This window comes from Panthera pardus, unplaced genomic scaffold, assembly GCF_024362965.1.
Source record: "Panthera pardus isolate Hobbes unplaced genomic scaffold, ASM2436296v1 HiC_scaffold_20, whole genome shotgun sequence".
NCBI lineage: Eukaryota > Metazoa > Chordata > Mammalia > Carnivora > Felidae > Panthera > Panthera pardus.
In genome coordinates, this window is record NW_026526766.1 from 65,790,258 (window position 1) to 65,856,505 (window position 66,248).

A 66,248-nucleotide genomic window follows, 5' to 3' on the forward strand; every position below is an offset into this window, starting at 1 on the left:
TGCCTCAAACACAGTGACATGATGCTAATGTGCCTCCACAGAATGTTCACTACCTAAAATTCCAGTATTATCTCCTACAGCAAACTCATCCATTCTCATTGCTTCAATGAATCACCATAAAATGATGAATCAAAATCTGTAAGATCTGGATCCTAAATTTCTCTCTGAATTGTTTCACAGTGTTATCATCTAAATGTAATAAGTAAAACATGTTTCTTTCACTCATCATGTTATCTTCTACCATATTGTCTTCCTACCATTTTCCCAGTACAAAATGTTTCTTCTTCACAGGTTCCCTCCTGTTCTTTTGATAATTTCCAAAATTCTTAAAATAAAAGCATGACACCAGCAAGATGGCAAAATAGAAGGTCTCCAGTTCTAGTCCCTACACAGAAACACTGGTTTGGTAACCATCCACAGAGCAAAGTGTCTTTGTACAAGTTTCAGGATCCAGTTACAAATATGAAACATATCAGTAGAGCCTAAGATTGAGAAAAGTTGTTTGAGAAAGCAGGCCAACACGCTGGTAGAAAGACCATCAACTGTGGACCTGGCAGACCCAGAAGCCGCCTTATCCATGTGGAGACTCAGCTCCAGCAACTGCGTGTTCTTAGTCCAGCAACTGCTCTTAAGCAGACCTGGCAGAAACTACACCCAAATGGCTCCTACTAATAGCCTCCATCCCAACCACAGTTCTGACTGAGGACCTGGAAGCATCCCCTTGTTTGAGCACAAGTCCACCCAGGGACCCAGCATGAGCCACACATGTACAAACTCCTGGTAACAAGGCCACCAACCAAAAACCCAACTGCAGACATAGAAGCAGCCCTGTGACCCAGATCCGGCCCCATCTGACAGAGATCCTGGAAGTAGTCCTGTCTGAAGATCCAGCAGGAGAAAGTCATTACTTGCCAAAATCAGTCTATAAAGACTGGAAGAGGTTAATGCACTTTCAAATGCAAGGACATCAATACAAAGCTACAAGAATAATGGAAAAATTCACAAAAATGAAACATCCAAAAAAAGAAAAACCAAAGAGGGAAGGAGAAAACTTCTGGAAGTGACAGATAAGTCTAGGGTATTGATAGAGATGATGGTTTTACAGGTATGTAGTTATCTCCAAACATACCAAGTTGCGCAAATTAAATATCTAGAGTTTTTGGTTTATCAATCATACTTCGATAAAAGCAGTAAAAAAAAATATCTTAAAATGACCTGAAAAGTTTTCTAAGATCTAGATCCTATATAACTCTTTAGCCCCACCTTTCACCAATGTTTACCTCTTCCCACTGTTCTGCACCCTTTGTTCCAGCTGAACTTTTTAAAATTTTTTTCAATGTTTATTTACTTTTGAGAGAGAGAGACAGAGCAAGAGTGGGGGAAGAGCAGAGCTAGAGGGAGACACAGAATCCAAAGCAGGGTCCAGGCTCTGAGCCGTCAGTACAGAGCCCGACACGGGGTATGAACCCACAAACCGTGAGATCATGACCTGAGCTAAAGTCGGACACTTAATCGACTGAACCACCCAGGCGTCCCCCAGCTGAACTTTTTTTTAATATTTATTTTTGAGAGAGAGAGCATGAGTGAGGGAGGGGCAGAGAGAAAGGGGTGCAGAGGCTCTGAAGATGGCTCTGTGCTGACAGCAGCAAGCTGGATGTGGGGCTCAAAATCACGAACCGTGAGATCATGACCTGAACTAAAGTCAGACACTTTACTGACTGAGCCACCTAGAAGCATCCCCAGCTGAATTTCTTTTAATTCTCAGACCTATCACCTCTCTCCCTCTCTCTTTCTCTCTTCCCCTCTATTGATGAATCTTTTTTTAATTTTTTTTAACATTTATTTATTTTTGAGACAGAGACAGACAGTGCATGAACGGGGGAGGGTCAGAGAGAGGGAGACACAGAATCCGAAACAGGCTCCAGGCTCTGAGCTGTCGGCACAGAGCCCGACATGGGGCTCGAACTCACGGACTACGAGATCATGACCTGAGCCAAAGTCGGTCGCCCAACCAATTGAGCCGCCCAGGCTCCCCGATGAATCACTTTTTATCCCAAAATCTAAGTGCTTGGACTCCGGTCAATGTACTCTGTCATAATCCATGTTTGTTTGTTTGTTTTGTTTTTGCTGATAAAGAAAATAATGATTAATATAATTCCACTGCTGGAAAGAGTCACATCCTGATTGGAGTCCAAGCTGGAAATCAGTTTCCAATTTCATATTGATATATTACTTTCTGTGTTACCCTGTTTGACACCCTCACTAACAGAAAAAAATCTGGATCACATCTATTTACTAATGTAATAACTGATAAATATAAGATACACTATGCTTGCAAAACTTGAAGTTAAAATCATTTTACCACTCTGTCCAGTGGCAAGATAGTCCCAGGGGATTCAAAAAATTTAAACTGTGGCATACTGGCAGGAATTTTTGACTTGTGATTACAAATATTTCTTACAAAAATGTTTTAAAGGTTATATTCCATTTAAAGAAACCAAAAAAATGTCCTATGATTATAAAAATAAATAAGTAAATTGTGGTAAATACTCAAGTTTTGAAATACTCTATCAATATGATGAGCTAATTGGGCAACTCTTCAAGACATTTAAATGAAAACTAGTAAGTGTATCATTCAGGAAGAAGCTACTTTAATGTTTCCTTTTTGGAGGAAACAATTTATGTGACCAATTAGAAGGTTCAAATATCTAAATGTATAAAATACACAAAATAAAATAGATGGTTTTTTCACATCACCAAGAGATTTTTCTGTATGAAACTAGTCTTAACAAGATTTCCTGAGAGGTTTTTTTTCAAATATTAAAAATACGTATCTTTTAAACTCACAGAAATCTTGTCAAGTTAAATGTGTGATGCAAGACAGACTCTAATGGAGGCAAGAGTGGCAAACGAATTTTTTTAAGTGTCATTATAAATACCCTTAAGCTTCTTTTAGAAAAAAAAAAAGTAATCCTATTTAAAAAGAAAAACTTTTTAATAGATTGTTTACAACTCCAACAAGGGAGTAATGAAAAATAAATTTTAATGGTCCCTTTGAAACATAGTTTCCTCTACTGAACAGTTAACAGTGTTTCATCGTCATTCCTGGGGGACAAGAAGAAAGGGAGAAGGAAGAAAGTCAAAGTATCAGAAGATTAAACAAACTTAAACTCTAAGTAATGAGGAGAGAGTCATAAGTAAACTTTTGTCACATAATATGCTTTCTGCTAAAGTCTTCCATCTGTTTCTAGTTTTTTCTGCAGGAACTACTGGTTCCCGTGACATGCCACATTGTATAGACCATAGTAAAAGGACCTCCATTATTCCTACAATATTTTTCTGCAGTCTCATTTTCAATACCCATAAGGCCATGAAGATACTTTTGATAAAGCCATTCCTCTACATTCACATGATAATCACCTATATACCTTGTAACATTGTTGTTCTTAAAACAACTAAATTATATAATCACTAACATTTCTCAGGACCTATTATGATATGGAACTTAATAAGAACCAGGTATTTGAAGTTCAAGAAACTGAACTATAACCTTAATGGAAAGAACTCTTTCTTATGTTACTCATATTCTTACACAGATATGGGATTTTAAAATGATTACATTTTATGAGACACTATTGATTAGAGACTATCTAAATTAACAGTAATTACATTGTCACAATGACTGAGTTGATTACAGGATATCAGTGTTAATATGTATGCAAGATGTATATTATTGATTTTTTAAAGAAAAAATTAAGATTTTGGCCAATATAATTAACACTATTGCAATTAGTGAGAAAGAGCTATTAAACATAAATTTTATGCATCAAATCTAAAAGATTTAATTTTCAAAGGATTTTAAAGAGTACAATATAATCAATGGCTCAATGTTGTGGCGGTGATGAAAGAAATTATTGAAGTAGACTATAAATAACAAACAGAATATTCACCATACTAATATTTGTTAAAAATGAAATTCTGTCTTCACAGCAAATAGTTATCAAAACAAAGGCCAGCATACCAGTTGAGATTAAAATTCAGGAACATAAAGCAAAAGTAAATTACAGAAGAGAGACAAATGACAAAATAATCATGTTTGACAGAAGACAAAAATTCTTGAAAGTTCTTATGTGTTTACTAGCATCAGGTTAAGATAGGGAATTTGACCACCTTGTCTAAAGAGCTATGTTAAGTATCATAATGTAATCATAATAAATTCCAAATATTGTGATACAAGAGTATAGTGTATGCAAAGTTACATTATATTTCAATAAGTATATTATAACTTGTTAGTATCTTCCCTAATATCATCTCTTAGTTTTCTAAACATAAAATACAGAATTTTCTTTGACTTGCCTTTTACAAGATAAAGAGCATAATGACAAACTCCAGACTATGGTTCTTTGTATAGTTGGTACAGAAGACCTCTTCCTGCTTTTTCTTTTGTGTATATCATACATACATATTATATCTATACCTTATTTTAGGATTTGGCAGGAACACTAACATTCCACATTTCAAAACATGTATCGAGAGTTTTTCATCAATATTAAAGAAACGAGCACTAATATTTATAATAATATAAAATATGCTAGCAAAGCTAGTGCCTGTAATAAAACATGGAAGTGGGTCTAAAAAGAAGTCATAACGTTTTATACAAAAAGCATTTAATATGGTTTCTAAAAAAGGAAACACAGTCTGCTTTTAATAATAAGCAATCCTATTATATGCGTTTTTAAGTTTATTAACTTATTTTGAGAGAGAGAGAAAGGGAGGCGCAGAGAGAGAGAATCTTAAGAGGGCTCCTGACTGCTGGTGCAGATCCTAATGTGTGACTCAAACCCACAAACCCGTGAGATCATGACTCGAGCCAAAACCAAGAGTAGGACACTTAACCAACTGAGCCATCCAGGTGCCCCAGCAATCCTATTACATTTTGAGAGTAGTTTGTTATATGCATCAAAGAATAAAATATAAATGGCATCAAGAAAATAGAATTCAGATGATAATGGAATCATATTTTCAAATTTCTGAAGAGAAATGACTGTAAACTCTAAAGTAGATAAATTATCTTTCAGGACTGAAGATAAATAACTTTCCAGACAAAGGCTAAGAGATATTTATCACTTAAATAACCCACTGAATAAACTATTAAAAAATGTGCCTACAGAAGAAGAAGAAAATTCAATCTAGATGGAAAGAGTGGAATGAAGAAAAGCATGAGTCAAAAAGGAATGAATAAATATATCAATAAATCTATAAAATTGTTGCCTTATTTTAAAAAGGAAAACATTTTGAAAATTTAAAAACAAGGTCATGGAATAAAATTCTAGAACCCAAAATATAGAAGATGATAACAGAAGCTGGCAATTGGAAGTAAACATTCTAAGATCCTTGCATTTGTTCAGGAAGACTAAAGTATGTCAGTTAGGTTTAAACTCTGCTATGTTAAGCAAACATCTCTTAAAAATAAGTGTTAATACCAAAACAAAAGAAATAAGATATCAAATTTTCAAGAAAATAAAACTTCACAATCTAATATAAGTCAGGAAAGTTGGGAGAAAAAAAGCAGTAAATAAATGAGTACAGTAGATAGAAAACACCAAATAAGAAAAATAAGATTAAAGATATATATTCAAACACATTAGGATTCTTCACAATACATATAATTATGTTAAACATAACCAGGTGGAAGACAAAGATTCTCAGATTGGATTCTCATTAATCTAGCTGTATTTTATTTACAAGAAAAACATTTAAAACTTGACAAAAGGAAGTTTAAAGCAATGGAGTAGAAAAAGTCATGCCAGACAAACACCAACCAAAGGAAAGTTACTGCTGAGAGTATGCAAAATTGGCCTTGAAGCAAAAATCATATAAGCAGAAAGGCCAGAAAGAAAAAATGATCTTCCACCTAGTCATACAAACAGCTTCAAAATAAGACAAAAATCTCCAGAATTATAACACACAAATTTTGTGAAGACACTAAATAAAATTAGGTGATTTTAATACACACCTGTCTCAAACTGGTAGTATAAAAATGTGAAAATAGAAGATTTGAATTCTATAGTTATTAAGATTAGTTAAAACAAATAATTATATAAGAAGATATATATTCTAATATGGAAATCAGATAATATGTAAGATACATACAATTTTATATTGAAACACTAGAGAACATGTATTTCTAATACAAAGCAAGTCTTAATGAATAATGAAAAAATAAAATCAGCCACAATTTCTAGTTATGATACAATAGAATTAGTTATAAGTAACAAAAATATAACCCTACAAATATTTTAGATTTGGAAATCTTGAAACATGCTTCTAAATGATTCATTGGCTAGAAAAGAAATCATGATGGAAATTACAAAATATTTAGAACTTGACAATAAGATTACCACCAAAACCAGTTACTATAATTCAACTCTAAAAGGAAATATATAGGCATAAATAAATAGATATTTCAATTTTCAACATGAATGTGAAAATAAAGATTGGAAATTAAGGCACTAAGCATTTAATTCAAACAGTACTGAAAAAGAACAAAAAAAATACTAAAGACAAGGAAGTACTGAAATAGTTGCTTAAAAAGTTGCCAGGACAAAATAGTTTCCCTAGGAAACTCAAATAAATTTTTGAAAACAGAGGAACTATCCTATCCATTTGTTTTGCAAAATAAAAAAAGAAGAGCTTCTCAAACTAACAAAACTGCACAAGAACAAAAAAAGGAAAACATATGTCACTACTACAAACATAGATCTAAAAATCCTAAGTAAGATATTCATGATATAATCTAGCAATGTATAAAATAGTAGTACTTAATATCCAAGTAAGATTCATCCCAGGGATCCAAAGAAGTTTTAACATTAGAAAACATGGTAATGTAATTCCCAATAACAATTAAAGGAGGAAAAAAGTATGCCCATTTTAGTAAACGCAGGAAAAGCGTTTGATAAATTCAACAAGCATTATTAATTTTTTAAAAAATCTTAGCAAATTAGAACAGAAAGGAAGTTATTCAACCTGATAAATGATACCTATGAAAATTTCACAGCAAATATCATAGGCAATGATGAAATATTAAACATATTACTTTTAATGTTCAAAATAAGACTTTACAATGCCTGTTTTAGGGGCTCCTGGGTGGCTCAGTCAGTTAAGCATCCAACTCAGGTTCAGGGCATGATCTCAGAGTGAGCCGAAGCCCCTCATCAGGCTCCACTGTCAGCGCAGAGCCCTCTTCAGATCCTCTGTTTCCCTCTCTCTCTGCTCCTGCCCTACCTTTATACTCTGTCTCAAAAATAAACATTTAAAAAAATTTTTTAATAAAACTAAAGTTTAAAAAAATGCGTGTTTTTGCCTTTTCTATCAACATTGGACTAGAATTCAATTTTGAAAAGAATAAGAAATATAATATATAAATAAGAATACAAAGGAAGAAATGAGGGGCGCCTGGGTGACTCAGTCGGTTGAACGTCAGACTCCTGACTTCGGCTCAGGGCATGGTCTCATGATGATGGGATCGAGTCCCGTGTGGGGCTCCAGGCTGAGTAGCACTTCCTTAGGATTCTCTCTTTTCCTCTATCTCTGCCCCTCCTCTCCTTGCTCTCTCATGCACACGCTTTCTCAAAATACATAAACACTTAAAAAATATATATTATCACTTTCCCAGACAATATAACTGTCTAATGGAAATGAAGAAAAGTTAAATTTTTTTTAATGTTTATTTATTTTTGAGAGACAGAGTGTGAGCAGGGGAGGGGCAGAGAGAGAAGGAGACACAGAGTCCAAAGCAGACTCCAAGCTCTGAGCTGTCAGCACAGAGCCCGATGCAGGGCTTAAACTCATGAAATGTGAGATCATGACCTGAGCTGAAGTCAGGATGCTCAACCGACTGAGCCACCCAGGTGCCCTGGAAATGAAGAAAAGTTATAAACAAGTTATTTGAACTAATAATATTTGCTTAATCTAAAGATCAATATTTAAAAAAAAATTAAGTGTGGTCTCTATACCAACCACGCTGGTTAAAAATATACATATTTTATACAGAGAAGTTAAATCACTATGGTGTACACCTGAAAAAAATGTATGTCAATTATATTTAAATCTTTTAAATTATAATTTAAAATGTTTAAATATATACATATTTTTAAAAGAATCTCCCTATAGCAACATATATATCAAGTACCTATGAATAAGTCTAATAAAAAGATCGTGGAGTGCCTGGGTGGCTCAGTCAGGTAAGCGTCGGACTTTGGCTCACCTCATGCTCTCACACTTTGTGAGTTCGAGCCCCTCATCAGGCTCTGTACTGACAGCTCAGAGCCTGAAGCCTGCTTCAGATTCGGTGTCTCCATCTCTTTCTGCCCATCCCCCATTTATATTCTGTCTCTCTCTCAAAAATAAATAAACATTAAAACAATTTTTTAATATCAAATACTTTATAAGGAAACTTCTAAATCTTTATTAAAAAACAGAATAGGAGGGGTACCTGGGTGGCTCAGTCAGGTAAGCAGCTGACTTTGATTCAGGTCATGATCATGCAGTTCATGGGTTCAAGTCCCACATCACGCTCTGTGCTGACAGCTCAGAGTCTGGAGCCTGCTTCGGATTCTGTGTGTCTCTCTCTCTGCCCCTCCCCTGCTCATGCTCTGTCTCTCTTTCTCTCAAAAATAAATTAAAAAAAAAGAAATCTAAATAATCAGGGAGCTATATTTTACATATAGTTATGAAGTTCAAAAATATTTATCCCCAACATTCGCTCTAAATCTAATGTAATTCTATCAAAAGTCTAATGGAGTGAGGTTTTCTTTCTCCTCTTTGGACTTCATTAAGTTGATCCTAAAATTTACATAAAAGAACAAAAGATCAAGATTCACTAAGAAAATATTGCAGAATATGAATAAGGAGATGGTAACCACTTTATCAGATATCAAGAATGATTATAAAGTTGTCGATATTTAGATAATGTAGTATTGGTGAAGATAAAAAGACAAGGAAATCAACAAAATAGAAAAGAAAATTCAGAAACATCCCAAGGATCTACAAGAGTTTGGGAGGACCTAGGAAGATGGCGGCATAGGAAGATGCTGGGCTCACCTCGTCCTGCTGATCATGTAGATTCCACCCACATCTGTCTAAATAACCCAGAAAACCACCAGAAGACTAGCAGAATGGACTCTCCAGAGCCAAGTGTAGATGAGAGGCCCCCGGAAGAAGGTAGGAAGGGGAGAGCGGCGGTGCATGCTACACGGACTGGCAGGAGTGAGCCAAGGCAGTGGAGGGGCAGCCCTCCCAGCAAGGCAGAGCCCCCAAAGTCTGACTTGGAAAAGCAGAGGAGCCAGACTCCATGAGTTCTGACAGCCAGCGGAACGTAATATCTGGAATGTTAAAAGTCAACAGCTCTGCTCTCGGAGAGCTGGGAGGGTGGGAGGACGCCAGGAGGGAGGGTTGTTGAGCCCTGGAAGACAGAGCTCAGCTCGGCGGGGGGAAACAAAGATGCTGGCAAGTGCCATTTCCCTCTCCCATCCCTCAGCCGAAATTTCAAAGGGAACCAGTTCCCATCACTGAACTTGCTTGCACTGCGCAAACGCCCAAGGCTCTGCATCTGTAGATCCATCCCTCTGACAGGGCTGCCTCCCTCCCAGTGCTTCAGGGCCCCTCCCGCAGGAGACCACTGACCTCAAAGGGAGCTAAACCTGCCCCTCCTGCTCCTGTGCACCTTGCGGATCCAGCCCGGTGAATACACCCTTGGCTAGATCCCATTGAAGCAGCACCACAAGCCTGGCAGTCTGCAAGTAGCCCAGACAGGGGCCACACCACTCCACAGTGAGTCCTGCCCCTGGAGAGGGGAAATAAGGTACACACCAGTCTGACTGTGGCCCCAGTGGTGGGCTGGGGGCAGACATAGGGTCTGACTGCAGCCCGGCCCACCAACACAAGTTACTCCATACAGCACAGGGGAAGTGCCCTTCAGTTTGGAGCCACTGCAGGGACTACCCAAAATGACTAAATGGAAGAATTCTCCTCAAAAGAAACTCCAGGAAATAGCGACAGCTAATGAACTGATCAAAAACAATCTAAGCAATATAATGGAACAAAAATTCAGAAATAGTCATAAAATTAATTTCTGGGGTTGAAAAAAGCATAGAGGACAGCAGAGAATCTATTGCTACAGAGATCAAGGGACTAAAAAATAGTCATGAGGAACTAAAAAGTGCTATAAATGAAGTGCAAAATAAAATGGAGGTGGCCATAGGACGGATTGAAGAGGCAGAGGAGAGAATAGGTGAATTAGAAGATTAAATTATGGAAAAAGAGGAAGCTGAGAAAAAGAGAGATAAAAAATCCAGGAGAGATAAAAAAATGAGGGGAGAATTAGAGAACTAAGGGATGCAATCAAACAGAACAATAACGGTTTCATAGGAATTCCAGAAGAAGAAGAGAGAGAGAAAGGGGCTGGCTGAAGGTGTACTTGAACAAATCATAGCTGAGAACTTCCCTGATCTGGGGAAGGAAAAAGGCATTGAAATCCAAGAGGCACAGAGAACTCCCTTCAGATGTAACTTGAATCGATCTTTTGCACAACATATCATACTGAAACTGGCAATATACAAGCATAAAGAGAAAATTCTGAAAGGAGCTAGGGATAAAGAGGCTATAACTTAAAAGGAAGACACATAAGAACAGTAGCAGACCTATGTACTGAAACTTGGCAGGCCAGAAAGGAATGGCAGGAAATCTTCAATGTGATGAACAGAAAAGATATGCAGCCGAGAATCCTTTATTCCAGCAAGTCTGTCATTTAGAATAGAGGGAGAGATAAAGGTATTCCCAAACAAACAAAAACTGAAGGAATTCATCACCACTAAACCAGCCCTACAAGACAGCCTACAGGGGATTCTGTGAATAAAATGTTGCAAGGACCACAACGTACTAGAGACATCACTACATGCAAGAAACCTACAGACATCACAATGACTCTAAACCCATATCTTTCAATAATAACACTGAATGTAAATGGACTAAATGCACCAACCAAAAGAAATGGGGTGTCAGAATGGATAAAAAAACAAGACCCATCTATTTGCTGTCTACAGGAGACTCATTTTAGACCTGAGGACACCTTCAGATTGAAAGTGAGGGGATGGAGAACTATCTATCATGCTACTGGAAGTCAAAAGAAAGCTTGAGTAGCCATACTTATATCAGACAAACTAGACTTTAACTTAAAGGCTGTAACAAGAGATGAAGAAGGGCATTATATAATAATTACAGGATCTATCCATCAGGAAGAGCTAACAATTATAAATGTCTATGCACTAAATACGGGAGCTCCCAAATACATAAAACAATTAATCACAAACATAAGCACCTTATTGATAAGAATGTGGTATTGCAGGAGATTTTAATACCCTACTTACAACAATGGATAGATCATCTAGACATAGGATCAATAAAGAAACAAGAGCCCTGAATGATACATTGGATCAGATGGACTTGACAGATATATTTAGAACTCTGCATCCCAAAGCAACAGAATATACTTTCTTCTCGAGTGCACATGGAACATTCTCTAAGATAGATCACATACTGGATCACAAAACAGCCCTTTACAAGTATAAAAGAATTGAGATCATACCATGCACACTTTCAGACCACAATGCTATGAAGCTTGAAATCAACCACAGGAAAAAGTCTGGAAAACCTCCAAAAGCATGGAGGTTAAAGAACATCCTACCAAAGAATGAATGGGTCAACAAGGCAATTAAAGAAGAAATTAAAAAAATATATGGAAACAAATTAAAGTGAAAATACAACAGTCCAAATGCTGTGGGATGCAGCGAAGGCAGTCCTGAGAGGAAAATACATTGCAATCCAGGCCTATCTCAAGAAACAAGAAAAATCCCATATACAAAATCTAACAGCATACCTAAAGGAAATAGAAGCAGAAGAGCAAAGACACCCCAAGCCCAGAAGAGGAAGAGAAATAATAAAGATAAGAGCAGAAATAAAAAATATAGAATCTAAAAAAAACTGTAGAGCAGATCAATGAAACCAAGAGGGTTTTTTTTGAAAAAATAAACAAAATTGATAAACCTCTAGCCAGGCTTCTCATAAAGAAAAGGGAGATGACCCAAATAGATAAAATCATGAATGAAAATGGAATTATTATGACCAATCCCTCAGAGATACAAGCAATTATCAGGGAATACTATGAAAAATTATAAGCCAACAAACTGGACAACCTGGAAGAAATGGACAAATTCCTAACACACACCCACTTCCAAAACTCAAACAGGAAGAAATAGAAAACTTGAAGAGACCCATAACCAGCGAAAACATTGAATCAGTTATCAAAAATCTCCCAACAAATAAGAGTCCAGGACCAGATGGCTTCCCAGGAGAATTCTACCAGACATTTAAAGCAGAGATAATACCTATCCCTCTCAAGTTGTTCCAAAAAATAGAAAGGGAAGGAAAACTTCCAGACTCATTCTATGAAGCCAGCATTACTTTGACTCCCAAACCAGACAGAGACCCAGCAAAAAAAGAGAACTACAGGCCAGTGATGAATATGGGTGCAAAAATTCTCAACAAGATACTAGCAAATCAAATTCAACAGCATATAAAAAGAATTATTCACCATGATCAAGTGGGATTCATTCCTGGGATGCAGAGCTGGTTCAACATTTGCAAATCAATCAATGTTGATACATCACATTAAGAAAAGAAAAGATCCATACGATCCTGTAAATCGATGAAGAAAAAGCATTTGACAAAATTCAGCATCCTTTCTTAATAAAAACCCTTGAGAAAGTCGGGATAGAAGGAACATACTTAAACATCATAAAAGCCATTTATGAAAAGCCCACAGTAACATCATCCTCAATGGGGAAAAACTGAGAACTTTCCCCCTGAGATCAGAAACACGACAGGGATGTCCACTCTCACTGCTGTTGTTTAACACAGTGTTGGAAGTGCTAGCATCTGCAATTAGACAACAAAAGGAAATCAAAGGCATCAAAATTGGCTTGACAAAGATGATTTCAAGCTTTCACTTTTTGCAAATGACATCATAGTATACATGGAAAATCCGATAGACTCCACCAGAAGTCTGCTAGAACTGATACGTGAATTCAGCAAAGTCACAGGATACAAAATTAATGTACAGAAATCAGTTGCATTCTTATACACTAATAATGAAGCAACAGGAAGACAAATAAAGAAACTGATCCCATTCACAATTGCGCCAAGAAGCATAAAATACCTAGGAATAAACCTAACCAAAGATGTAAAAAATCTGTATCCTGAAAACTACAGAAAGCTTATGAAGGAAATTGAAGAAGATATAAAGAAATGGAAAAACAACCCGTACTCATGGATTGGAGGAATAAATATTGTTACAATGTCAATACTACCCAAAGCCATCTACACATTCAATGCAATCCCAATCAAAATTGCACCAGCATTCTTCTCGAAACTATAACAAGCAATCCTAAAATCTGTATGAAACCACAAAAGACCCCAAAGAGCCAAAGTAATATTGAAGAAGAAAACCAAAGCAGGAGGCACCACAATCCCAGACTTCTGCCTCTACTACAAAGCTGTAATCATCAAACAGCATGGTATTGGCACAAAAACAGACACATACAACAATGGAATAGAATAGAGACTCCAGAATTGGACCCACAAAAGTATGGCTAACTAATCTTTGACAAAGCAGGAAAGAATATCCAATGGAACAAAGACAGTCTCTTTAACAAATGGTGCTGGGAGAACTGGACAGCAACATGCAGAAGAATGAAACTAGACCACTTTCTCACACCATTCACAAAAATAAACTCAAAATGGATAAAGGACCTGAATGTGAGACAGGAAACCATCAAAACCCTAGAGGAGAAAGTAGGAAAAAACCTCTCTGACCTCAGCTGCAGCAACTTCTTACTTGAAACATCTCCAAAGGCCAGGGAATTAAAAGCAAAAATGAACTATTGAGACCTCATCAAGATAAAAAGCTTCTGAAAAGGAAACAATCAACAAAATTAAAAGGCAACCAATGGAATGGGAAAAGATATTTGCAAATGACATATCGGACAAAGGGCTAGTATCCAAAATCTTAAAGAACTTACCAAACTCCACATCGGAAAAACAAATAATCCAGGGAAGAAATGGGCAGAAAACATGAATAGACACTTCTCTAAAGACACCCAGATGGCCAATAGGCACATGAAAAGATGCTCAACGTCGCTCCTCATCAGGGAAAATACAAATCAAAACCACACTCAGATATCACCTCACGCCAGTCAGAGTGGCTACAATGAACAAAACAGGAGACTACAGATGCTGGCGAGGATGTGGAGAAACAGAACCCTCCTGAACTGTTGACGGGAATGCAAATTGGTGCAGCCACTCTGGATAACAGTGTGCAGGTTCCTCAAAAAATTAAAAATAGACCTACCCTATGACCCAGCAATAGCAGTGCTAGGAATTTACCCAAGGGATACAGGAGTACTGATGCATAGGGGCACTTGTACCCCAATGTTTATAGCAGCACTCTCAACAACAGCCAAATTATGGAAAGAGCCTAAATGTCCATCAACTGATGAATGGATAAAGAAATTGTGGTTTATATACACAATGGAATACTACGTGGCAATGAGAAAAAATGAAATATGGCCTTTTGTAGCAATGTGGATGGAACTGGAGAGTGTGATGCTAAGTGAAATAAGTCACACAGAGAAAGACAGATACCAAATGTTTTCACTCTTATGTGGATCCTGAGAAACTTAACAGAAGACCATGGGGGAGGGGAAGAAAAAAAAAAGTTAGAGAGGGAGGGAGCCAAAGCATAAGAGACTCTTAAAAACTGAGAATATACTGAGGGTTGATGGGTGTGGAAGGGAGGGGAAAGTGTGTGAAGGGCATTGAGGAAAACACTGGGTGTTGTATGGAGAACACTGGGTGTTGGGATGAACCCTGGGTGTTGTATGGAAACGAATTTGACAACAAATTTCATATTTAAATTTTTTTTTAATAATCTTTCTTTTTATTTCCTACTTATACTGGTATATATAATAAAATTAATCTTCAATTCAAAAAATAGAGTTTGATAACAGATATCATCAGAGGGTTTGATAAATGTTAAAGCATTATAAATCAGTACATAGCAAATGGACTATTTGATAAATCATGCTTGGTTATTGATTATTCATACTGACTAGAAAGATAACAATAAATGTCTACCTTATGCTATACATAAATTTGATTAGTCAAAATTATAAAAAGCAAAATTTTAGAACTTCTATAGAAAATTATGGAAGAATATTTTTATGACATACACGCAGTAAAAGTATTTGTTAAACAAGCTAAAAAGCAAAAAGGGAAAAGAACAAGAAATTCAACCTCCTTAAAATTAAGTGTTCTATATAACAAAAGACACCATTGAGAAAGTAAACATTAGACATAAATGGGAAAATTTATCTGTAGTACACAGAAACAAAAAAAGGATTAGTCGAGAATATGTTTCTAAAAAACATAAACAGAGCATCTGAGTGGCTCAGCCGGTTAAGCATCCAACTTGGCTCAGGTCATGATGTCACGGTTTATGAGTTCAAGCCCTGCATCGGGCCCAGTGCTAACAGCTCAGAGCCTGGACCCTGCTTCAGATTCTGTGTCTCCCTCTCTCTCTCTCTGTCCCTCCTACATTCATACTCTGTCTCTTTCTGTCTCAAAAATAAACATTAAAAAAATTTTAAATACATAAAAAATATAAACATCCAATAAAAAATAGCAAGTTCTACAACATAAAGTCCTACAACCAATATCAAAAATATGAAAGGATAATCGAATCATAAGTAATAAGAGAAATGAAATATTTTTATAATGTTTATTTTTGGGAGACAGAGAGAGCAACTGGGAGAGGGCAGAGAGAAAAAGAGGGAGACAGAGGATCTGGAGTACTGGAGTACTGATGCATAGGGGCACTTGTACCCCAATGTTTATAGCAGCACTCTCAACAATAGCCAAATTATGGAAAGAGCCTAAATGTCCATCAACTGATGAATGGATAAAGAAATTGTGGTTTATATACACAATGGAATACTACGTGGCAATGAGAAAGAATGAAATATGGCCCCGAAATATTTTTAAATGTGATACTGCCCACCCAAAAAGTAGTTAAATACTAAATTATGACAATAATATGGACAGACACAAAATCTAATTCATTGCAACCGGAGTATTAACGTTTTGAAGAGCAAATAAGCAAGACCAATGGAGCAGATCCCATAATTCCACTCACAGGTTTGTACTAAAAAAGAAAGAATGAAGAAAAAGCTATTCTGTGCCATCATCTAGTGGTCTCACAACAGAATAGAAAATATGATTCCTTCAGCAATGTTTACAAAGGTCTCTTGAAAGAACCTACACAGGGATGCACCAACACCTTATACACATGTAGACTTTATACATGCAGTAACTACCCTCACTACTTTACTGGGTTAACATTTGGCTCCATCTATCTTGCTTCCTTCTACAGATTTGCATGAACTTAACCTTGTGACAAAACCAAATAGAAACGTCTTCAGGAAGAGTGTGTCACATGTATACCCCATATAATTTCCAACACCTTTCAAATAATACCTACTGTTATGAGAGGCTTAGAAAATGCTTCTCTGAACTAACCAGACTCGATTAATAATTAAAAAATAAGCCAGTATTAAGTATCAACAAGAATATCATGCAAAAGGAGCTCTTAAACACTTCTACCTGGGTACAAATTTGGAAAATTAGCAAAGATTAATATATATCCCAAAATAAAAGAAACCATTAAACTTTTAAAAACTCTTAAAACAAAAATAAGCATTACAAAAAAAGATGAATATGCATATACACTATGACACAAAAATTCCTCTCCTATATATATTCTCTAGCAATGATTCTTAACTCCATAGGACATCTATGAATACATGGGGACTGGTAACTTAGATGGAAAAAAAATTCATCTTTATTTTCACCAACTTCTAATTGAAATTTAGTAGTTCTTGGGTAAAGTTTTACATATGAATTTATCAAACTTTCAAGTCAGAGATATTCATAATATGTACATGTTCTATGAAATAAAATGTTCTAATAATGACAACACTTGAATCAACTCTCCTGTAAATAACAAACATAAACTCGAGACAAAAAAAAGGCTTTTACAACTTCCTAAAACTAGGATCTCAAAGAGATATTTGAACTCCCATGTTCATTGCAGCATTATTCACAATAGCCAAGATGAGGGAACAACCTAAATGTTGATGGATAGATGAATGGCTAAAGAAAATGTGGTATATACATATAATAGAATATTAATCAGTCTTAAAAATGAAAGAAATCTTACCACATGTGACAACATGGATAAACTTTGAGGACCTTACATTAAGTGAAATAAACCAGTCATGAAGGACAAATACTCCCAGACTCCATGATGAATCTAAAATAGTCAAACTCAGGGGTGCCTGGGTGGCTCAGTCGGTTAAGCATTGGACTTCAGCTTAGGTCATGATCTCACAGTTTGTGAGTTTGAGCCCCGTGTTGGGCTCTGTGCTGACAGCTTGGAGCCTGGATCCTGCTTCAGATTCTGTGTCCTCCCCTCTCTCTGCCCCTCCCATGCTCATGCTCTGTCTCTCTCTGTCTCTCAATAATAAATAAATGTTAAAAAAAATTTTTTTAAATAAAATAGTCAAACTCAGAAGCAGAGAGTAGAATGGTGGTTGCCAGGAAGTTGAGAACAGGAGTAAATGGGGGGTTTGTTATTCCACAGGTATGAAGTTTCAGATATTCAAAATGAGTAAGTTCTAGAGATCTGTGGTACAACATTGTTCCCATAGCTAACAATATAGTGTTGTACACTTAGAAATTTGTTAAGAAGGGTTAGATCTCATGTTAAATGACTTTTCTATAATAAGGAAGATGTGGTTTATATATGCAATGGAATATTACTTAGCCATCAAAAAGAATGAAATCTTGCTATTTGCAATGACGTGGATGGAGCTAGAGTATTATGCTAAGTGAAATAAGTCAGTCAGAGAAAGATAAATACCATGTGATTTAATTCATGTGTGGAATTTAAGAAACAGAATAAATGATCATGGGGGGAAAAGAGAGAGGAAAACCAATTAATAGACTCTTAACTCTAGAGGACTGATGGTTACCAAAGGTGAGGTGGTGGGGGATGGGTTAAACCGGTGATGGGGATTGAGGATCACTTGCTGTGATGAGCACTGGGTGTTGTATGTAAGTAGTGAATCACCAAATTGTAACCTGAAACTAATATTACACTGCATGTTAACTAAGTGGAATTCAATTTTTAAAAAAATTAAAGATTAAAAGAATAAAAACAAACAGCCTTCTTGAAGTAGTCAACAGCATTCAGAAAATGAACGGGGGTAGTCAACATTTGTAAAAAAGAATAGCACTAGGTAAGTTTCCCTTTTAGTGAGTTCAAGATAAGGGAAGGACAAAGTCATAATCACTAGAGGTTAACTAAAATTCATATGGAAAATTCAATCTCATTGACTTGAAGAAACAAAGGACAGAGTTCAGGAAGACCATAGCAGTTAAAAATGTTAAAAAAAAAAAAACACACCACAAACAACAACAACAACAACACAGAAAAGAGACAGCTAGAGAATAGGAGTCCAAGTTTCTGTATAAGCTCTGCCTAAATATTGGATGATCCCTAACTACACATAAGCAGATCTAAGTGTAAAATATGTGAGCAGAGATTTTAGTGGCTATCCACCTCAGATGAGTTTGAAATTTGAGTCCTGCCAAAATACTTTCTGCTAAAACAAAGCACCAATTCTTGTGGCAAATTCAATGTCCAAGAACAGGCACAGATAGTTTTACTCCAACAGGCTCTTCTAGAACTTTTCTAGTCTTCCCATCAAGAGGGAGAGTCTTGGGGTGCCTGGGTGGCTCAGTCAGTTGAGCATCCAACTTTGACTCAGGTCATAAACTCATGGTTGTTGAGTTCAACCCCCACATCAGGCTAGCTGCTATCAGCCCAGAGCCTGCTTTGGATCCTCTGTGCCCTTCTCTCTGCCCCTGCCCTGCCCATGCTCTCTCTCTCAAAAATAAATAAACATTAAAAAAAAAAAAAAGAGGTAGAGCCTTTTTCATTTTTATGTATCCCCACAACACTGAGTGAACATATTTGGCATCAAACTTTAGCAAAGATCCTGGCACATATTTGAATCTTAAAATATGAATAGAATTGTGCTCTTCTAATTAAGACCTACACAATCCTGGAGTGCTGGAAGAAGAGAAGTGTAGATGGAATTAAAACAATAAAACCTGGAAGTACACAGTGGGGTCAAGGGCCAGAAAGTTGTTACAGTGTAAGTGACAGTTGGGAAGCAAAGGCAGGAGTGTGTTGGATACTCCTTGAGGCTGTGCATCCTTTTTCCTCATAGGGAATTAAATGAAGGAAATAAAATCCCAGTCCTCCAGCTTTGTCATTCCTTCAAAAAGCCAAAAAAGTGAAAAGTTGCTGAGACTCCAACAACAAAAAAAAACCTGTTTCATTTCCACTTCTTGTATGTTTTTCCTATTTATCAGTTAAAGATATAATGAAATTCATTAAAATTGCCTAATATGGGGAAATGCATACACTATATATTGTTAATTATAAAAAAAAAACCAATAAGTCAATAAATGTAATATGTTCTTATGCATGTAAACACAGTATATGAATAGATGTCAAAATTTTAGTATTTATTCTATAATTATGATTGACTTTCATTTTTCCCTTTGGATACTCCAGAACCTCTCAAATTTCTATACTATGTATTATCTGTATAGTCAGGGAAGTAATAATTCAGAGAAGAAAAATTACTATTTAAAAAGTATAATTAGTTCTTGAAACATCATCCCTAATGTAACTAAAAGTTACTACCTTCTATACTATTTAAATATTCAACTTTAAATCACTTCTGACATTACAAAGTCTCTTAGAAGAAAACAAAGGAGGATTTAAATTGGTTACCAGAACCACTGGTGAAGGTCTGGAAATAAACATTTAAGGCTCAGAAGTAGAAAAGTATTTATGTGACATAGTACTTTACCATTGCATAAAAATTTATAATATGATGTTCTGTTGAGCAGAAAGCTTTGTTCTTCCCTCTCCCTCATCACTACTAATAGTTGTGTGTGATTGTGGAATACTCAACTGTAGGTTTTAGTTGACTTTTAGCTCTAAAAAGAAAACTAAGCAGTCAATTCACTGAGGAGAAGCAGCAAACTGTCACAAGAAGTTAATGAAACACTGATGAAAAAACAAAGGAGAATGTTTTCCTTGTTTTGAAAACTGAAATTCCAATTAGCCATGCTATCTACTGTAGATAGAGAAGATGAGAATCCTACATTGAAGATTTAATAGGGAACATTAGGACAAAAATGAGAGAAGTATTTCCAGAAAGGAAAAGGTGAATGGGAACTCGGAATTAAGAAGTTATTTTATTTTATCCATTCTGATACCCTATGTCTTTTGGTTGGCGCATTTAGTCCATTTACATTCAGTGTTATTATAGAAAGATATGGGTTTAGAGTCATTGTGATGTCCGTAGGTTTCATGCTTGTAGCGATGTCTCTGGTACTTTGTCTCACAGGATCCCCCTTAGGATCTCTTGTAGGGCTGGGTTAGTGGTGACAAATTCCTTCAGTTTTTGTTTGTTTGGGAAGACCTTTATCTCTCCTTCTATTCTAAATGACAGACTTGCTAGATAAAGGATTCTCGGCTGCATATTTTTTCTGTTCATCACATTGAAGATCTCCTGCCATTCCTTTCTGGCCTGCCAAGTTTCAGTAGAGAGATCGGTCACAAGCCTTATAGGTCTCCCTTTATATGTTAGAGCACGTTTATCTCTAGCTGCTTTCAGAATTTTCTCTTTATCCTTGTATTTTGCCAGTTTCACTATGATATGTCATGCAGAGGATCGATTCAAGTGACATCTGAAGGGAGTTCTCTGTGTCTCTTGGATTTCAATGCCTTTTTCCTTCCCCAGATCAGAGAAGTTCTCAGCTATTATTTCTTCAAGTACACCTTCAGCACCTTTCCCTCTCTCTTCCTCCTCTGGAATACCAATTATGCGTAGATTATTTCTCTTTAGTGCATCACTTAGTTCTCTAATTTTCCCCTCATACTCCTGGATTTTTTTATCTCTCTTTTTCTCAGCTTCTTCTTTTTCCATAATTTTATCTTCTAGTTCACCTATTCTCTCCTCTGCCTCTTCAATCCGAGCCGTAGTTGTCTCCATTTTATTTTGCAGCTCATTGATAGCATTTTTTAGCTCCTCCTGGCTGTTCCTTAGTCCCTTGATCTCTGTAGCAAGAGATTCTCTGCTGTCCTTTATACTGTTTTCAAGCCCAGCGATTAATTTTATGACTATTATTCTAAATTCACTTCTGTTATATTGTTTAAATCATTTTTGATCAGTTTGTTAGCTTTTGTTATTTCCTGGACTTTTTTTGAGGGGAATTCTTCCGTTTTGTCATTTTGGATAGTCCCTGGAGTGGTGCAGGACTGCGGGGCACTTCCCCTGTGCTGTCTTGAATAACTTGCATTGGTGGGTGGGGCCGCAGTCAGACCTGATGTCTGCCCCCAGCCCACTGCTGGGGCCACAGTCAGACTGGTGTGTGCCTTCTCCTCCCCTCTCCTAGGGGTGGGATTCATTGTGGGGTGGCGTGGCCGTCTGGGCTACTTGCACACTGCCAGGCTTGTGGTGCTGGGGATCTGGCGTATTAGCTGGGGTGGATCGGCAAGGTGCACAGGGGCGGGAGGGGCAGGCTCAGCTCGCTTTTCCTTCCGTGATCCGCTTCGGGATCAGAAGCAGTGCCCTGCGGCACCAGGAGGGAGTCAGACCCGCCAGAGGGATGGATCCACAGAACCATAGCTTTGGGTGTTTGTGCGCTGCAAGCAAGTTCCCTGGCAGGAACTGGTTCCCTTTGGGATTTTGGCTGGGGGATGGGCAAGGGAGATGGCGCTGGAGAGCGCCTTTGTTCCCAGCCAAGCTGAGCTCTGTGGTCCGGGGATCAACAACTCTCCCTCCCATTGTCCTCCAGCCCTCCCGTTCTCCGTTCTCTGAGCAGAGCTGTTAGCTTATGACCTTCCAGATATCAAGTCCCGCTTGCTGTCGGAACACATTCCGTCTGGCCCCTCCGCTTTTGCAAGCCAAACTCGGGGGCTCTGCTTGGCCGGCGGGCCGCCCCTCCACCCCAGCTCCCTCTCGCCAGTCCGTGGAGTGCTCACTGCCTCGCCGCCCTTCCTACCCTCTTCCGTGGGCCTCTGGTCTGCGCTTGGCTCCGGAGACTCCATTCTGCTAGTCTTCTGGCGGTTTTCTGGGTTATTTAGGCAGGTGTAGGTGGAATCTAAGTGATCAGCAGGATGCACGGTGAGCCCAGTGTCCTCCTATGCCGCCATCTTCCCAGGATCCCCTCAATCAAGAAGTTATTTTATTTTAAAAGTGCTGAATAAGACAATGCAAAAATTAAGGAATTATTGGGTGAAGAAAATACCATGGATATACATGAACATCATTGCAAATAAATCACTTTCCCTTATCATGGAAAATGAATACCAGCCTAAATTACCAGATTAAATTAACATGTGTTATGCATTCAATCTATGCCAGTGATGTTCAGGTATGTTACACTAATCCTCAAAACAACTCTAAGAATAGGTTACATAACCCCATTTTAAATGACACATAATGCTGTGAGATAATGTTTTGCACAAGGTTTACACAGCCAAAATGCCAAAGAGCCAAGACTGAAGTTTAGGTCTTCCAAGCCAAGTGCTTTCCAATAGACATAGTACATCGCTTTATCAGTGTTTAAGGCAACAGAGTAAGAACTGGGACACAGTAGGCTTCCAGAGACAGAGAGCTATGCACTGTAATATGGCCCTAGAAATGGTCAGGGCATGAAAAGGATGAGCTGGGTCAATGATCCCAGCAGTGAGCCTGGTTCACTGAAGATCCCAGCAACAAAGAAGTGTTCTTTGTTTCTACACAGATATGTGAAACAAAACCCAGGATAATTCTCAACACCATATAAGAAAATGAAAAGAAGCTTTGCTGTAAGTAGAGGACTACTGCTCATTATTAGCAATTGTGGGGTTGCTATTTATTCAGATATGCACCAGAGATCTAGCACCAGGGATGTCTGGTATCATGAAGAATATGTTGTTTCATAAACAGGAAGGGAAATTAGCTGAAGCAGACCATAGGATGCAACACATAGTGGATTTGATTTCTTTCTGAGGGGAGGGAGGCACAGCCTGTTTCAAGAAGCTCCTTAGGTTAAAATCAGGAAGTCACGGTGAGTACAAGTGCTTTACAAACTTCTACTCTTTTCTCTTGGTGAACTTGGATTGAAAGGTGAATGCTTCATGATCCAAGTCCTCAAGCAGAGTTTGCTTTCCTTCTGTAGGTGATCTCCAAAGATGAGCATCAATCTAAAGACAGACCTTTAGAGCAAGATGGACAGAAACAGCCAGGCAAGAAACAAACTTCACTTCTTTTTGGTAGAAATAAAGAAGCCAAGGTAACAGTAATCACTAATATCCCCCACACTCCTCACACTGACTCTATTTTCTGCCTTACCTTTTATTGTCTGATATACTTGGGTGCTTCATAAGGTACATCCTATCCATACTGCCCACCTGGACCACTCTAACTGGTGAAGTCTAGAATCCTATTCCAAAAATTGGAACTGTTCAGTGTGTCTGCTCAGAGTGCATATATTTGTGAAGTGATTGCTTGAAATAAAACATTAAATGGCTTAAGTCAGTCTGTGTAATCAAACAATAGAAAATCTCTCTCCAATATCCATTAACTGTTCTTACCCTTTCTTGGGTTTTAATGAAAACTGAGGACAGAATTCTGTAAACCCTTGCCACTGTTTCCTTAAAAGGAAAAGTTAAAAATGCTTTTGATTTTTTTATTACGTTTTTAATTCCACTGTAGTTAACATACAGTGTTCTATTAGCTTCAGGTATACAATATAGTCAGTCGACAGATCTATACACTATTCAGTGTTCATCATGATAAAGGTACTCTTTTATCCACATCACCTATTTCACGCATCCTCTACCTACCTCCCTTCTGATAACCATCAGTTTGTTCTCTATAGTTAAGGTCTGTTTCTTGGTTTTTCTATTTCCCTGTGCTCATTTGTTTTATTTCTTATATTCCACATGAGACCATAAAGTGTTTGTCTTTCTCTGACTTCTTTCACTTAGCATTATGCTCTCCAGCTCTATCCATGCTACTGCAAATGGCAAGATTTCATTCTTTTTTATAGCTGAGTAATATTCCATTGTGTATCTATATATCTTTATACATTCATCTATCAGTGGACACTTGGGCTGCTTCCATAATTTAGCTATTGTAAATCATGCTGCAATAAATATAGGAGTGCATATATCCATTTGAATTCGTGTTTTGTATTTTGGAGGGTAAATACCCAGTAGTGTGATTTCTGGATTGTAGGGTAGTTCCATTTTTAATTTTTTGAGGAACCTCATACTGTTTTCCAGAGTGGCTAGAACTGCCCACCTACAGTGCATGAGGGTTCATTTTTCTCCACATCCTTGCCGTCACTTATCATTTCTTGTGTTTTTGACTTTAGCCATTCTGAGTGGTGTGAGGTAGTATCTCATTGTAGTTTTGATTTGCATTTCCCTCATGATGAGTAATGTTGAGAATCTTTTCATGTGTCTGTTGGCCATCTAGATGTCTTCTTTGGAGAAATGTCTGTTCATGGCTTCTGCTCATTTTTTTATTGGATCATTTGTTTTTTGGGGTATTGAGTTGTATCAGTTATTTATATATTTTGGATACTAATCCTTCATCAGATATGCAATTGGCAAATATTTTCTCCCACACTGTAGGCTGCCTTTAATCTTGATTGTTTCCTTCGCTGGGCAGAAGCTTTCTATTTTGCTGTAGTTTATTTTTGCTTTTATCTCCCTTGCCTCAGGAGACATATCTAGAAAAATGTTATTACAGTCGATGACAGAGAAATTACTGCCTGTGCTCTCTTCCAGAATTTTTATGGTTTCCTGTATCACATTTAAATCTTTAATCAATTTTGAGGTTATTTCCACGTATAGCGTAAAAAAGTGGTCCAATTTCATTCTTCTGCATGTAGCCGACCAGTTTTCCCAACACCATTTGTTGAAGAGACTGTCTTTTTCCCACTGCATATTCTTTCCCCCTTTGTCAAAGATCAATTCGCCATATAAATGCAGATTTCTGGGTTTTCTATTCTGTTCCACTGATCTATTTTTGTGCCAATACCATACTGTTTTGATGACTAGAACTTTGTAGTATAACCTTAAGTCTGGAACTGTGATGCTTCCAGTTTTGTTTTTCAACATTGGTTTGATTATTCAGGGTCTTTTGTGATTCCATACAAATTTTAAGGTTGTTTGTTCCAGTTCTGTGAATAATGCTGTTGGTATTTTTATAGGGATTGCCTTAAATCTGTTGATTGCTTTGGGAAGCATGCACATTTTAACAATATTTGTTCTTCCAACCCATGAGCACTGAATGTCTTTCCATTTCTTTGTGCCATCCTTAATTTCTTTCATCAGTGTTTTAGTTTTCAGAGTAGAGGTCTCTCACCTCTTTGGTTAAGTTCTTCCTAAGTACTTTATTTTTTTCGGTGCAATTGTAAATGGGATTGTTTTATTAATTTCTCTTTTTGGTGCTTCATTATTAGTGTATAGAAATGCAACAGGGGAGACTGGGTGGCTCAGTTAAGTGTCCAACTCTTGATTTTGGCTTAGGTTATGATCTCAGAGTCCATGAGATTGAGCCTCGTGTCAGGATCTGCACTGGCAGCCTGGAGCCTTCTTGGGATTCTCTCCCTTCCCCTCTCTCTCTGCCCCTACCCTGCTCATGCTCTCTATCAAAATAAACAATTTTTTTTAATGCAACAGATTTCTATACATTGATTTTGTATCCTCTGACTTTACTGAATTCACTTTTCAGTTCTAGTAGTTGTTCATGTAGTCTTTTAGGGTTTTCTGTATATAGTATTATGTCATCTGCAAAGAGTGAAAGTTTTACTTTTTCTTTACCAATTTGGATGCCTTTTATTTTTGGTTGTCTAATTGCTGTAGTGAGGACTTCCAGTACTATGTCGAATAAATGTGGAGAGAGTGGACAACCTTCTTGTTCCTGACCTTAGGGGAAAAGCTCTCTTTTCCCCATTGAGAATGATGCTAGATTTGGTTTTTCATATAAGGCCTTTATTAAGTTAAGGGATTTTCCCTCTAAACCTACTTTGTTGAGGGTATTTATCATGAATGGTGGTACTGTGTCAAATGCTTTTTCTGTGTCTATTGAAATGATCATATGGTTTTTATCCTTTCTAATATTTATGGGATATAAAGCATTGATTGTTTTGTGAATATTGAAACACCCTTGCATCCTGGGAATAAATTCCACTTGATGGCAGTGAATGATTTTTTTAATGTATTGCTGGATTTCTTTTGCTAGTATATTGTTGAGGATTTTTAAATACTTCTGATTTTTACAGTCATAAAATATATATTCTTCATGTTTTGAAAATTTGGAGAATGAGGAAAAATTTAGAAAAATTAAGAAAAATTAAGAATATTAATAATGTTTCCAAATACTGCATTTCAGAGAAAACTAATATTTTGCTGTGGCTGCTTTTTCAGCCACACGTATACAAAATGTGATCACTTATATGGTTATGAAATTTCCTATTATAATGTAACATTACACCATGAGCATTCTTCTTTCCCTTTGCTGTTCTCCAAGAGTTGGTTGTACAACACATGAAGGTATGTCATCTTACGACTACAGAATGATCCACAATCAACAAAAACCAGACTTCCAGCAACCTAAAAGAAAAACTTGCTGCAACTGTTCAAATTCTAACCAAACTGGAATCATGAAAGGACATGAAATGTCATTTATTTCTCCTACTCTATTCTACTGGGTGGATCATTCAGAAGAAAAAAAAAAAAGTTAAATAATAATAATAGTGCCAGTACAAATCTTTGACTACTTTTACAAATATACTCCAGAGTTTTACCATTCTGAATTATGTGGCCCAATGATTTGATAGAGATGATCTTTATTATCTTAATTATGTATCTTCTCATATCTATATCTAAGGGATTTACTGAGAATGAGTATTGTATGTTATCAAATGCTTTTTTGGCATCTTGTTAGATGACAGTATGTTTTGGTTTTTTGCCTTCTTCTTTAGGTGTTTTATTGATAGATTTTCAATTATTAATTTGGAATTTCATTAACTCATGAAATAAATTATATCACTTTAGTATAGGGTTTGGATGTGCTTTATTTACTATTATTATATATATGCATAAGTAATATTGATCCAGAGTTTTGTTCTATCCTTGATAGAACAGGCTATTTTAGTTTGATAAAATGTTTTTGTAAAATGTTCCATATATTTTTTCATATTGAAACATGTCATATAGCACAGAAATTGTTTCTTAAAAGCTTAAAATAACTGTCATAAGCATTCTGCATCCAGCTTCCATTTTGAAAAACAAGTTCTCACAATGGGATCTCTATTACCTACCACAGTACATAAGGCAGAGTTTGAGTTGTATAGATAAATAAATGAAGCATTCTATGAGAGATGTTAAGTATAGAATGCTGTGACAATACATAAAAGGAGTATCCTCCTCACAAAAAGAGATGAGATTGGTTTCCTAGAAAAGGTGATGTCTAAGTTAGGAGGTTCCCTTCTAGCTTAAGAAAACATGTACAAATGCATAAGGAAGAAAGAGTGTAGTATTATGGGGAGACTGAAAGAAATAGCATGGCCATTGCAGAGCATGTGGGGTATCAGTAGTACCTCCATAATTTCTATATTAGAGGAATCAAGGGGTAACAATATGATTGGAGGAAGAGCTGGAGGACTTTTCTTAAAGTTGTGTTGCATAGCACACACATTGTTTTACAAAGATTATATTTTCCTAGTAAAATGTTTTTTTGTGGGGTTGCTGATGAAAATCAGGAAGAAACAAACCCTCCCTTGATACCATATTTGAAGAGGAAATGGAAAAAGTGAAAGCAAAGGTAAATGAAGAAGTTCAGATAGGCCTACCTGATGGGTTGATTTGATGTTCCTGGTAACGTTATTTTTTCTGTTCTCTCTTGTTTTGACCTAAATTGTAAGAAATGCTCCCCCCACCGGATTCTGGGACTATTTTTGAAAAGAGAGAAAGCTTCCTTCATCTTTGTATATATATGTAAATATACACCTAATATTATTATATTACATAGAATAAATATGATTATATCATATACATGCAATGTTGGAACTACCCGCTGTTCTAGGTACCTAACAGATTTTAATCAAGTCAAATTGAAGAACAACTTGACAAATAATTATTTCTTTTTTTCCAGTTTATTATGAGCTATCTCATAGTAAAAATGAATAGTTTACTAAAATTAATAGTTTACTGAACTTATATTCAGGTTAAATGATATGGTGCTAGATCTATATAATCTTTTAAATAGAGACCTGCTTCATCAGAAAACAGCTTTAATTTAAAATTTTCTATTAACAAAGACATCCCTATATATCTACATTTAAAAGTAGTTTGTCCTAAATTTTATTTGGCACTTCCCAGTAAAACTCTTGGAGTATTAGTAGCCTTGACAATGCTGCTGTGTAGTCCTCAGATGTTCTGGATTTCTCAAAGCCTTACTACCATCCATCATCAATAAAATTTATACCATGTCCCTCATCTTTTGCTTCCTAGGAGTGTTTCAAGAAACAAATACAATACTGGAAGTGAAGGTGTACTAAAGATCAACATTAAAAATTTAAATTTCCCTGAGTCTTATCTTTTTCTAAATGTGACATGGACACATGAGGATGGGGAATGATTCAACCGTGACCAAATTCTTTCTGGTGGGACTTTCCAAATACCCAGAGCTCCAGCTTTTTCTGTTCGTGCTCTGCCTCATCATGTACGTGATAATTCTGCTGGGAAATAGCCTCCTCATTGTCATCAGCACATTTGATTCTCGCCTCCACACCCCCATGTACTTCTTCCTTGGGAACCTCTCATTCTTGGACATCTGCTACACATCATCATCCATTCCCCCAATGCTTGTCATATTTAAGTCTGAGAGAAAATCTATCTCCTTCATTGGCTGTGCTCTGCAGATGGTTGTCTCCCTTGGGTTGGGCTCCACTGAGTGTATCCTCCTGGCTGTGATGGCCTATGATAGGCATGTGGCCATCTGCAACCCACTGAGGTACCCCATCATCATGAACAGGGTGCTTTATGTGCACATGGCTGCTTGGTCCTGGATCATAGGCTGCCTAAACTCCTTAGTGCAAACAGTTCTGACAATGGTATTGCCTTTCTGTGGGAATAATGTCATTGATCATATTACCTGTGAGATCCTGGCTCTTCTTAAACTCATATGTTCAGATATCACCATCAATGTGCTTATCATGACAGTGGCAAATATTGTTTTACTGGTGATTCCTCTGCTGTTAATTCTCATTTCCTATGTTTTTATCCTCTCTTCCATCCTGAGAATTCTGCTGAAGAGAGAAAGAAAGCTTTTTCTACCTGTTCTGCCCACCTGACTGTGGTTATCTTCTTCCATGGTTCAGCCCTTTTTATGTACATGAAGCCCAAGTCAAAGGACACAAAAGCATCTGATGAGATCATTGGACTGTCTTATGGAGTGGTAACCCCGATGTTGAATCCCATCATCTACAGCATGAAGGATAAAGAAGTGAAAGAAGCCATGAAGAAAGTCCTAAGCAGACACCTGAATTTATTGAAATCATGAAAGGCCCTAAGGCATGTGATATCCTAAGTGGAGAACTGGATCTTGTGTTTATATTCAAAGATGAAACTGCAAAACCTACTATCATGACAGCTTGTATGTTTGCAAAGCCAAATTTGGGACTCATTCTTTTCAACATAAAATGCTTATGTAAGTATTCTAAATAGTGCCTTATCTTCTGGGTTTCCAGCTATAAGCAGGTCTGCTAATTGCTCCCATGAAGTTCATGATGCTGTTCATCAAGATGAATCAATATCTCAACCTCAATCTCTCTCAATTTCTCTTTCCCTCTCTCCCTCTCCTCCTTTCTCTTTTCTCACTTCCCCTCACCTCTCTCCTCCATATATTTCCCTTCTCCTCCTTCTTCTCTTCTTTCTCAGTGTCTTTGAAGTGGACATCTGTTGCTTTTGTTATGCAACATCCCTGCATAATACCTCTACACAATTTGCAGATCTGCACAATATGTAGAAAAATTATGAATATTTTTCTCTTGAGAAACCAACAGTCCCCCACTCTCAGTCCATGTTTTACAGGGTGGGCCTGTCCCAACCCTCTGAAAATTAGGGCAAGCATGGAAACAGGACTTGCCAAAAATTAATTAATTTTTTAAAAAGTTTACTCCTTTAGTCATAGTGCTTGCTGTAGTTTAGCAAGTGACCTGAATCAGACTAATCAGATACCATCTAAGAGTGCTGCCCCAGTGTCAGAAAAAAAATTATTCTTTCTGTAATGATCTCTCAGTGGGTAGAATGTAAACCCAGAGCTCCTGCTGGTCATCCTTGTCAATATGTGGGAGAGACTGAGAAAGCAGAGCTGACAAAGAGAATGTCCCTGACGATGCCATTCTAACTCCTGAAATCAATGATGGCGAAAATTAGACTCATCTCTGTACAGTTTGTTTATACGAATCAGATTAGTATTTTATCCAAAACTAATTTTAGTTAGATTTTACCACATACAACCACATATATCCTAATTATTATATCTTCTTGCCTCACATCTCCCTCCATCTAGTTATGGAGGACACAGTCAAACTCAGAAGCAGAGAATGGAATGGTGGTTACCAGGGGCTGGAAGGAGAGGAAAATAGGGAGTTATTAGTCAAAGGGTGCAAAGTTTCAGTCATACAAGTTGAATAAGTCCTAGAGACGTACTGTACAACATAGTACCAACAGTTAACAATACTTTAAGTTACTGTATACTTTAAATTTTTCTAAGAGCATACTTACATTACGTGTTCTTATTGCAAAATAATAATAATCATAAATAAGAGGGTGGGAAGAAACTCTTGGAGGTGGTGGATAGGTTTGTGGCACAGACTGTGATAGTTTTATGAGTATATACTCATCTCCAAACTCATCAAGTTTTATATGTTAATTATGTACAGCTGTTTCAATGTGCAAACTAATTGAAACCCAGAGGGGAAAAGGATTTTACTTTAAATAATAAAGAGTACATATTAAAGTTTTAATAAAGGTAAAACTAATCAGTGGTATTAAAATATTAGAAAGGTAGCTATTTGGGGGAAATTGAGACAGGGAAAGACTGGAAGAGGCATTAGAGAAGTCTTCTAAGGATATTCTAATGTTCTATATATTTTTTTAATTTATTTAAATTAAAGTTAGTTTACATACAGTGCAGTATTAGTTTGAGGAGTAGAACCCAGTGATTCATCACTTACATATAACACCCAGTGCTCATCCCAACAAGTACCCTCCTTAATGCCCATCACGTATTTAGCTTATCCCCCACCCACCTCCTCTCCAGCAACCCTCTATTTGTTCTCTGTATTTAAGAGTCTCTTATGGCTTGCTTCCCTCTCTTATTTTATCTTATTTTTCCTTCCTTTCCCCTAAGTTCATCTGTTTTGTTTCTTAAATTCCACATATGAGTGAAATCATATGATATTTGTCTTTCTCTGAATGACTTATTTCACTTAGCATAATACACTCTAGTTCCATCCACATTGTTACAAATGGCAAGATTTCATACACATCTTGATAGGAGTTTAGATTACACAGGTGTATACATTTGTCAAAACTGAGTACATTTTACTTGTGCATTTATATAAATTTTAAATTTAAAAACTTCACTTAAATATTTAATTCTAGTTAACAATAAACTCTCATTAATGATATGCATACTAAGGGAGAAGTATATTGAAGTCTACAAAGTTCTTTGAAATGCATTAAAAAATAAGACAGATTAGAGACTATAGAGAAGGATGGATCATAGATATGATAAGCAAGTATAATAAAATCTTAATGCTAGTATTTAGTCAGTGGATAAATAAGCATTCATTTTAAAATTCTTTCAATCCTCCTTTATGCTTAAAAATTTTCATAATAAAAAGTTGGAAAATTTTTACATGAAACTTATCAGGAGTATAGCTCTTGAACAAACGAAACAATGCAGACTCTTATTAAGCCAAGGATAAAGAATAAATCAAATGTGATGTCCTTATAAATTACTTTAAATTTCATTTAATAAAAAGTAATACTATTTCAAAAGGCAAAACTTGTCAGCAGGTTATTTACAACTCCTACAAGAAAGAAATTTAAAATAAATTTTAATGGTCCCATTAAACTTAATTTTCTATATGATCTGTAGTCAGAGTTTTAACTGTTATTCCTGGGGAATGGGTACAAGGAAAGGACAGGGAAGAAATATATCAGAAATTTATAAAAATCAGAATCAAAGATAATAAGAAAAAAAGAAAACAGCAAACATCTTTGGCAGGGATGTTTTGTCTGCATGATTCTTTCTCCTGTTTTTAGCTATTTCTGAGGGACTACTGGCTCACCAGGGCATGTCAGATTGTAAAGACCTTTAAAAAAGGAACTGGGTTCTACCCAATTATTATTTATTTATTCTTTTATTCAATAATTCAATTAAGTATTCTTTAATTCCTTCCTCCATACCCTTAAGTTCATGAAAAGGTTTTTGAAATGCCATTCCTCTATTTCAAAGTTTCTCAGTCTTGACGTTATTAATATTTTGAGCTGTATAATTCCCCATTGTGGGAAGCTGTCCTGTACAATATAGGATGTTTAGTAGTATCCCTTGTCTCTACACTAGATGCTAGTAGTACTGCCCTCTCTGCTCCCAACCTTCTCAAATGTGACAACCAATGTCTCCAGATTCTACCACAAGTCCCAAAGGAGCAAAATCACCACAGTTGCTTTTGCTATACATCTCTGCTATACATCCACATGAAAAATTGCCTCAAATTTGTAACACTACTAAACAAGTAAATTCTTAAAAAAAAAAAAAAAACAAGTTGTATAAACATTCATATTTCCCAGAGCCATCTCTTATCTGAAATTTTAATAAATATTAAGATGTTCAACTTCAACTCAATCTAAGCTATAAGCTGGCTGAAAAATGAAGTTTTCTTTTCCTATGCTACTGATATTTTCACACCAGATGTGGGAGGAATAGTGACTATAAAAGTCAGAAGTTAAAAGTTACAGACATCATAATAGTAGTTGCATTTTAATAAAGATACAATTGAGTATACACGCTAAAATCAAAAGACTGTTTTTAAAACGGAATGAGACTTTGGTCAATATAATGAAGGCTATTGGTATTAGTGATGAAAGGATTATTAAATACGAATTTTATGCCTCTGATCCAAAGTTTTAAATTTCAAAGCATTATTTTTTCTTTGGAGTATTCCATACAGTATAGAGTATATCTCAAATTGTAACACATATAACAAGTATATTTAATCTATATTTAAGAAATCTATAATAATTTTTTAAATAAGGCAAATAACTTTGTAAAATCAATACTTGATGAATGTATATACAGTTCTATTTAAGGAAATCCTAAGGGTAAATTAGTGCCCAATGAGGAACCATGGATGTTAGTCAAGAATGGCATGATGCCATTTCTATGAGAATATTTATTGTTATTTAAAAATAATGAAAAACAGATTTCTCTTAATGGAATGTGTATTTCATCAATGAGAATAAAGACCCAAAGAAATGGAATGATATCTTCAAACTGTTCATGGAAAATAACTAAAAACCTATTATTCTGTACCAAACTAAACTATCTTTCAAGAGAGAAGGCAAAATAAAGACACTTTTAGGAAAAGGCTAACATTTTATCACACATAGCACCCCATAAAGAAAAAACTGTATTCAATTGAAAGGTATGAAATGAAAAAACAAAACAAAAACAAAGTAAACAAAGAAATTGGTAAACATGCAGGTAAATCCAAATTGTCACTAGATTTTTTTTAAAAAAGCAACAATTCGGGGAACTTAAATACAAAGTAAAAATGACATTTTAAATATCAACAACATGGAAGATAAAGTCAAGAGTTAAAAATCAAAGATAAACATTTTAAAGTCCTTGTACTATTCAGAGGGACTGCAGAGATATCAAATAGAGACTATGTTAAACAAGCATCATTAAAAAAATAAGGGAATTCATAAAAACAATAGAAATAAGATACAGAATTTTCAAATCTGTTAAGAGAATAAAAGAGCAAAGAAAGTTTCATCAATTCAATAGAAGTCATGAAAGTTGTTCAAAAAAAAAATATTTAAAGCATAGATTTAAAAAATACCAAATGAGGATAAAAGAATCAAAAGCATAAATATTCACATTAAATGTTATAAAGGCACCAGTTGGAACATATCAATTGATATTGTGCAGAATTACATTAACCTATTTTCTAATGCTAAAATTCACCTTTTGTCCCAGCAGTAAATTCAGCCAATCCAGTTATATTCTATTTACAAGATAAATTCCTAAAATGTAACAAAGAAATTTGGAAAGTATTGTGATGGAAAAATAGGTACCACATAAACACTAACCCAAAGAAAGCCGCTGTTTGGATTAAACTAGGCTAGAAGGACTTGAAGCAAAAAACATTACTAGGGAATTTATCAGAAAGAAAAAATAGTCCTGAACCTTATCCATCTTACCACACAGCTTCAATATAAACACTATGAATAATACCAGAATTACAAGAAAAAGACAAATCTACAATAAAAAGGGGAGAATTCAATATCTGTCTTAAACTTTTAAGTGAAGCAATAAGATATACACACACACACTTATATGAAACTTTGCATTAACATATGAGAGGATATTTTCAAATCCAAATGAAATATATAAAAACTAATACAACATTAGGAAAGGAAGCAAGTCTCAATAAATACCAAAGAATAATATTCTAATCTCAACTCTGGCCACAATACAAAAAACATTAGAGATAAATATTAAAAACATAACCACTCCCAAAATGTTTTTTTAATCTGAAAATTAGAAAACGGACTATTAAATGATTAATAGGCTAAAAATAGATTGATAAAAATTCCAAAATATTTTTAATTCCTAAATATTTAAAACTAAATGATAATAAAATTATAGTAAAATATCAAATTATTGAAGGACATAAAAGGAAACCCAAGTAAATTGTGAAGCTCTATTTTGCTCATGTTAGGAAATTTAAAAATAAATATATTCATTTGCCCCAATTTTTAAAAATTCAGTATCGTTCCAAACAAAATAAAATAGGATTTTTTTACATTTGTCACGTTGATCCTAAAATTCAAGGAAGAGTAAGAGCCAAGAATAGCCAAAACTGTGCTGTAGAATAAGAAATGCACATTCACTATATCAGATACCAAGGCTGATCATAAAGCTATAGTACATCAGATAGTGTGGTATTGATTCAGGTAAAGACAAGTATATCAAAGGAACAGAGGTGAGAATCAAGAAATACCATAGGTATATATAGAAGTTTATTATATCCAAAATGAACTGACATTTGATATAAAGTAGCATTATTTATCAGGGAGAAAATGGATGAACTATCAAATAAATGGTACCTGGGTACTGAATTAATTGTACTGAAAAAAAGATTAAAACTCTACCTCCACACTGTGTCCAAAATAAATTTGAGACAAATTAAATATCTAAATGCAAAAAAAAAGTCTACAACTATAAAACATCCAGAAAAAAATGAAACATGTGCTATAAAATTGAAGTACAATTGATTGTTCCTCTTTTAAAATTATGTGTTCCATTCCCTTATATCATGGTGTAATTATTATAGATGAGCTAGTCTCCTTGCTAAGTTGAGTGTTCTCCTAACTAAAGCCTATACAATTGTGGTGATGCTTGGAGGAAGATAAATGCAGACAGAATTAAAACACTAAACCTGGCTTTCACCAAGAATAAACAATCCTCCAAGATTGTCATTACCTTCAAAGAGCTGTGCAAAAAAAAAAAGGAAAATTGCCAAGAATCCAACAAAAAACAATTTCATTTTCACTTGTTTCATGTGCCCCCCCCCATCCATTTACCAGGTAAAAAAATATGATGTCCATTAAAAATGTCCAATAAAATGAGAAAATACATACATTAATTTTAAACAGCAAGTTATAAAACAGGAAATGAAATGTGTTCTCACGTTTTCACTGTATGTCGTATATGCACAAAAGTAATCAAAATACCAATAGTTTTCTCCAAAATTGTGCACTTATCTTATCCATTAGGCTTTTCTTAATTTCCCAAACTTCCCACAATGAATAGGTATCATTTCTATAACCAGGGGGAAAAAATTAACTAAGAGAAGAAAATTTCTTTGTAAGGTACAATTTAGGTCTTTGGCACATTATTTCTAATGTATCTAAAAGTTATTATCTTCAGCAAGATTTAAAAGTTCAACTTTAAATCACTTCTGGGATTACAGAGTCTCTTAGAAGAAAACAGAGGAGAATTTAAATTGGCTACCACAGCCACTGGTGTGCCCTCTGGAAATGTTTAGGGCCTAGAGGTTAGAGTACCTCTGTGGCAGACTGACTTACTACCGACACAAATTAATAACATGAATTTCCATTGGAGACAAAAGCTTTATTTTTGATCTGCCCCCTTACCACTACTAGCAATCATCTGGAAATGTGGGATACTTCTCTGTGGGTTCTAAGGGCAGGACTATAGCCCTAAGAGAAGACAGCTAAGATTCTATCTAATCTAAATAGGAATAGCAGCAGCAACTTCTGTGTGTAGACAGAAAATAGTGAAACACTGGAGAAAGGGAATGCTGACTAGAGAGATCCATGCTTGTATCTAAAAATGGCTTCCTCGTTTTGAAGACTGTAGTCCCAATAAACCACACTATCTACTGTGAATGGAGAATCTGAGGATCCTACACTGATGATTAAATGAGGTAGATGTAAGCAGAGTTGGGAAGAGTTTTTTTCAGAAAAGAGAGAAAACATGGGAGTTGGGAATTCTGAACCATTTATTTTATTTGAAAAGTTTTTAATAAAACAGTGTAAATCTTGGGAAATGAGATACTGTTGGGGGAAGGAAATATCTTGGATACTTATAACATCACTTTAGCTGTTTTTACTCACCATGGAAAAATTTTTTTAAACAGCAGCTTAAGAGTTCAGATTAAACTAACATGTATTGTGCACTCCCTCTGTACCGAGACCTTCTAAGTATGTTATGTTAATTCTCACAAAAACTCTACAAAGTAATGTTACCTCATTTTATATCATGCGTATGTTAAGTTTCTTGCTCAAGGTCTGTGCAACTATTAAGCCACAGAGTCAAGACTGAACTCTAGGCCTCCTGACTCTAAGACAACTGTTCTTACAATTAAAGTACTATTTTGGGGGGGCGCCTGGGTGGCTCAGTCAGTTGAGTGACTGACTTCAGCTGAGGTCATGATCTTGCGGTCTGTGAGTTCAGAGACTGGAGCCTGCTTCAGATTCTGTGTCTCCCTCTCTCTCTGCCCCTCCCCCGCTCATGCTCTTCTCTCTCTCTCTGTCAAAAATAAATAAACATTAAAAAAATAGTAAATAAAATAAAATATAGTACTTTCCATAAAGATAACTTACTAGCAATAAGAACAAAAGAGTATAAAAGGACTTGGTGCATGGTAGGCTCCCATGGCACAAACCTAGAAATTATTAGATAGCATGTTCTAATCAATCCCAGAAGTGAGTCTACGGGTCAGACAAGGGCTCCTACAAAATAAGAGCTTAAAGCTTCAGCTGTGCTACCAGTGACAGAGAATTGTATTTGGTACCCACACAGTAATGTTAGTAGAAAAAAAAAAAAAAAACAACCTCAGGATAATTCTCAAGACCATACTGAAAGTGGAGAAGAGGACCTATTTCTAACTCACTCAGTATTGCTTATTATCAACACCTTTCAGAGCTCCTAGAGGGTCATTTATTTGAGCAAGCATTTGGGATCTCCTGTCAGAGATGTTGTACTATACAGAACAAAGGTGCTTCATAAACAGTAGGAAAAACTGGATACAGGATACAGATGTAATATTTAGTGCTGAAATTTTCTTCTGAAGGAAATCTTCCATGTGTGTGCCATACTATGCTTCAAAAAGTTCCTTGAGTTAAAATCAGGGAGCATAGGTAAGTACTTGAGCTTTACAAACTACTCTTCTCTTCTATTGGTAAACATGGGGAGAAAAAGGGTGAATGCTTCACAATCCATAATCCTCAAGCAGAGTTTCCTTTCTTTCCATAGGTGATGCCCAATGGTGAGGACATATCTAATGAGCAGGCCTTTGGAATAAGATGAACAAAACCTGGAGAACAAGAAACTGAAATTCTACCACTTCAGGGCAGAAAGAAAAAAAGCATATGTAACAGAAGTTCCTGATGTTTTCTTATGCTCCTTCCTACCCACCAGGTATCTCCTCCTTTTCTTGTGATACTGTTGGATTCTTTATACTGCATCCTTTCTGCACTACTAAGCTTGATCACATTTAAATGGTTAGTTCTAGAATCCTTTTGCAAACTTAAGTCAATATGTCTGTTGACGGTGGATGTATGAGATTGAACTTGGAACACTAAAGGGCATTAGTCTCTGTAACATAAAGCCCCTGTCCAATTTCCTGTCCATTGACTATTTTATTTCCTACTTGAGTTTCAAAGAAAACTGGGGCAAAATCTCTGGATGTATGAGGAACTATTCCCTTCTAAGAAAAATTTGAAGTATTATTTCTGATATTTATACCCATAAAACATAGGTTAAGAATTCTTTGGAAAAGATAGAGAGAAAATTATTAATGCCCCAATTCCCATATTCCAGAAGAAACCAGTTAAAATTGTGTGTGTGTATGTATATATATACATATATATATATATACATATGTATATATACATGTATATATATAGCCATTTGTATTATTAAGGAACTTCTTTTTCTTCATGTAATATTATATCATGAGCATTGTCCCTTATCCTTAACTCTTCTTCAAGACTATAATTTGCACTGGTGATATTACATGTGCCATTATGTACTCTCATGTGTATACAATAACCACAACATACTAGATTGGCAGCACCCTAGACGAAAAAAATTGTAACACCTACTAAAGCATGATTGAATTGATATATGATATTACATGCAATGCCATTTATTTTTTTCTATTCTATTGTTGGATTGGGGGGGGGGATGTTAAGTAATAATAATAATAATGCATCTTTGAATGACTTTTAGGAAAATATCTCGAGTCTCACCATTTGAAATTATGTTGACCGATGGTTTAAGAAAGATAATCTTCATCATCTTAGTGATTTATCCCCCTAGGTCTAGACTACTAAGAGGTTTTATCAAGAATCAATGTTATGTTCTATCATTGCTTTAGGCATCTATTTAGATGACAATATTCTATTTTTCAATTTCCAAGCATTAATTTACAATTTCATGCTTTAATAAAAATAAATGTCATCATTTTAGTATGTAGCTTGGATACACTTTTTATGATGTTTAAGTATGTTCCTTCTATCCCCACTTTCTTGAGGGTTTTTATTAAGAAAGGATGCTGAATTTTGTCAAATGCTTTTTCTGCATCTATTGACAGGTTCTTATCCTTTCTTTTATTAATGTGATGTATCACATTGATTGATTTGCAAATGTTGAACCAGCCCTGCAGTCCAGGAATGAATCCCACTTGATCATGGTAAATAATTCTTTTTATATGCCACTGAATTCAATTTGCTAATATCTTGAGAATTTTTGCATCCATGTTTATCAGGAATAATGGCCTGTAATTCTCCTTTTTTGCTGGGTCTCTGGTTTGGGAATCAAAGTAATACTGGCTTCGCAGAATGAGTCTGGATGTTTTCCTTCCACTTCTATTTTTTGGAACAGCTTGAGAAGGATAGGTATTAACTCTGATTTAAATGTCTGGTAGAATTCTCCAGGGAAGCCATCTAGTCCAGGACTCTTATTTGTTGGGAGATTTTTGATAACTGATTCAATTTCTTCACTAGTTATGGGTCTGTTCAAATTTTCTATTTCTTCCCGTTTGAGTTTTGGTAGTGTGTGGGTGCTTAGGAATTTGTCCATTTCTTCCAGGTTGTCCAGTTTGTTGGCATATAATTTTTCATAGTATTCCCTGATAAATGCTCATATTTCTGAGGGATTGGTGGTAATAAATCCATTTTCATTTGTGATTTTATACATTTGGGCCCTTTCTCTTTTCTTTTTGAGAAGGCTGGATTTACCAATTTTGTTTAATTTTTCAAAAAACCAACTCTTAGTTTCATTAATCTGTTCTGTTATTGTGTGGGGGGGGGGTGGATTCTATATTGTTTATTTCTGCTCAGATCTTTACTATTTCTCTTCCTCTGCTGGGTTTGGGGTTTCTTTGCTGTTCTGCTTCTAGTTCCTTTAGGTGTGCTGTTAGATTTTGTATTTGGGATTTTTCTTGTTTCTTTAGACAGGCCTGGAATGCAATGTATTTTCCTCTTAGGACTGCCTTTGCTGCATCCCAAAAGGTTTGGACTGTTGTGTTTTCACTTTAATTTGTTTCCATATATTTTTTTAATTTCTTCTTTAATTGCCTGGTTGACCCATTCATTCTTTAGTAGAATGTTCTTTAACCTCCATGTATTTGAAGGTTTTCCAAACTTTTTCCTGTGGTTGATTTCAAGCTTCATAGCACTGTGATCTGAAAGTATGCATGGTATGATCTCAATTCATTTATATTTATTGAGGGCTGTTTTGTGAGTTTGGATACACTTTTTATTCTTTACATGTGCATTCATAATTGAGATTGACCATAGTTTTACTCTGACAGTTTTGGGTAAAAAGGCAATTTTAGTTTGATAAAATAATTTGCAAAGTGTTCCAGAACTTTTTCACATTGGGACATATTATAGAGCACATTATTTGTTTCTTAAAAGCATAAAATAACTATCATAAGTATTCTGTATCCAGTGTCAATTTTGAAAGTCTAGTACTGGGGCTTCTGGGTGGCTCAGTCGGTTAAGCAGCCGACTTCGGCTCAGGTCATGATCTCGCAGTCCGTGAGTTCGAGCCCCGCGTCGGGCTCTGTGCTGACAGCTCAGAGCCTGGAGCCTGTTTCAGATTCTGTGTCTCCCTCTCTCTGACCCTCCCCCGCTCATGCTCTGTCTCTCTCTGTCTCAAAAATAAATAAACATTAAAAAAAATTAAAAAAAAAAGTCTAGTACTCACAATGAGATCCCTATTACACATCACAGTAAATGTGGCATAGAATGTGTTGAATAAATGAGTGAGTGAAGAATACTAGCAGAATGGAAAGCACCGGGTTCAGTGACAACACATAATCAGGACCCTACTTAGACTAGGAGGTTAGAAACTTTTGCTAGAAAGATAATATCTAAGTTGGGAGAAGCCCTTTCAGCTTAACAAAACAGCATAAACAAATGCATGAAGAAGAAAGAGAATATGTAGTATTTCAAGAAAGTAAAAGAAATTTAATATGACCATTTCATAGCATTGAGGGTATCAGTAGTGGCTTCAGAATTTCTACATTAGAGGGACTTAGGGGTGACAGTTTGGTTGACAGAGGTACTAGAGAACTTTCCATGAAGTTGTGTTGCATACCAAACACATTGCTTTTCCTTAGACTGTATTTCTCTGTTGGATGTCGTTTGTGGCGAGGCTAATGAAGATTACTGTGAAGCAAATCTACCCAATAATCCTTCCTTGACACCATCAGTGGGGAGAAATAGCAGAAGTGGATTAAGACAGGTTTTGTGTGACGGATTGTTTTTGGTGAAGTTACTGGCTTTGCTTTCTCTTATTCACCCTGGATTAGAAAATATCTTCCCTCATCTGGGACCTTTTCTGAACAGAAAGACAGCTATTCCTCTTTCATACCTTTTTCCTCAAAACCCCCACCCAAGGATAAAACAAAATAATGGAAGTTAAAGTGATTTGATAAATCTATATCATAAATTTAAATTTCCCTGAGTCTTGTCCTTTTCTAAACCCTGAACGTGACATGGATACATGAAGATGGGGAATGATTCAACCGTGACCAAATTCTTTCTGGTGGGACTTTCCAAATACCCAGAGCTCCAGCTTTTTCTGTTCGTGCTCTGCCTCATCATGTACGTGATAATTCTGCTGGGAAATAGCCTCCTCATTGTCATCAGCACATTTGATTCTCGCCTCCACACCCCCATGTACTTCTTCCTTGGGAACCTCTCATTCTTGGACATCTGCTACACATCATCATCCATTCCCCCAATGCTTGTCATATTTAAGTCTGAGAGAAAATCTATCTCCTTCATTGGCTGTGCTCTGCAGATGGTTGTCTCCCTTGGGTTGGGCTCCACTGAGTGTATCCTCCTGGCTGTGATGGCCTATGATAGGTATGTGGCCATCTGCAACCCACTGAGGTACCCCATCATCATGAACAGGGTGCTTTATGTGCACATGGCTGCTTGGTCCTGGATCATAGGCTGCCTAAACTCCTTAGTGCAAACAGTCCTGACAATGGTATTGCCTTTCTGTGGGAATAATGTCATTGATCATATTACCTGTGAGATCCTGGCTCTTCTTAAACTCATATGTTCAGATATCACCATCAATGTGCTTATCATGACAGTGGCAAATATTGTTTTACTGGTGATTCCTCTGCTGTTAATTCTCATTTCCTACGTTTTTATCCTCTCTTCCATCCTGAGAATTAATTCTGCTGAAGGGAGAAAGAAAGCTTTTTCTACCTGTTCTGCCCACCTGACTGTGGTTATCCTGTTCTATGGTTCAGCCCTTTTTATGTACATGAAGCCCAAGTCAAAGGACACAAAAGCATCTGATGAGATCATTGGACTGTCTTATGGAGTGGTAACCCCGATGTTGAATCCCATCATCTACAGCTTGAGGAATAAAGAGGTGAAAGAGGCTGTGAAGAAAGTCTTGAGCAGACACCTGCATCTATGGAAAATATAAGAGGTCTTGAGGCATGTGATACCCTCCATGTTGAGACCGGATCAGATCTTTTGTGTTCACAGAGGAAGTCAGAGAACCCAGTATTAAGAGAACTTATCTCCTAGTAACTCCAAATATAGGACTTATATTCTTTTCAACACAGAAGTCTCATGTAAGCCTTCTGAATAATGTCTAGTCTGCAGTTTCTAGTTGTATGTAGCTCTGCCATTTGGTTCCATACAGGGCACATGGCTTTTCCTCAAGATAAATCTCCCTCTTCTCTGCTTTCTTCTCTCTCTTCCATGTTTTTATCTCTCTTCTCTTCCCCATTTCCTCCTTCTTTTCCTTTCCCCTTCTCCATCTGTTTTGTTACTCTACTTTCCTTCTGTTTTCCTGGTCTCCTTTCTCAGTTTAAACTGAACATCTATTGTTTTGTTGTCTAGTATCCCCTCTTCTGGTAAAAGAATGTACCTTTTTTTTTTTTTTGTACCTTTTCTTTTTACATTCAACAGTGCCTCCCTCTGAGTCCATGTGTGCTGGAGGGGGCTGATCTCTGAAAACAGTGGTACCATTGGAAACAAAGAGCTAGGCAATTAAAGCAAATCCCTCTGGTTACAGTGATTCATTCAGTATAGGAGATGAGTTCTGCCAGGCTAATCAAACTCAACCCAAGAATGCTGTCTCAGACTAAGAAAAGAGGCACTCTTACTGCTAAGGTTTTTAAACTGATAAAGTGTAAGCCTGGAGCCAATCTTTATCAATAAGTGCAGGGAGCCTATCTGAGAGGCAAAGAGGTGTTGACAGAAGGAGGAAGAGTGTGTGTGATCCTGTTATTTTAACTCCTTGATCCAGCTGTGTCTAAAGTTAGTTCACAATAATTCTTTTTAGTTACAAGAATCAATAAATTACGTTTTTATAAAAAACTTATGAGTTGGATTTCCATCACTTAACAATTATATAGTCCCAACTAAAATATTTCTTTGTACCCACTTCTCCACTTATATTTTTGAGGTAAAATACATGAGGATATATTACCTAAGTGGCCCCAAGTTCTCCAGCCTTCAGGGGCTCTCCTTCCTTTAACAACTAAGTAATCTAATTTCTATTTTGTGTGCCTACAGACATTCCAGTCACCTCCCCAATTATTTCTGAGGACTATTTCTATTTTCTTAGTTTCTGGTTTTGATTTTATGCCAGACTATTCTAAACTTTTCTAGGGGTACCTGGGTGGCTCAGTTTGTTGGGTGTCCAACCTTGGCTCAAGTCATGATCTCACAGTTCATGATTTCAAGCCCTGTATCGGGCTTGCTGCTGTCAACAAAGAGCCCGCTTTTAATCCTCTGTGCCCCTCTCTCTCTCTCTCTCTGCCCCTCCTCTACTTGCACTCTCTCAAAAACAAATAAACATTAAAAAAATAAACAAATAAAATAAATTTTTCTATCATTCTTCCCTGGTAATCTTTTTTTTTTTTTTTTTTTAAACAAATGAATTTATTTCTTTGGTACAATTTTAAGATTTACGATTAGCTTACAGAGGGGTGCCTGCATGGCTCAGTTGGGTAAGCATTGGATTTGGGGTCAGTTCATTATCTCCTGGTTCATGAGTTCAAGCCCCACATTGGACTCTGGGCTGACAGTGCAGAGCCCGCTTGGGATTCTCTCTCCCTCTCTCTCCCTGTCCCTCCCACACTTGCATGCATGCTCTCTCCCTCTCAAAACAAATAAACTTTAAGAAAAAAAAAAGAGCTTAGAAAGAACCATTGAAAAGTAAGTTTTCATGACTCCAATTATGCCATCATAATGTCTTCTTACATGTAAACAAATATACAATCTTAAAAATAACATTTAAAATATTGGTTCAGCCAATTCTTAAAGTAATTGCTTGTTCGTTTGAATGAACATAAATAAAACCATCATTTTAATCATGTACATAGAAATGAATAACCACCTGAATTGTTTTTCTTCTTCCCCTCTGCCAAAACGACGCAAGAAAATTTTGCTTCAAACATGAAATTAATTCTCTGTAGAAACTAGTTGTTGGATTATGCAGGCAAAATCAATCAATCTGTTTTCACTCGATACAAAATCAATTTTCCAACTAACTAAATTAGGTCTAACCTTCTAACCAAACAATATTGCTAAATATATGGTTCAATTTCCAATTTTCTTTATTTTCGGGTCCATAGGAAGCACTTAATTTCCCTTCTTTTTCTTTCATTTCAATGTTCCCAAACTTGTGTGGTTCACCAAGTATAAATTACCACTTATATTTCTAGCTTCTCAATTTTAGAGTGCAAGAAGATCTCTAGTCTCTCTTTTAATGTTTATTTATTTATTTTGAGAGAGGGGGAGAGTGTGCATGAACAGGAGAGAGGCAGAAAGAGAGAGAGAGAGAGAGAGAGAGAGAGAGAGAGAGAATCCCAAGGAGGCTCCATGCTCACCACAGAGCCCAACATGGGACTCGATCCCACGAACCATGACATTATAACCTGAGCTGAAATCAAAAGTCAGTGGTTCAACTGACTGAGCCACCCAGGTTTCCCACTAGTTTCTACTTTTGATTCAGTTATCAATTTTATTTTTTTTTTATTTTTTAATATATGAAATTTACTGTCAAATTGGTTTCCATACAACACCCAGTGCTCATCCCAAAAGGTGCCCTCCTCAATACCCATCACGCACCCTGCCCTCCCTCCCACCCTGCCCTCCCTCCCACCCCCCATCAACCCTCAGTTTGTTCTCAGTTTTTAACAGTCTCTAATGCTTTGGCTCTCTCCCACTCTAACCTCTTTTTTTTTTTTTTCCTTCCCCTCCCCCATGGGTTTCTGTTATGTTTCTCAGGATCCACTTAAGAGTGAAACCATATGGTATCTGTCTTTCTCTGTATGGCTTATTTCACTTAGCATCACACTCTCCAGTTCCATCCATGTTGCTACAAAAGGCCATATTTCATTTTTTCTCATTGCCACGTAGTATTCCATTGTGTATATAAACCACAATTTCTTTATCCATTCATCAGTTGATGGACATTTAGGCTCTTTCCATAATTTGGCTATTGTTGAGAGTGCCGCTATAAACATTGGGGTACAGGTGCCCCTATGCATCAGTACTCCTGTATCCCTTGGATAAATTCCTAGCAGTGCTATTGCTGGGTCATAGGGTAGGTCTATTTTTAATTTTCTGAGGAACCTCCACACTGCTTTCCAGAGCGGCTGCACCAATTTGCATTCCCACCAACAGTGCAAGAGGGTTCCCGTTTCTCCACATCCTCTCCAGCATCTATAGTCTCCTGATTTCTTCATTTTGGCCACTCTGACTGGCGTGAGGTGTTATCTGAGTGTGGTTTTGATTTGTATTTCCCTGATAAGGAGCGACGTTGAACATCTTTTCATGTGCCTGTTGGCCATCCGGATGTCTTCTTTAGAGAAGTGTCTATTCATGTTTTCTGCCCATTTCTTCACTGGGTTATTTGTTTTTCGGGTGTGGAGTTTGATGAGCTCTTTATAGATTTTGGATACTAGCCCTTTGTCCGATGTGTCATTTGCAAATATCTTTTCCCATTCCGTTGGTTGCCTTTTAGTTTTGTTGGTTGTTTCCTTTGCTGTGCAGAAGCTTTTTATCTTCATAAGGTCCCAGTAATTCACTTTTGCTTTTTTTTTTTTTTTTTTTAAATTTTTTTTTTTTCAACGTTTTTTATTTATTTTTGGGACAGAGAGAGACAGAGCATGAACGGGGGAGGGGCAGAGAGAGAGGGAGACACAGAATCGGAAACAGGCTCCAGGCTCCGAGCCATCAGCCCAGAGCCTGACGCGGGGCTCGAACTCACGGGCCGCGAGATCGTGACCTGGCTGAAGTCGGACGCTTAACCGACTGCGCCACCCAGGCGCCCCTTCACTTTTGCTTTTAATTCCCTTGCCTTTGGGGATGTGCCGAGTAAGAGATTGCTACAGCTGAGGTCAGAGAGGTCTTTTCCTGCTTTCTCCTCTAAGGTTTTGATGGTTTCCTGTCTCACATTCAGGTCCTTTATCCATTTTGAGTTTATTTTTGTGAATGGTGTGAGAAAGTGGTCTAGTTTCAACCTTCTGCATGTTGCTGTCCAGTTCTCCCAGCACCATTTGTTAAAGAGACTGTCTTTTTTCCATTGGATGTTCTTTCCTGCTTTGTCAAAGATGAGTTGGCCATACGTTTGTGGGTCTAGTTCTGGGGTTTCTATTCTATTCCATTGGTCTATGTGTCTGTTTTTATGCCAATACCATGCTGTCTTGATGATGACAGCTTTGTAGTAGAGGCTAAAGTCTGGGATTGTGATGTCTCCTGCTTTGGTCTTCTTCTTCAAAATTACTTTGGCTATTCGGGGCCTTTTGTGGTTCCATATGAATTTTAGGATTGCTTGTTCTAGTTTCGAGAAGAATGCTGGTGCAATTTTGATTGGGATTGCATTGAATGTGTAGATAGCTTTGGGTAGTATTGACATTTTGACAATATTTATTCTTCCAATCCATGAGCAGGGAATGTCTTTCCATTTCTTTATATCTTCTTCAATTACCTGCATAAGCTTTCTATAGTTTTCAGCATACAGATCTTTTACATCTTTGGTTAGATTTATTCCTAGGTATTTTATGCTTCTTGGTGCAATTGTGAATGGGATCAGTTTCTTCATTTGTCTTTCTGTTGCTTCATTGTTAGTGTATAAGAATGCAACTGATTTCTGCACGTTGATTTTGTATCCTGCAACTTTGCTGAATTCATGTATCAGTTCTAGCAGACTTTTGGTGGAGTCTATCGGATTTTCCATGTATAATATCATGCCATCTGCAAAAAGCGAAAGCTTGACTTCATCTTTGCCAATTTTGATGCCTTTGATTTCCTTTTGTTGTCTGATTGCTGATGCTAGAACTTCCAGCACTATATTAAACAGCAGCGGTGACAGTGGGCATCCCTGTCGTGTTCCTGATCTCAGGGAAAAAGCTCTCAGTTTTTCCCCGTTGAGGATGATGTTAGCTGTGGGCTTTTCATAAATGGCCTTTATGATCTTTAAGTATGTTCCTTCTATCCCGACTTTCTCAAGGGTTTTTATTAAGAAAGGGTGCTGGATTTTGTCAAAGGCCTTTTCTGCATCGATTGACAGGATCATATGGTTCTTCTCTTTTTTTTTTGTTAATGTGATGTATCACGTTGATCGATTTGCGAATGTTGAACCAGCCCTGCATCCCAGGAATGAATCCCACTTGATCATGGTGAATAATTCTTTTTATATGCTGTTGAATTCGATTTGCTAGTATCTTATTAAGAATTTTTGCATCCATATTCATCAGGGATATTGGCCTGTAGTTCTCTTTTTTTACTGGGTCTCTGTCTGGTTTAGGAATCAAAGTAATACTGGCTTCATAGAATGAGTCTGGAAGTTTTCCTTCCCTTTCTATTTCTTGGAATAGCTTGAGAAGGATAGGTATTATCTCTGCTTTAAATGTCTGGTAGAACTCCCCTGGGAAGCCATCTGGTCCTGGACTCTTATTTGTTGGGAGATTTTTGATAACCGATTCAATTTCTTCGCTGGTTATGGGTCTGTTCAAGCTTTCTATTTCCTCCTGATTGAGTTTTGGAAGAGTGTGGGTGTTTAGAAATTTGTCCATTTCTTCCAGGTTGTCCAATTTGCTGGCTTATAATTTTTCATAGTATTCCCTGATAATTGTTTGTATCTCTGAGGGATTGGTTGTAATCATTCCATTTTCATTCATGATTTTATCTATTTGGGTCATCTCCCTTTTCTTTTTGAGAAGCCTGGCTAGAGGTTTGTCAATTTTGTTTATTTTTTCAAAAAACCAACTCTTGGTTTCGTTGATCTGCTCTACAGTTTTTTTAGATTCTATATTGTTTATTTCTGCTCTGATCTTTATTATTTCTCTTCTTCTGCTGGGTTTAGGCTGCCTTTGCTCTTCTGCTTCTATTTCCTTTAGGTGTGCTGTTAGATTTTGTATTTGGGACTTTTCTTGTTTCTTGAGATAGGCCTGGACTGCAATGTATTTTCCTCTCAGGACTGCCTTCGCTGCATCCCAAAGCGTTTGGATTGTTGTATTTTCATTTTCGTTTGTTTCCATATATGTTTTAATTTCTTCTCTAATTGCCTGGTTGACCCACTCATTCGTTAGTAGGGTGTTCTTTAACCTCCATGCTTTTGGAGGTTTTCCAGACTTTTTCCTGTGGTTGATTTCAAGCTTCATAGCATTGTGGTCTGAAAATATGCATGGTATAATTTCAATTCTTGTAAACTTATGAAGGGCTGTTTTGTGACCCAGTATATGATCTATCTTGGAGAATGTTCCATGTGCACTCGAGAAGAAAGTATATTCTGTTGCTTTGGGATGCAGAGTTCTAAATATATCTGTCAAGTCCATCTGATCCAATGTATCATTCAGGGCCCTTGTTTCTTTATTGACTGTGTGTCTAGATGATCTATCCATTTCTGTAAGTGGGGTGTTAAAGTCCCCTGCAATGACCACATTCTTATCAATAAGGTTGCTTATGTTTATGAGTAATTGTTTTATATATCTGGGGGCTCGGGTATTTGGCGCATAGACATTTATAATAGTTAGCTCTTCCTGGTGGATAGACCCTGTGATTATTATATAATGCCCTTCTTCATCTCTTGTTACAGCCTTTAATTTAAAGTCTAGTTTGTCTGATATAAGTATGGCTACTCCAGCTTTCTTTTGGCTTCCAGGAGCATGATAAATAGTTCTCCATCCCCTCACTCTCAATCTAAAGGTGTCCTCAGATCTAAAATGAGTCTCTTGTAGACAGCAAATAGATGGGTCTTGTTTTTTTATCCATTCTGATACCCTATGTCTTTTGGTTGGCGCATTTAATCCATTTACATTCAGTGTGATTATAGAAAGATATGGGTTTAGAGTCATTGTGATGTCTGTATGTTTTATGCTTGTAGTGATGTCTCTGGTACTTTGTCTCACAGGATCCCCCTTAGGATCTCTTGTAGGGCTGGTTTCGTGGTGACAAATTCCTTCAGTTTTTGTTTGTTTGGGAAGACCTTTATCTCTCCTTCTATTCTAAATGACAGACTTGCTGGATAAAGGATTCTCGGCTGCATATTTTTTCTGTTTAGCACACTGTAGATATCGTGCCAAGCCTTTCTGGCCTGCCAAGTTTCAAAGGAGAGATCAGTCACGAGTCTTATAGGTCTCCCTTTATATGTGAGGGCACGTTTATCCCTTGCTGCTTTCAGAATTTTCTCTTTATCCTTGTATTTTGCCAGTTTCACTATGATATGTCGTGCAGAAGATCGATTCAAGTTACGTCTGAAGGGAGTTCTCTGTGCCTCTTGGATTTCAATGCCTTTTTCCTTCCCCAGTTCAGGGAAGTTCTCAGCTATAATTTGTTCAAGTACACCTTCAGCACCCTTCCCTCTCTCTTCCTCCTCTGGGATACCAATTATGCGTATATTATTTTTTTTTAGTGTATCACTTAGTTCTCTAATTTTCCCCTCATACTCCTGGATTTTTTTATCTCTCTTTCTTTCAGCTTCCTCTTTCTCCATAACTTTATCTTCTAGTTCACCTATTCTCTCCTCTGCCTCTTCAAGCCGAGCCATCGTGGATTCCATTTTGTTTTGCAATTCGTTTAAAGCGTTTTTCAACTCCTCGTGACTGTTCCTTAGTCCCTCGATCTTTGTGGCAAGAGATTCTCTGCTGTCCTGTATACTGTTTTCAAGCCCAGCGATTAATTTTATGACTATTATTCTAAATTCACTTTCTGTTATATTATTTAAATCCTTTTTGATCAGTTCATTAGCTGTTGTTATTTCCTGGAGATTCTTCTGAGGGGAATTCTTCCGTTTGGTCATTTTGGAGAGTCCCTGGCGTGGTGAGGACCTGCAGTGCACTTCCCCTGTGCTGTGGTGTATAACTGGAGTTAGTGGGCGGGGCCGCAGTCCGACCCGATGTCTGCCCCCAGCCCACTGCTGGGGCCACAGTCAGACTGGTGTGTGCCTTCTCTTCCCCTCTCCTAGGGGCGGGATTCACTGTGGGGTGGCGTGTCCCGTCTGGGCTACTTGCACACTGCCAGGCTTGTGTTGCTGGGGATCTGGCGTATTAGCTGGGGTGGGTAGGCAAGGTGCATGGGGGCTGGAGGGGCAGGCTTAGCTCGCTTCTCCTTAGGTGATCCACTTCAGGAGGAGCCCTGTGGCAGCGGGAGGGAGTCAGATCCGCTGCCGGAGGTTTGGCTCCGCAGAAGCACAGAGTTGGGTGTTTGCGCGGAGCGAGCAAGTTCTCTGGCAGGAACTGGTTCCCTTTGGGATTTTGGCTGGGGGATGGGCGGGGGAGGTGGCGCTGGGGCCTTTGTTCCCCGCCAAGCTGAGCTCTGCCGTCCGGGGGCTCAGCAGCTCTCCCTCCCTTTGTCCTCCAGCCTTCCCGCTTTCCGAGCAGAGCTGTTAACTTATGACCTCCCAGACGCTAAGTCGCGCTTGCTGTCGGAACACAGTCCGTCAGGCCCCTCCGCTTTTGCCAGCCAGACTCGGGGGCTCTGCTTGGCCGGCGAGCCGCCCCTCCGCCCCGGCTCCCTCCCGCCAGTCCGTGGAGCGCGCACCGCCTCGCCGCCCTTCCTACCCTCTTCCGTGGGCCTCTAGTCTGCGCTTGACTCCGGAGACTCCCTTCTGCTAATCCTCTGGCGGTTTTCTGGGTTCTTTAGGCAGGTGTAGGTGGAATCTAAGTGATCGGCAGGACGCGCTGTGAGCCCAGCGTCCTCCTACGCCGCCATCTTCCGGAACCCCCTCTTCCCTGGTAATCTTATATGTCTCTGTGTCAAGATCTCAACAGTATATTTTGCCCACAAAGAATAAACATAAGTCTCCTAAATATCCACATTCAAAAGACCACAATGTTTAACACCTTTATTTAGGCTTGAATATAACAAAAAAGGGACTAATATCACTAAGGAAAATAAATCAGTATTAAATATTACTGTTCTTGGTATCTACTAGCCATCCCCCTTTACATGGGCCCTCTAAGGTCCATTTTCCTCTTTAGCTTCTGTCCTGATACAACATTGACAGTGTCTATTCATTTCCTTCTTCCATAAGAATCAGCACCTCTCTCAATAAAAATGAATGGATACCTAACTCAAAGCACTCCTCAGCATGGTCTTGCTCAAAATGGAGTGTGAGCTTCCAAAAGCAGACTGCAGCTTCCACTCTTAGAGCTATAGTAAAGAACTTCAGGAAGTTTTTAAAAACCAGTGCTTCCTCACCAGCAATAATTTAGAAACACTGAAGTCCAATAAACAAGCACCTTGAGTGATATGTTCTGTCTGTGAAAATATACCAATATACTATCTCTTTTTTTTATTTTCTTTAATGTTTATTTATTTTTGAGAGACAGAGTATGAGTACGGGAGGGGCAGAGAGAGGAAGACACAGAATCTGAAGCAGGCTCCAGGCTCTGAGCTATCAGCACAGAGCCTGACACGGGGCTTGAACTCATGAACCATGAGATCATGCCCTGTGCCGAAGTTGGATATCACCCAGGCACCCCAGACACTTTCAATAAAAAGCCAAAGAAGGAAAGAATTCAACCCATTACCTGCCTTATTATTAGTATTAGAAGCTTATTATAGCCCTTACGGAACTGGAATCCATATAGTACATTGTTTACAAAGAAACAGAATCCAACAATCAAAAGTACTCTTAACATCCCCTCTTTGAGGTTCTTTTTATGATTTTTTAAATTTTTTAACATGCTCATTTATTTTTGAGAGAGAGAGAGAAAAAAACAGAATGCGAGTGGGGGAAGGACAGAGAGAAAGGGAGACGCAGAATTTGAAGCAGGATCCAGGCTCTGAGCTGTCAGCACAGAGCCCAACACTGGGCTCAAACTCACTGACTGTGAGATCATGAACTGAGCTGAAGTCTGATGCTTGACTGACTGAGCCACCCAGATGCACCCCCATTTGAGTTTCTTAAAAACCTGCAATACCACAGCAAAATCTCCATTTGCATTACAGCCCACAACTGCTCTGGAGTATCTCCTTCTCTCATTTCCCAATATCCAGTCTTCCTGCTGTTTTCTCCCTGTCTTTCCCCCCATCTCACCCTTCCTTGATCACAATAGCCTCTTTCAAGTAAGATGGAGTCTCTCTTCCAAGGGCAAGGGGTTTGGAGAAATGATGGGTTTTGTAAGAAGAAACCGGGGTCTAAGTTTTGTGGAAACCATTGTTAAAATTCTCAAGAATTTTTGTATTATTTATGTCACCTCTTATTTTCATCACATTTCACAAACATCACTTTTTCTCCACTTCATCAGCTTCTCCAGGAAGAAACTGTTTCTTCCCCTTCCTCTTCCATTTTTAAATGCACATCTATTAAACTTCTTGTTACAGCGTATTTTATTTATTTGATGTGACACAGTTAAAAAATAAAACAAAACAAAACAAAACAAATCCAGGGCTATTACAAACTCCCAATTCTCCAATTTACTAAGATTATAAATTGTATCAGAGTCTCCACTTGTCCTGACATAAAATGTAGACTTCAGTCCCTAAACAGTGGAAGGTTTTAATGAGTATTGAATATGAAAAAAAAAAAGCCTTATTCAGTGCTTGGCTAATACCATGCAGTGAATAAGAGACACACTCCCCTTAGCCTTTCCCATACATGTCTGTCTCTTCTAATAGACTTTGGGTTCCCTGAGGGCAAGATACAAGTAATATTTATTTTAGGGCCTTGGTGACTAGAGGAAGAGGCATTTATTTGACATTTATAGATTCATGAACGAATGAATGTGTGATCACCATCTTATGATGAAAGTGAACAAGCTGATTTGCCATTGCCTAGCTAATCCTCATGACTGCTGCCTCTGCATCTTTGCTGATGCCATTCTCTCCATCTAAAATTGCCCTCATTTTAACCTATCTATAAAAATTCAAAGACAAAAAAGTCTCCTCTGACTGAAAGCCTTTTATTATCATGCTAACAAGACTCCACTTCTTCTTCCACCAAGTTAAATTCCTATAGCAATCTACTTAAACTTTGGGGTATTTATCATGCGGAGATGTATTCCCTTTGATTATGTACACAATATATTGGTTGTTTTATTGAAAGGTCATTAAAAGCAGAACCTGTGAATTATTTGTCTTAATAATCCTACAAATATTAACAGAGTGGTCTTTAATCAATAGATTAAGTACTTTGGAATTTGCTTTTTGCATAAAGTCTACTAGTTTTTAAAACAATTTTCTTTTCATACAATATGGGCAGTATGACTGTTACATGTGATACATACAGCTAGCAATAATCCTGGTTAAAATAATATTCCCTCTGTCATGTATGGTTTTGTTCATTTTAGGCATCAGAAGTTTGACTGTAACACATCAAGCAAAGTCTATGTAACTGTTATACATACATATAATCTCTTACTTAGTTTATTGAGCTTATAGCTTGACAATGACAAAAATTAAAAGATACTGATTTATAGAACAGTGACTCCTATATACGTCCCGAGATCTAATACAATAGGAATTTCTTTCCAAAACAGAAACCTTGACTTTCCCGATCCCCAAACTATTTCTCTTCATCTTCTCCATCTCAGGCACCAGCAATGCCATACACCCACATACAATTCACCACCAAATCCTACCAACTCTATAAAATTTACTCTGAATCTGACCAAATCTATTGTTAGCACTCTAGTTCAAACTACCATCATCTCACCTAAGATACTATGGCTTTCCAAATCACATCCCTGTTCTACTTTTGTTCTCCTACAATCTATTCTCTGCACAGCAGCCTGAGTGTTATTTTTAGAAAAGTACATACAAAGTTCTAAAACAGATAAAAATTAATCAGTGGTATTTTAAAAATCAGAACAGTGGCCGTCTGTGTGGTCAGGGGATTAAAGCAAGTATCTACTGGGTCAGGGCATGAGGGAACTTTTCTAAGGTTACGTTTATATTCTATGCCTTGATAGGAATTTGAGTGACATAGGCGTGCATTTGTTAAAACTATGAATATTATGTTAAGATTTGTGATTTGAATGTATGTAAATTTTAAATTAAGAGAGAACTGTGAACAAATATAGTTTTAAACTCTAGCTAATGATACACGTGCTGAAGTATTTAGAGAAAAGGGTAGGTGTCTTCAGTTTATTTTGAAATACACCCAAAAATGAAATGGATTTAATGGAGGAATAGACAGATAAATAGACACATAGATATAAGCAAATCTAATGAAATGTTGGTGGTAAAATCTAGTTAGTAAATGTATGATGTTCAAAGTAAAATTATTTCAGTTTTGCTTTGTTTGAAATTTTTCATAATTCAATGTTCGAAAAAATTATACAAAGTCTGTCAGAATATAGCTGTTGAGTAAATGTATCAATGAATGAGGGAAGGGTAGAAACTGGATAAAAAAAATACTGTCATTATAAATTCCCTTAAAATTAATTTAGGGAAAATTTCCACTACTTGAAAAAGGCAAAACTTTTTAATAGGTTACTTACAACTATTCCAAGAGAGAAATTAAAAATAAATTTTAATGGTCCCTGTGAAATTTAATTTCCTATACTGAAGTCTTGTCAGGATTTCAGTTGCTATTCCTGGGGGGTGGATGCAAGGAGAAAGAAAAAGAAAGGAAAGAAAAAATATATACCAGAAGATTTACCAGAATCAACCTCTAAGGTAATTAGGAAAAAGCAAACAGCAAACATTTTGGGCATGATGTGGTATTGCCATATTCCTTCATGTGTTTTTGGCTATTTCTTAGGAGACTACTAATTCCCCAGGAATGTCAGATTACATAGACCTTAGCAAAAGAAATTTAGTTCTTTCTACACCATTTATTCTGCAATTCCACCTTTTCAATATGATTAAGACCATAAAGTTTTAAATGCCATTCCTATATATTCACATGATAATCACCTATATATCTTATAACATTGCTATTCTTAAAGTGATCAAGTTACATAATCACTCACATTTCCCAGGGCATTTTTTTTTTTAATTAAGAAGTTGAAGTTCATTCAAACAATGACTATTTCTTTTCTACGCTGTTCATATTCATACCACATGTGAGACAAACAATGATTATAAATGTGAGGCACTATATGTTAAAGATAACATACATTAATAGTGGTTGTATTATAATAATGATTCTGGTAACTGCTGAATATAAATGTTAATGTGTATGTTGTAATGCATAACATTATTTAATAATGGAAAATGAGACATTACTCGATGTAATAAATGCTATTGGTTTTAGTGGTACAAGGACTACTGAAAATAAATGTTATGCTTCTCAACAAATGTTTAAATTTCATAGCATTTTGAAAGATAGTGTAAGTGCACAAGTCAGTGACCAAACAAATGAAAGAAACTATTGAAGCAAATCAGTCAGAACAATTATAAGCACTATGTATCATACTGATCTTGGTTCAGTATGAAAGTATGTCTTCATAAAGAAACAAATGCTTGTGAATTAGGTATCTTTGGGTTTAATGCCCTTAAGTTTTCATACAGCAGATTAAAATTCAGAGACATAAGCCAAAAAAATTGAAAACGTCCAGTGAAAAAGAGACAAATACCAAAATAATTATATAAAGGCACAAGGCAAAATAAGGGAGTACTTATTTCTTAGGTTTAAACTAGCTTAGGAAATTTTACATTTTAAAACTACTTGTCTTACTACAATGGTGAAATCATTAGAAGTCCTAAGAATAACTGTGATGTATACAGTGTATAAAACACATTATGTTTCAGTAGGTACGACATTATCATTTGCCGTAAGTTTCTTCTAAGATGTCAAATTAGGAAAACCAAAATGTGCTTCTTTCTTTTTCCAGTATAAAAAGGAAAATTATATTCCCAGAATAAGGTTCTCTGTACAGATGCTGCACAAGATATCTTCCTCTCTGTTCTTTTGTTCCTTTGTGTAATAGTTTAGATTTTTACAATATTACTCAGCAGGTGCACTTAAAATTCAAAATCTAATACTTATAAAAAGTGGTTTTGAATTTAGTATTTTAAAAATGTGTGACATTTACTAGAAAGGAAATCACTTTTAAAATTAATATATAATAAAGTTATAAGCATGTTTACAATTAAGCATAATATAATGGTAAAATGAGTGCCTGAAAGGAACTATAAAGTTGGTCTAAGAATGTCATGATGCTTTCCACAAAGAATACATATTAAAGTTATTCTAAAATGAAACAGTCTGTTCTTAATAATGATCTTGTTATATCTTAACATCACAAAACATTTACTTTTCTCAAATGCTTCAAAGTTAAGAATAGACTAAAAATGACATCAGTGAGAATAGAGGCCCAAAGTCAATGAAATAAATCTTCAAATTGTTCAAAGTAACTGAAAATATAGAATTGTGTACTAAATTAAACTAACTTTCAAGAGGCAAAAATACAGTTTTAGAAAAAACTAAGAAATTTTTCCCCTTTCCCTTTCAGATAAGAAAGAAATTTTTCCTAGATGAAAAGAATGGAATGAAAAAACAGCAAATAAATACATTGATAAATATGTGAACGAATAAACTGTCACTATAAAAGATAGTAAGAGAGAAGGAAAGAGAGCAAGAGACAGCACTTGCAACTGGGGGTCTTAAAAACAAGGCAAAAGTGAAATCTTAGACATAAAAAATATGGAAGATAACAGAAGAATTAGAAATAAGAGGGGCAACTGGGTGGCTCCGTCGGCTGAGCATCCGACTTCAGCTCAGGTCATGATCTCGCGGTTTGTGAGTTTGGGCCCAGCATTGGGCTCTGTGCTGACTGCTCAGAGCCTGGAGCCTGCTGCTGACTCTGTGTCCTCTCTCTCTGCCTGTCTCTCCCCTGCTCATGCTCTGTCTCTCTCTCTCTCTCTCTCTCTCTCAAAAATAAACATTAAAATTAAAACAAAAAAGAAATAAGAGATCAATAGTTTAAGGTCCTTGGGATTATTCAGGAGGATTGTAAAGCTACTAAGTAGAGATTATGTTAAGTTAAACAAACACTTTAAAAAATTATGGCAATCAAACATGTATGTCTACCACTCTGCATTCAAACAGTAGAGAATATATAATAAAATATAATAAAATGCTTATAGAGCTCTTGATGATTAGAAAAAGATGCAAGTCGGGGCGCCTGGGTGGCTCAGTCGGTTAAGCCGCCGACTTCGGCTCAGGTCATGATCTCACGGTCCATGAGTTCGAGCCCTGCATCAGGCTCTGTGCTGACAGCTCAGAGCCTGGAGCCTATTTCCGATTCTGTGTCTCACTCTCTCTTTGACCCTCCCCTGTTCATGCTCTGTCTCTCTCTGTCTCAAAAATAAATAAACATTAAAAAAAAAAAAAAAAGAATGAAAAAGATCCAAGTCTCAACAAAAACCAGACAATTAATATGCAGTGGGAAAAAGACAGCTTCTTCAAAAAATGGCGTTGGGAAACTGGACAGCTACATGCAAAAGAATTAAACTGGACCACTTTTTTTACACCATACACAAAAATAAACTCAAAATACATTAAAGATCTATATGTGAGATGGGAAACCAAAAAAATTCTAGAAGAGAGCTTAGGCAGTAATTTCTCTGACACTGGCTGTAACAATATCTTTCTAGATAGATATCTTGAGATAAGGGAAACAAAAGCAACAATAAATATTGGGACTACATCAAAATGAAAAGCTTCTGCACAGTGAAGAAAACCATCAACAAAATGAAAAGACAACCTACTGAATGGGAGAAGATACTTGCAAATGACACATCCAATAAAGGGTTAGTATCCAAAATATATAAAGAACCTATATAACTCAACATCCAAAAAACAAGTTATCCAATTTAAAAATGGGTAGAAGACATAAATAGATATTTCTCCAAAGAAGACATCCAGATGGCCAACAGACAAATGAAAAGACACTCAACATCACTCATCATCAGGGAAATGCAAATAAAAATCACAATGAGGTATCACCTCACACTGGTCAGAATGGCTAAAATCAAAAACACAAGAAACAACAAGTGTTGGCAAGGATGTAGAGAGAAAGGAACCATTGTGCACTGTTGGTGGGAATGCAAACTGGTGTAGTCACTCTGGAAAACAGTACAGAGGTTCCTCAAAGAATTAAAAATTGAACTACCCTATAATCCAGTAATCACACTACTGGGTATATAACCCTACAAATACAAAAACGCTAATTCAAAGGGATACATATACACTATGTTTATCATAGAATTATAGGTACATATTATATACATATATGATATATATACACATACTACATATACACATATACACATACTTACATATATATACACATATATAAAGGAATATTATTGAGCCATAAAAAAGAATGAAATCTTGCCGTTTACAATGATTGACATGGATAAAGCTAGACAGTATAATGCTAAGCAAAATAAGTCAGAGAAATACAAATACCATATGATCTCACTCATATGTGGAACTTAAGAAACAAAACAAATAAGCAAAATTTTAAAAAAGTGAGAGAGAGAGAGAGAGAGAGACAAACCAAGAAACAGACTCTTAACTATAAAGACAAACTGATGGTTGTCAGAGGGGAGGTGGGTGAGAGATGGATGAAATAGGTGATGGGGATCAAGGACTGCATTGGTCGTGATGTATGTATGGTATTGTATGGAATTGTTGACTCATTGTATTGTACACACGAAAGTAATATAACACAGTATGTTAACTAACTGGAAATGAGATGAAAGGAGAAAAGATGAGATGAAATAAATAAAATTAAATAAATCAATGTCAAAAAGAGAAACCCCAAAAATGTCTTTTAAAAGTGGAAAATTTGAAACATACTTTTAAATAATTGATAGATCAAAAAAAGTCATGATTGAAATTTCAATATAATAACTTTATGATAATATGATTACCAAAATTGGTGAGATGAAGGGATTTACAGTCTTAAATAAATTGGAAAATAAGAAAGATTGAAAAATTAATACACTAGGAATCCAATTCAAAGAGTTATAAAAAGAGGAAATGGAAAAATCTAAAGATAGGTGAAGACTGAATCAGTAGTAACAGATTTTGCCAAGCCCAATTTTGCTGGATACTTCTAATACATTTTCTAAGAACAGGTAACCCCTACCATACACAAATTGTTTTGTAAAATATAAAAAAGGGGTTGCAAGGTCCTCCAGTTCTTTTTATCAGCTTGATAAAACACTGAAACCAAAGATGAACAAGGACAGTATAAGACAGAAAAAAATTATGAACCAATCTCACTTAATACATGTAAATAGAAAAATTATCAATAAAATACTAGCAAACAGAATATGATAAACTACAAAATAATAATACTAAACACCCAGGTAGGGATTATCTCAGAGATGCAAGGATGTTTTAACATTCAAAGATATTTTAATGTAATTCACCACAATATTAATTAAAGGATAAAAACAAATAATTATTTTATTAAATGCAAGAAAAGCTTTTGATCAAATTCAACAGGCATTTATAATTTTTCTTAACATTTATTCATTTTTGAGAGACAGAGAGCAAGTGGGGGAGTAGAGAGAGGGAGACACAGAATCTGAAGCAGGCTCCAGGCTCTAAGCTGTCAACAGAGTCTGATGCAGGGCTCAAACCCACAATCTGTGAGATCATGACCTGAGTTGAAGTCAGATGCTTAACCAACTAAGCCACCCAGGCACCCTCATTCATATTTAACTTTATCAAACTAGAAACAGAAGAAAACTTCTTTAACTTGATAAACGGTATTTATCAAAGACTTGTAACTAACAGTTCCCTTTTTCCTTTAAAGTTCCAAACAAACGACACTGCACAAAAATCCTACACAGCAAATACAGAGAGAGAGAAAGAGAAGAGGAAGAAGAGAAGGGAGAAGAAGGGGGTAGGGAGAAGTAGAAAGAGGAAAAAGAGAAGAGAGAGAAAAGAAAGAAGGAAAGGAAAGAGAAAAATAAAAAGAAGAAAGGAAAGAGAAAATAGGAAGAGAGGAAATTAGGGGGGAAAAGGAGAGAAGTGTGGGAGGAAAATTTTTCCTCAACCCTAATATTCTTCCAGCTGGTCTGAGAATTAAACTGACATGAGACAGATTAACATAAAATCAAATTTAATTTCATACCTATAGGAGCTCCACATATGAGAGGTTCGAAGACAGAAAAATAAAATTAGGTATATACACCATCCTAGGGAATGGGATAGGGGCCTGGAGCTTCAAAGGGAAGAGGGAAATTTACAGAGCAGTAAGAAGGGCAGATGTTTGGATGCAAAAATCCTCAATAAGATATTAGCCAACCAGACCCAACAATACATTAAAAAAATTATTCACCACAACCAAGTGGGATTTAAACCTGGGATGCAGGACTGGTTCAATATCCTCAAAACAATCAATGTGATTCATCACATCAATAAAAGAAAGAACAAGAACCACATGATCCTCTCAATAGATGCAGAGAAAGCATTTGACAAAATACAGCGTCTTTTCTTGATAAAAACTCTCAAGAAATTAGGAATAGAAGGATCATACCTCGAGATCATAAAAGCCATGTATGAAAGACCCAACTCTAATATCATCCTCAATGGGAAAAAACTGAGAGTTTTCCCCCTAAGGTCGGGAACAAGACAGGGATGTCCACTCTCACCACTGTTATTCAACATAGTATTGGAAGTCTTAGCCTCAGCAATCAGACAACACAAAGAAGTAGAAGGCATCCAAATCGGCCCAGAGGAGGTCAAACTTTCACTCTTCACAGATGACATGATACTCTATACGGAAAACCTAAAAGATTCCACCAAAAAAACTGCTAGAACTGATCCATGAATTCAGCAAAGTTGCAGGATGTAAAATCATGCACAGAAATCAGTTGCATTCCTATACACCAATAATGAAGCAACAGAAAGAGAAATCAAGGAATCGATCCCATTTACAATTACACCAAAACCCATAAAATACCTAGGAATAAACCTAACCAAAGAGGTGAGAAATCTATACATTGAAAGCTGTAGAAAGCTTATGAAAGAAATTGAAGAAGACACAAAAAAATGGAAAAAGATTCCATGCTCCTGGATAGGAAGAACAAATATTGTTAAAATGTCGATACTACCCAAAGCCATCGACATATTCAATGCAACCCCTATCAAAACAACACCAGCATTCTTCACAGAGCTAGAACAAACAATCCTCAAATTTGTATGGAACCAGAAAAGCCCCTGAATAGCCAAAGCAATCTTGAAAAAGAAAACCAAAGCAGGAGGCATCACAATCTCGGACTTCAAGCTATACTACAAAGCTGTAATCATCAAGACAGTATGGTACTGGCACAAAAACAGACATTCAGATCAATGCAACAGAATAGAGAACCCAGAAATGGACCCACAAATGTATGGCCAACTAACCTTTGAAAAGGCAGGACAGAATATCCAATGGAATAGACAGTCTCTTCAGCAAATGGTGCTGGGAAAATTGGACAACAACATGCAGAAGAATGAACATGGACCACTTTCTTACACCATACACAAAAATAAACTCAAAATGGATGAAAGACCTAAATGTAAGACAGGAAGCCATCAAAATCCTCAAGGAGAAAGCAGGCAAAAACCTCTTTGACCTTGGCCACAACAATTTCTTACTCAACACGTCTCAGGAGGCAAGGGAAACAAAAGCAAAAATGAACTATTGGGACCTCATCAAAATAAAAATCTTCTGCACAGCAAAGGAAACAATAAGCAAAACTAAAAGGCAACCAATGGAATGGGAGAAGATATTTGCAAACAACACATCAGATAAAAGGTTAGTATCCAAAATCTATGAAGAACTTACCAAACTCAACACCCAAAACACAAACAATCCAGTGAAGAAATGGGCAAAAGACATGAATAGCCACTTCTCCAAAGAAGACATCCAGATGGCCAACCGACACATGAAAAAATGCTCAACATCACTCATCATCAGGGAAACACAAATCAAAACCACACTGAGATACACACCTGTCAGAATGGCTAACATTAACAACTCAGGCAATAACAGATCTTGGCGAGGATGTGGAGAAAGAGGATCTCTTTTGCACTGCTGGTGGGATCATAAGTTGGTGCAGCCACTCTGGAAAACAATATGGATGTTCCTCAAAAAATTAAAAATAGAACTACCCTACGACACAGCAATTGCACTAAGTATTTATCCAAGGGATACAAGTATGTTGTTTCGAAGGGGCCCATGCACCCCATTGTTTATAGCATCATGATCAACAACTTTCCAAAGTATGGAAAGAGCCCAAATGTCCATCGATGGATGAATGGATAAAGAAGATGTGGTATATGTACATATACAATGGAGTATTACTCGGCAATCAAAAAAAAATGAAATCTTGGCATTTGTAACTACATGGATGGAACTAGAGGGTACTATGCTAAGCAAAATTAGTCAGAGAAAGACAAATATCATATAACTTCACTTATATGAGGACTTTAAGATGCAAAACAGATGAACATAAGGGAAGGGAAGCAAAAATAATATAAAAACAGGGAGAGGGACAAAACATAAGAGACTCTTAAATATGGAGAACAAACAGAGGGTTACTGAAGGGGTTGTGGGAGGGGGGATAGGCTAAATGGGTAAGGGGCATTAAGGAATCTACTCCTGAAATCATTGTTTCACTATATGCTAACTTGGATGTAAATTAAAAAAGTAAATTTAAAAAATAAATAAAAAAATAATATAGTGATAATAACAGCCATGCATCATTGAATGTTTCTCCATAATAATGATAATAAAGTAGTTACTTTTTACAAAAAAAAAAAAAAAGGGCAGATGTTTGGTAATTAGATGTTTCCCCTACCATACACGAGTCACTCATATAAAATTAATCTCCAGTAATAATTCTTATTTTGAGAAAGACTCCCAATTTAGATTCTTCTAGGTAGTTAAGAGAGGGACAAAAGTTTTTCCTGAGTCCTCAGGGTCTTGATTACAGCTTTAATGCAAAACTGTCCGAAAATAAGGTTTACATAGGAAGTGAGAAAAAACTATAAAAAAAGCCTTAAATTTAAACTGAGGCTATACAAGGCTACTAAACACACAATTAATTTACAAAATTCAAGTTTTTTATAGCAGTTACAGCTGTTTAGAAAATGCACTTTATTTTTTTTAAGTTTTATTTTTATATATTTGGAGAGAGAGAGAGAGAGAGAGAGAGAGAGAGAGAGAGAGAACGGGGGAGGGGCAAAAAGAGAGGGAGACAAAATCCCAAGCAGGCTCCACACTACCAGCACAGAGTCAGATGTAAGGCTTGAATTCATGAACCGTGAGATCAAGACCTGAGACGAAATCAAGAGTCAGATGCTTACTGTACTGAGCCACACTTAAAAGCATCTCACAACACCAACAAAAGTATAAAGTGCCCACAGATAAATCTATAAAAGCTGGATAAGTAATTTTTGAAGAAAAATATAAATCTTGACTAAAGCACATAGAACATTTCCCACAAATTGGGGAGCTATATTTTGTTCATTTTAGAAAATTCAAGAATAATATGTTAATTCATCCCAAATTTCTCTAAAAACTTAGTGTAAATGTCAATCAAAATGAAATTGGAATTGTTTAAAAATTTCTGAAGGTTAACCCAAAATTCAAATTGAATAGTAAAGACCAAGAGTAGCCAAGACAATGTTAAAATAAGAAATCTCATATTTACTGTACCAAATGTCAAGATGGATGATAAAGCTAGAGCAATTCAGATAACATAATTCTGGTTCAGACAAAGATAAATATATTAATGAAATAGAGTAGAGAATTCAGAAATAGCCTGGGCATATACAAAAATTTATATCCAATAAATGTTACTTGATATCAGTTGGTATTACAAGTAAGTAAGGAATGGATGAAGTATTTTAAATTATGCTTTGGTAATGGACTATTAATATTGAAAAAATAATTAAACCTCCACCTCATTCTGTTACCAAAATAAATTTTAGATAGATTGAACACCAAAAGCAAAACTGTAAAACATCTAGAGGAAAATATAGGAGAATGTCTTTATATACAGAGATAGGAAAAGTGTAACTCAAATGAGCAAAATAAATAAATAAATAAAGGATGGGGCACCTGGGTGGCCCAGTCGGGTAAGCATCAACTCTTAGTTTCAGCTCAGGTCATGATCTCACAGTTCATGAGTTCAAGCCCCACATGGGGATCTGTGCTGACAGCATGGAGCCTGCTTAGGATTCTCTCTCTCTCTCTCTCTCTCTCTCTCTCTCTCTGCCCCTCCCCACTCAGACTCATGCTCTCTCTCTCTCTCTCTTTCTCAAAATAAATAAATAAGCTTAAAAAAATAAGCAAAGGCATAAAACAAAGGATTAATAATTCAAAATTAGAATTTTGAATTCTATATGGCAAAAATGCATCATTAAAAGGTTTAAATAATAGCACAAATGGAAGACTGTATCAGTAACAAATCCAGCCAAAAAAAGGTTAGTAACCAGAATATTTTTTAAAAAGCTATCACACTAATAAGAAAAAAAACAGAAAATTGGGCAAGGGTATAAACAGCGACCTCTAAGAAAAAGTAAGTAAAACAACCTATAAAGTTATGAAAAAATCTTCAACACACATGAAATCAGAGAAATATAAATTAAATCAATAAGACACTTCTCAGCCAAAAGATAAGCAAATATTAAACTTCTATAAAAATTAAGAACATGAAGAAAGAAGGGGCTCCTGGCTAGCTTGGTTGGTACAGCATGTGACTTGATCTCAGGATCATGAGTTCATGCCCCACGTTAGGCATGGAGTCTACCTAAAAAATAATAACGAGGGGCACCTGGGTGGCTCAGTCGGTTGAGCGTCCAACTTCGGCTCAGGTCATGATCTCACAGCTCGTGAGTTTGAGCCCCACATTGGGCTCTGTGCTGACAGCTCAGAGTCTGCAGCCTACTTCGGATTCTGTGTCTCCCTCTCTCTCTGCCCCTAACCCACTCACATTCTGTCTCTGTCTCTCTCAAAAATAAATAAACATGAACAAAATAAAAAATAAAAAAGAATAATGATAAAAATTAAAATAATTATTAATTTTTTAAAAAAGAATATGAAAAAAGAAGAAATCACACTCACTGCCACTAGGAGTATATATTGATACTACAAAAAGTGTGAAGTTGATTCATTAATTCCACTTATGGGTATATGCC

The 66,248-nt window shown here is 36.5% G+C and overlaps 2 protein-coding genes across 2 annotated transcripts; both read left to right on the plus strand.

Annotated features, from left to right (window-relative positions):
- The first annotated feature begins 28,941 nt into the window (after nucleotides 1-28,941).
- LOC109270035 (olfactory receptor 13D1-like) lies at nucleotides 28,942-29,882 on the plus strand. The gene is given in 2 exon segments (XM_053908146.1): nucleotides 28,942-29,617; nucleotides 29,620-29,882. Coding segments are annotated over 2 exon segments (939 nt in total).
- Nucleotides 29,883-42,164: 12,282 nt separating this feature from the next.
- Nucleotides 42,165-43,109, plus strand: LOC109270034 (olfactory receptor 13D1). The gene has a single exon (XM_019454296.2). It carries the CDS (start codon nucleotides 42,165-42,167, stop codon nucleotides 43,107-43,109), a length of 945 nt encoding a protein of 314 aa, XP_019309841.1.
- Nucleotides 43,110-66,248: the final 23,139 nt, after the last annotated feature.

Excerpts from the sequence above, each read along its gene's own strand:
- LOC109270034 (XM_019454296.2), top strand. The coding sequence starts at position 42,165 with ATGAAGATGGGGAATGATTCAACCGTGACCAAATTCTTTCTGGTGGGA.